Source organism: Oxyura jamaicensis, chromosome 27 (assembly GCF_011077185.1).
Source record: "Oxyura jamaicensis isolate SHBP4307 breed ruddy duck chromosome 27, BPBGC_Ojam_1.0, whole genome shotgun sequence".
Taxonomy (NCBI): domain Eukaryota; kingdom Metazoa; phylum Chordata; class Aves; order Anseriformes; family Anatidae; genus Oxyura; species Oxyura jamaicensis.
Genome location: NC_048919.1, coordinates 633,265 through 702,371, shown reverse-complemented (window position 1 = coordinate 702,371; position 69,107 = coordinate 633,265). Strand labels below are relative to the sequence as shown.

Below are 69,107 nucleotides of genomic sequence, written 5' to 3'. Positions count from 1 at the left end.
AAACAAAAGGAAGAAGTTTAGAGCCTTAAGATCATTGAGAAAGCCCAGCCTGCTCCCTGGTCCCTCCATGATGTTCCCAGGGAGGCTCTCCATCCTCTGGTCACTCTGTCCGTGGGCCTGAAGCAGCACGGCGTAGCACTGTTTCCCCTGCAGCTGGATTTTCACTTTGATAGGAATTAAAATCTCATCTGAAAATCTGCACCTGGAAAGGGTGATCTGATTCAAGGCTGACTGCAGTTAAACAACCACCTGAATCTGTGAGATGGTTGAGAACAGAAGTAGAAAAGCAGAGAAAACAGAGCTGGAGCTCTGATGAACTTTCTGCTTTGATGCTTTGATGCTTTCTGCTTTGGTGCTTTGATGAACTGTCAATTCCCCCTGCTCTGGCACAGGATAAGTTCATCTAAAACCCTTTCTGATGGATGTTTGTCTAATTCTTTTTTTTTTTTTTTTTTTTTTTTCCTTCTTCCTTTTTTTTTTTTTTCTCTCTGAAACTTCCACTAATGGAGACTTGACGTCAGGCAATCTGTTCTGGAGCATTGCTGTATTTACATTTCATCAGTCCCCAAATGTCTAACTAAAGCTCTCTCACCACAGTTTCATCCCATGACTTCTCATCCTCTCCAGACAGACACAGAGAAGAGTTTATTCCCTTCCTCTTTGTGGCTGCCTTTTATTTATTGGAGGGCTGTTATCATAGGAGTACGGGAAATGCAGCTGCTGAAAGGGAGTTTGGAGGTCAGCTACTCCACAGCTGTCTCATCTTCCCCCAGCCTTCAGTCCCCTGGACCAAACAACCCAATTCTTTCATTCTTACACCGTGGATCATACTTTTTAGACTTCCGCTAATCCTTGCTGCTAGCAAGTAAGGGATTTCTTCACTAGACCAGTTGTTGTAAGGAGGGAGCAATCCTGTGGTCCCAGGAGGTGAGGGAAGCCCTGCAGGATCACTTGGTGTCAGCTGTATTTGTTTGGTGGGCTCGCCGTGGGAACCAGCACAGGATCTGCTGGGGATCGCAAACCCGCCTGTCATCGTGTGAGCGCTGCTAGAGCACAGGGCTAGGAGAGAAGCCAGCAGCATGGCAAGCAAAGGCAGCAAAGCAGGAGTTTTAGAAGGGCTGACCACCTTTGTCTAGTCTTCAGAAATAAAAAGGGATATCCCAAATAAATATCCAGCTCCATCAGAATTTCTTGTCCCTGTTGATGTGACCTATAAGTTCGTGAACTTGGTTTCTTTCATGGAAATTTGTGAGATATTGGGTCTTTGTCCATCAGCTCTCTCTGTGCAGATGTCTCAAGCAATATAAAGCAGAGCACCTTCACCCAGAGCCACAGCCGCTTTCCCTGCTCTCCTCTTTGTGACGGGAGATGGTGCCAGGTTGTGCAGTTCCTTGAGTCAGGGCCACTTGTCCAAGAAAAACAGCTCTGATTTACCTATTTAAAAAAAAAAAAAAGAAAGAAAAAAAAAAAAGAGAGAGAGATTGAAGGCTAATTACAGTCTCCCTGTATTGCTTTCTCCCTGGAAGGTAGCAGGTAGCCTGGGTCAAAGAGACACAGTTTCCCAGTGGGAATTCTAGCATATGGGTAAGTTTCCAGATGCAGTGAAATGCCTCAGAAGGTGCCTCATAGATACCTGGTCTCCTGATGCCAAAAGAATGTTAAAAAACTGAGTAGGTATTTCCTTCTTCCTCAAAATCTTAAAAATCCCTGTATCTTAAGGAAAAACAAACAAACAAACAAAAAAACTACAACAACAACAAAACTGGCATGTGACTTCAGCTGCACAGTATCGGCATAACTCAATATGACAATCATCCATTCATCATCAGACATTGTGACGTTCTAGGAAAAAGGACTCCTTAGGGCATGAGCTTTCCCAATCAGCCATAGAATTGTGTTGCAACCATTAATAAGTTTCCTCCCAGCTCCTGCAAGTGTGGCAGCCATGAGCCCGGAGCTCTCCTGGCTATGGCAGTCCCAGGCACGAGTCAAGCATGGCCAAGCATGGCAGAGCCTGCTAGCAATTACCTTCAGTTCCTCTGAGCTCCAGTTCCTGGGAAAGCTACGGACGACTATGCGGAAGGAACAAAAATACCCCAGAACCAAGCAGTAGAGGCTGGGTGTAGCTTAGCAGAGATTCAAAAGAAATACGCAGCCAAGACAGGTCCTGGATGGGCACCTTGGTGGTTTCCAAGTAGGTAGGCATGGAAGAGTTTTTTTTCCCTTGGCCTTGACTTGATGTCTGGCTACCTGAACTTGTGACCAGAAATCTGTGATGGGCTTGGACAGAGAAGAATCTTCTGGATTTAAATATGTGAAATGACTGCAGTGCACATTGCAGACTCATGTCAAGCTTTTCATCCACCATCACCCCCAGGTCCTGCTCTGCAGGGCTTCTTTCAGCCCACTCATCTCCCAGTCCGTACTGGTACAAGGACTGCCCTGAGCTGGGGGCAGGACTTTGCACTTGGCCTTGTTGAATTGCGTGAGGTTCACAGAGGAGTATTCAAGGGGGCCAGGGGAGCATGTTACATGGTCGTTAGCCCCAAATCCTCACTAAAAGAGCCAGAGGACTCTCACACAACCTACTCCTTGGCACCAGCACTCTCTGCCACCCAGTGATGCCTGTAGGGGTACAAATCACAGAAACCTCAGTACAGACCTTCCGGGGGGTAACACCCAGGAGCCGAGCGGCTGAACAAGTCCTCATTTCACCCAGACCCTCGCTTGGCTACCCTGCCCTGGCAGCGGGAGGATGGAGCCCTGCAGGCCCGGAGTGGCCGTGTCCGGGCTGGAGGAGGACACGCACTAGGTGGAGCCATTCCATCGGGAAACTGGGGTCCGGGCGGCCAAGCTGAGAGCACCAGCGCAGCCCCCATCCCAGTCACCCTGGGAAGGGGACGAATCCTGGGACAGGCCCGGGGGAAGAGGCACCGTGGCCACCCTGCAGCTCAGGGGATGGAGGTGCTGGAGGCCGGGAGGGCTGGATGTGAACGAGCAGAAAGCGGTTACGAGGATCACCTCTAAGTCTGTGTGGCTCAGAAGAGCAAATGAAGGGCATACGTTTAGGATGGTGGCTTTACTGTGCAAGTGCAATGCATATAGGAGGATAAGGAGATGGTGACCTGGAGGACAGGGATGAGGGGCCAAGGGTATCTAGGAGCTCCTGCTGGCAGAGCTCCTTTGGGGAACCGGGAGGAGGTCCCACACCTTGCACCAGGGGTGACTGCATCTCAGAACCAGCCGGAGCCCTGGCAGATCCCATGGGAAGGAGGGAGGGAGGCTTCTTCAGTCTGGCAGAGAAGAGAAAAGTGCAAGCCAGGAGCTGCTGTCCGACCTGGTCATACTGGGACTGGAAACAGCACATATTTTTAACAGGGAAGATAATTAACTGTTGGAGCCACTTGTTAAGGTATTGGCAGGCACAGTCACTGACATCCTGAAATGGGGTTGGACAGGTTTTTCTTAAACGGATTTCAGGGCAGTCCTGCATCACCCAGATGACTTTAGAGCTTTGGGTTTAAACACCAAGTTCAGTGTGGATGGTTGTGTTAGGCAGTCACAGCTGAATGCCCCTGCAGGCATTCTGCCTGAAAGCACCATGTCCTGCAGTGCTGACAGGCTGGGCAAATGCTGTGTGCCCTTACGGCATCCCTCAGCGAGGGGGTCCTCTTGTCCCTTCCTAGTCCTGCTGTGGTGCAGGCATGTGAGATCTTTACCAAGTGACAGGAGAGGCAGCCCAGAGGTGTCTCACAGCACTCGCCTGATCCTGCTGCTCCTAGTGCCATGACAGTAACTCCTGGACACTCAGGTCTGGACTAGATCCTAGATCATATAGCAATTTCTTGAGGGTAAGAAGACTTTGCAGAGGGATCTGAATAGGTTTGATCAACGGGCCAAGTCCAACTGCTTGACATTCAATGAGGCTAAACACTGGGTGCTGCATTTGGGTCACAGCAACCCCATGCAGCTGTACAGGCTTGGGGAAGAGTGGCTGGAAAGGTGCCCAGCAGAAAAGAAACTGGGGATGCTGGTCAGCAGCTGGCTGAATGGGAGCCAGCAGCATGCCCAGGTGGCTAAGAAGGCCAACAGCATCCTGGCCTGTATCAAAGATAGTGTGGCCAGCAGGGCCAGGGAAGTGATTGTCCCCCTGTACTCGGCTCTAGTGAGGCCCCACCTCAAGTATTGTGTTCAGTTTGGGGGTCCCACACTACAAGAAGGACATCAAGGTGCTTAAGGCATGCAGGAAAGAGCAATGAAACTGGTGAAGGGACTGGAAAACAAGAGATATGAGCAGTGGCGGAGGGAACTGGGGCTGTTTAGTCTGGAGAGGAGGCTGAGGCCTCATCACGCTCTCCAGCTACTTGACGGAGGTTGTAGCGAGGTGTGTTTTGATCTCTTTTCCCTGGTGACAAGAGGAAATAGTGCCCAGCTGTGCCAGGAGAGGTTTCAATTTGAAATTAGGAAGAATTTCTTTATGGAGAGAGTGATCAAACATTGGAATGGGCTGCCCAGGGTGGAGGCCCCAGCCCCGGAGGTATTTAGGGTGTGTGGATGTGGCGCTAAGGGAGATATTTTAGTGATGGGACTTGGCAGGTCAGGTTGATGGTTGGACTTGGTGATCTTGTAGGTCTTTTCCAACCTCAATGAGTCTACAATTCTGTGATTCTATTGCAGTCTTATCTTGTTTTTGACACCAGGCACCACACAGATGCTGTGTTTACACTGGCCACTGTGTGGGACAGCGTCAAGTGTGTGGGACTTCACAGGGCTGGGAACAGCCACTTCCACTCCCAGTAAACAGGCAAGTAACCCCTTACCACACCTTGGTAAGAGATGTGGGAGAACAAAAATTGACTGATGTTTCAGGGGTGAGAGTTTCTGCAGCAGATGCATTACCCCTGCCTGGGGTGTTTCCAGTTAACAGCTTATTTGTGAGTGTGAACATCAAAAGTGCCACTCAGCGAGGTGAACTGCAGCTCCTCTCTCCAACACCCAGCGTCAGTGCCAAGAGGCTGCACCTTGCCAAGTGTTTACAGTAATCCTTGGCAGGTAGCCGGGATTTCAACAAAGACATCTGCTAATCCACTGAGCAGAGCTTTCAGGAAAGAGAAGCTGGATGGTTTCAGGAAACCCTGCTCCCAGCCAGAGCCTTCAAGTTGCAGACTTGCCTGTCCCGGCTGGGGAAACACACCTGAGTCTCCCAAGACTGGGATTTGTCTCAGACAAAAGTTCTCAGTAGGTTTCCTCACTTGGCTTAGTTATTCTGCAGCTTTTGTAGCCTCTGTCCTCGTTTTGCAGCCTCCTTTCTGTGCATAGATCAAAGGGGATCCTTGTGAGTTGTCCACGTGGGACCTGAGTCAGGCCAGGCACTAACTGCGGGAGCAGAGCTGGTCTCACCCCCCTGCACTTCCCTCCCCTTAGTCATGAGGCTGCAGGAAAACAGGACAAGAAACAGAGGAGCTGGCAAGACCCTAAGCACAAGAAACACCTCGTGCTGCTGCCATGGGACTCAGCAACATCTCTTGCCACAAAGGAGCTGGGGACTCTGTGAAAAACAAACAAACAAACAAACAAAACAAAACACTTTTATGGCTCTGGAAGAAATCAGCAAACATGCTGAAAATCTCAAGATACTAGAAGTGTTCTCCTTCTCCTAAAGCTGCAGCCCGCCCTCCTGCATGGTGCTGCAGAGGTGTTGATCCGCAGTCCCTTTATCTCCCCTCTGCAGAGGGCAGATAAAGCCTTTCCTCCTGAATCCAAGCTGGCTATTGCACAGCTTCTCTTCCTCTCCCAGAGAGAGGCTGCTTTCAGTTTCAGCGCTGGGAAATCACATGCTTGATGGCTTAAACATGATGTAATTGTTTTTGGAAGAGACCTGAGCGCTGGTTGGGTTTGCTCTTGTTTTTCAGGCACACAGGACATTGGGAAGGGGCAGGGGGCAGAGAGGAAACTGCTGAGAATGACTGGGGCTCACAATGAAGCTGGAGAATTCCTCAGTGGGGGTCACCAAATCTTTGTCTCCTCCCACGCGCTTGTCTCCAAAGGTGGAGGTTCCCACAAGGGCTGATAAACACAAGTCCAGAGATGACCATCCAGTTCACAAAGTCCTGAAGCTGCGGATCACTGGAAACCACGATGGTTTCCTGGGAAAGGGCCTGTCCTTGGGCTCCTTCCCATGTATCCCATTAGCTCTTTAGGGATTCCCCCACTGGAGCAAGAAGAGCTCAGAAGCTCATCTGACTTCTGCAGGGCAGTGCCATTCAGGCACCATCATGCCCCAAGCTTTCCCTGAAGGCTCTGACATGACAGGTAAATCCTGTACAGTTCTCAGGGAAAAACTTGAGGCAACCTTGGAACAGGTCCTCGTGCCACGTGCATGCAGGTATGGGACAGATGCAGCCCACACAATTCACTTCAGTGAATGACACCAGGTGAGGGGTGCTGCACTGGCAGAAGGAAGAGCACTCATCCTGCTGGCGGTCGCTCATCGTCATGTAGCTGGTGGGCTCTGTGGCAATCTTGTTTTGGATCTTAAGTCCACGGCTGGGATGGAAAAATACAGTGCAGCTAAGAGAGAGGCTCTTCCCCAAGCCAAGAAGCAGAGGGACCAGTCCTAAAAATTGGATCACTGGTAAAAAGGATCTTTGGATTTTTTAAAATAGTGTATGCAGCACTTCCATGTAACAGCCAAAGAAACACTGGTTTTCTGCTCAAGGAATGGGGTAAAATATGTGTTTCCAGATGATATAGCTGGCAGCACGGGCTCCTTCGTCATGAAGTCTGAATATGCATGTGGCAGGGTGGAGAATGAGTGTCCTGTGTGTAGGAGGGGATTAAATATGCTTTATATCCTTCTTGAACCTATTTTTGAACCTATTTTTCTTAAGAAAAACATTCTTAATAATTTCTTACCTTATTTTTTTTTGAACTGACTTTTTAAAGGTGTGCATTCATGTTAAAAAAGAGGAACCTATTTCTCGTCTTCACAGGCCAGAAGCTGCTTTCCATCTAATATGAGTTGTTGCTGTTATTTATAATAATTCTTTGATTGGTTAAGACATGTCTAAGCCTGTGTATATGGAGAACAGAATTAGGCTCCCATCTAAACTTGGCAATGCAACAAATTTTCCCCATGGTGTCTGTTGCAAGAGCATCTTGGGATCTTGTTGATGAATAAGGCTCTTTTTGCATCTGGTGTTACACGAGCCAGAACAAAGTTTGCCTCTGAGTTAAATAATTTACAGTGTAACATGACACAAGACAGGGATATGATATAGTGATAAGTTTATCTTTTGCTGCACTTCCATGCTGTGGCAAGACCCATTTACTTTAATGCAGGAATTGCTGCGGGAGATGGTCAAGCCTGCAGCTCAGACAGACACTTGATTTGATTTTAGGACATCACTGATGGAGTGGTTCAAGTGGTTCCAGTGAACCTTTCCTGCTCTTCATTATAGCCTGAATTTGCCTCCTTTCTTCTCCTGGCTGCTGACACTCATCATCCTTTCATTTGTTAAAATAAATAACTCTCTAACTTCAGAATCTTCGCAGGAGATTGTGATCGAGTCCTTGAACTATTCTTAGTTAAACAAACTCAATTCAGCATTGCTTTCATATCTGGTCGGTGGGTTTGTCATACTGCCAATCATTCTTGTAAAGTTTTCTGAACCTTTCCCAATTTGTCTTTTGAAGTGGCAGCATGAGAATCATATCCTCATTCCCAAACCTTGTGACCAGGTCTGGATAGATCCTTGCTGATTGCAATGGAGGGTGAGGCTCAAGCTATTTAAAGCATTTGGCGGTAACAGAAGTTCACTTCACATGTTCATCACCAAACATACCCTGGCTGTTTTCTCAGTCCCAAGACTGCCGGCCGCCCTGCAGAACAACCTGCCTTTTTCTATCCGAACAGTGCAGCGACAGGAACTCAGAGACTCGGAGGAAGCTCAGGCCACATGCGTGCCACTGTCTGGAAAGCTCTTGGTGACTGCATTTCCTTTTCCTCCAGAACTTCCTTCCCATCTGATCAACAGAAAAGGATGCATGTGTCAGAAAAGGACCAGCTCTATCAGCCCGACCCCAGCTGCACCGGGCGTTTCTGTTCCACCCCTTGCCTGCACGGTGGGATTTGCACCTGGGAAGACACACAGCCTCACACCTTGCAAAGGACAGGATAGAAAAAAATAAGTTACAGTGACCTCCAGAGTGAGAGAGGGGTTCTCTAAAGCTCAGCTTGAGTCCTGGCAAGCCCAGCTGGCTTACAGGAATGAACCAAATACAAACACAGTCTCCAAACTTTGCCTGTAGGATTGCATGTATAAATCCGGGGCACTTTCATTGAGATCGAGGGAATTTGATCTAGCAGTACTGCTCCAATTCTCCATGCTACAGACCTGAAACATTTGCTGTGGGGGCTTTGCCCTCTTCTGAAATACTAGTCTTGGAAAAGGGACTCCCAGAGCCCCGCATGGTAGCAGTAATCATCTAGGACTACTGGAAAGCATCCAATTTGCAGTTGTTGACTTATTTCTCATTTTAATAAGTGACCAACGAATTCAAACAGCCTTAAGATGACAGATGGCCCTATGGGGAAACGATTGTATGACAAAACCCCCTATGGGGAAAAGAGGTTAGACTAATCAGAAGGATATGGATTTAGGACAACAGGAACAGTGTGAGAAGAGGTTGGTTTGGCCCGTAACACTGTGTCCACTGAGAGAGTGAATTTGTTTGCCTGGAGATCCTGCAGACCCATCACCGGGTTTCTTGTGGCATTTTTCAGACGCAGGACTGTTTTGTTACTCTTGCTACTGGATTCCTCAAGTGAATAGCACACTCTGCGAACACAAGCGCCTCGACATTGCAAAACCCAGCGACAGAAATGTGCAGCTTCAATGGTGTACATGTACTGTGAGAAACCAACAACTGCTACTTCAGTTAAAGTCTAGAGGCTGGGTGTTTTGTGTGGGCTGGAATGCTGTAACTTTAACCCTTTAGGCAGTTCTCCACATACACGACTGGCCCCGTGCTTCCTCTGGAAAAAATGACAGGTTATGGAACCACCATTTCTGGTGAAATCTTGCAACAAGCACACTTTGATCTTCTGCACCATTAACATCACAGTTAGGCATGTGTTGAGCAGTGCTCCAAAGAGCAAGTGGAGGAACAAGTGCCTTAAATTTTGCAAAAACTACGACGCTGCACCCACCTCGCAGGTACTGCTCATGCCGAAATGTGCCTGGGCTATACGGGAGATGGTCACCTGTGGAGGGAGAAGTGCTGGCTCCTGCAAAACTGGGGGCTTGTTAGGTGGCAAATTGCCTGGCTCCAGCAGAGCACAGCCACTTTTGCTGCTGCGTGACTCACGGGGCCAGGCAAAACAGTGCCGGATAGCCCAGTCGTGGGGGCTGAGTGTGTCAGACCACAGCCTGTGCCATCTCTCTCTGGGTGGAGGCAGCACCACGGCACTGCAGATGCAGAGCTCCTGGCCTGAACAAGGAGCACGAGGCTCTGCAGGAGTCTCCTGGGTTTCCCTCGGCCCCGCCAGCTCCCTGTCTCCCACAGCCGAACAGCAGCAGGACCTCAGGTGTGGGGGATGGCTCCTCGTTGCCTTGGGCACCCAGCTGACATAACACCTGTCCAGTTGACGTATTGCACGTGAAGACTTACTGCGTAAAATCTCTGGCCTGAAGCATGCTTTAACAGCTTTTGTAATTTTGCAACAGATTAGTACATAATTAAAGCATCTCATGCATCTTTCTGTAAGATTAATGTCTGACTGTGTCTGATTCAAATGTCTGATTGAATTTTTATCCTGTTCAAATTTATATGGCTTTTTACAGTTTGGTTTAATTTGATTAGAAATTCCAGGCCCTGACATTTTCTGCTTTATCACAATTTCATAAGTAAAGGCAGAGCCAACTGCTTGCCACTTGCTGCTTAAGGAAGAAAGTATTTCTTGTGGGAAACATACCTGTGTAAAGACCTACTTTGGTTTATGCCCCTGTTCGAACTTGTTTTCTGTTTAATGAGGATACTGCCTAATTATTGCCACCTGAATTTCCATGGTGGAAGAGCAGAGGAAGAGGCAGTGCCTGGTTCCTCCTGCAGGTACACACAGAATGCCCCATGGACCAGCACAGGAGCTAAAGGATCCTCCCAGGGAAGAAGACCACAGAGCCTGCATTTGTCACCACAGACAAGCAGTGCCTACGCTTTCTCAGTCTATTTTGTAAAGGCCCTTTCTGTGTTAGGAAAGCAAAGACAGTCTGGGTGTTGTTTTTTGCATGCTTTGCCAGGTCCTAATATTAGCTGTGGTTTGCCTGCCTACAATAAACCCTGATTGATCTGTGTGTAAATATTTAGCTAGTCTCCCCCCCACATCTAGCTGTCAAGCCTGGTGAAAGAAATCTCTCTCCTTTTTCGGTATTTTGTTTCAAGTGGAGGAATGTCATCTTCTTGTATGGTCTTGTACATGAGATGACTTCAGACATGTTTGCACCCTGTTTCATGCCCAGCTCTGGGCCCTGGCTGCCTTCTTACCCCATGGACAAGCCATGCAGAAGGAAACCCAGGCACATTTCCCTCCAGCTGCCTTCGCACAGCAGCAGGGACGAGGATCATGCCAAGCTGGACTCCCTCTACCAAGACCATCCTTATCCTAAAAAGTTAAAAATGAAAGGAATCACAAAGAGGGAATTAAAGCTCTCAGATCTGTGAAGTTTATTTTATCTTATGGGTATGCCTTTCACTGGGAAATAAAGGTCTCAATGAATAGAAATAAGATGATGAATATATGAGATCAGCAGAGCTGTGGGGGAGGACATCAAGGTGGGACTGGGCAGAGAGGAGCTAGGTGAGAGGCTGCAGTCATCAGGGAAGGGAGAGGATATGCAGAGTAAAAAAACAATAAAGCACTGGAGAGCAGATGTCTCTAGCTGCACTGTGGCTGACCGCCTTTGCTTTTCTCAATGTTTTCTGTTTCTTGGTAGCTCTTCCCACCACATATGAGAAACATGACAAAATATGCAAACACTTCCAATATTTTCTCATATTTCCAATTTGAGAAAGTTAGTAACACATTAGAATTATAACTAGTCATTTTGCTAATTTGTACTAGACCGGTGCTGAATAGAGACAGGGAAGTTCCAGTGGTGGGTAGCAGAGGCGTTGGGTCAGGACCGTGGTCTGAAGCAGTACGAGAGCACTGGATGCGGTCCCAGGCTGTAGCAGCCAAGTGAACAAACCTGCTGGAAGGACACCCAGCTCCTGCTCGGGCTGGGTGGAGGCACGGACATGGAGCCATGTCCATGTCCTCGGGCAGGGGGACGGCCACACTCACTTGCCCCTTTGCAAAAACAGAGCGGAAGTTGCCACACAGCAGGGAGCAGCTGCTGGTTTTTAATTCAGACCATCTGAATGCCTGTAAGAGGAATGAGCTTATCGACTGCTCGGGGTTTCTGAAGGTTCAAGTGGAGGACAAGGGCTGGGATAGCGTGGGACATTCCAGAAAGGAGGCTGCAGAACAACAGCCTCCAACAGCTGAGCCTCCCCCAGGTCTCCCTGTCCCGACACCACCCTCTTGGGATTTCCTCCCTGCCCTTGTACCACATCCTAGATCTGCTCCTGTTGCAGGAAACCCATCCATGCTCACTCACGTGGCCCATCAGTCTCTGTGAGATGGCTCCGAATGGTCCAGCTTCCCGTAAGGCAGAAAGAGGGCTTCATAACCACAGCACAAGACCGCACACAGGCAGGAGAATCCTGAAAGCCTTGCTGACACAGACCTCATCGAGAGGCAGGATATTTCATAACGAGACTCCGTATTATGTCATTCAACAGCAATTTAAGAGTTCGAATGACTGAAACAGAGGTTTGGGCTCAGACCTGTGCTATTTGTCCATTTGAATGTTTCCTCCAAAACCTTTGGTCCTTAAAGCATTATCTTGTAACGTCAGCAGCAGATGTGCTCCCAAGTCCCTGGACCCAGGGTAAGCCTTTAACCTTCCCCAGGGCCTGGGGCAGACAGCCATATTCAGGCCGTCAGGGAAAGGAACCACTGTGCACAACAAGAAGAGGCCTCTGGTCATGGCACCCATGGCATACCACATCAGGCAGCACACACGTGCCCTGCCTTCTAGAGGCAGCCTGGGCCTGATGCCCATCTCTCTAAGTCCCTCAGAGGAGGCTTTGCTCCAGGTAACAGGCTGACCCTACACACCCTGACCCTTAATAAAGGGCATAATATACTCAGCATCACTTGGCTTCACTGCCCAGCTGAGAACAGCCCCAATTTGCTGACAAAACCTCATCCGATATGGAGGAGTACAGGTGCGATGTGCATTTCTTGCTCTATGCACTGAGGAAAGAGCACAACGAACATGGAAGTGGTCATTTATAGACCATTGCATTTTGGGGAGGAAGAATATTGGGTTGTGCCCAAGAATATTCAGTTGTGCCCAGTGACAGGACGAGGGGCAACGGGCACAAACTGAAGCACAGGAGGTTCCAGCTCAAGATGAGGGGGCACTTCTTTACCAGGAGGGTGACAGATCACTGGGACAGGCTGCCCAGAGAGGTTGTGGAGTCTCCTTCTCTGGAGGTATTCAAAAGATATTATCTTTGAGATATTGAAATCCTGCCTGGATGTCATCCTGCGCAAGGTGCTCTCGGTGATCCTGCTTGGCAGGGGTTGGACCAGGTGATCCCCAGAGGTCCCTTCCAACCCTGCCCATTCTGTGGTGCTGTGTAATATATATGGCAACCACTTTGAAACCCAAATAAAATGCCCAAGTAAGCCAAGTCATCAGCCTTCACTGTGGGTTGTGGACAAAACCTATCTAGATTAACTCTTGTAAATGAACATGCTGGTATCTAGACTGCCCTGTCTGGGGCCAGTGGCAAAAGCATGCCAGCAGATATACCAGCACAAAGACGATGCTTTGAAAGGTGAGGAGCACTGCGAAGTGCTGCAACACCACAGTGAAAGGTAAGCCACCTGATCGCTTGGCTGAAATGTAAAGACAGGCTTCCAAACTCTTTTCCAGCAATCATACTTGCAACAAGCTGCGTGCTGTTCTGGAGTGACCTGCACACCACGGCTCAGACACCAAGCAGAGTCAGTGTGGCTTTTGGACTCTGCACGCCACTTCTTTGCTTGGGAGTAGGCAGCATTACTTGCCAGGTTTCTAATAATTACTAGCATTTTATCTGCATTGTGTAACAGTGAAATTATAGTGGGGTGTAAGAAGACTGTCTATCTAAGAACAAAGTGCTCTTTATATGCAAAGCAAAACCTGCACAGGGAACATCAGCTTCAGCTCCTCCTTCTGCTGAAATTCTTCACTTGGTTACTGATCTCTTCGCATTAGTGAAGACAAAGACTCCAGTCAAACCAGTCTGGAAACCCTGAACATTCTTCCGATTAAAGAAGTACTGGATATGTAGATATAAGTTCTAAATGAATAAAATTTATCTGAGATCCATTTTTGACAAACATCTACAAGAATCTACAAGTAGCTGACTTACAACAGCTCCCTCTGAGGAAGCTGCTGCTCCTGTTGGGCTGAGCAGTTAAAGCAGAGTATTATATCAGCTGCAAGTAGTGCTGTTGATCTCACCACCTCTTAGAACTGATGAGCTAGATCTCTCAAGGCTATATAAAAAGATTTTTTTTAAGAAGCAACATTTTTCATTTACCTCTTAACCATCTGTTTAAAAAAACACACAATTACTGTAATATTCTTACAAACATTTTGTGCTTATTTTCCAATACACCCTCAGATATCTGAGGTGCTGTAAGGCTTAAGCAAGTAGCATCTCTCCTTCTGATGCAATCTGTGACTCTCAAAAAAAAAAAAAAAAGATTTTTAGGAAGCTGAGTTTGGAAACCATTTAAAGTGTCCTCCCAAGAATTTAAGTACTCATCACATTAATATAAATCCTGTAATCTGCAAGAAGAATGCTTGAGTGTCCCTGAACTGAGCAGCCAAAAAACTGAAACTCCCAAATCAGGGTCTGCTTTTAATAATCTTGGCTTTATCTTTCTAGTGCTCATTTCCTCTTTTTATACACTAGAGCTAGTGCCTCTGCAGAAGAATCTGACAAAGATAGAGTTTCACGAAAGCTGTTTTATGGAGTGCTGAAATCCTTGGATGACCTTCACAGCAGAAGGTAAAATCAATGTTTACTCGATTCTCCTAACCATAAATGAATAAACGACAGCTCGCCCCAGCCCTACTCCATATGCACCCAACTCAGATCGAGAGCTCATTCTGAACAGGACACACAGCTGTTAAAATGCTGACATGCATTTCCTGACAATAGACCAGAGCCAAAAAGCAGAACTTGTTCAGAAAGACAAGCAATTTGATCATATTTTGGCAGAGATAAGAGGAAGCCATACAGAAGCATATTCCCTGCAGGGGCCAAACTCCGATTAATTGGAACTGCTTGGTATTCAAAAGAGCTGATTAAAAACTCAAGAAAAGGCTTCAGTGGATTTCAAATTTCTCACTTACACAAGCCATAAACACTCCATTCAACTGAAAGGAATTACATCAACATAGCGTAACTGAGATCAGAATCAGACCCATCCTACAAAAGGCTTATGTTTGTTTTCACATCTCCCACCCCAATGAGATAAGCAGAATGGTTTTTTTTTCCAACATTAGGATTAATTTCTGTGGCCCTCTTCTGCAAATTCTTTTAACACTGAAGAAACAGTCATATGCCAGCATACTGTAAGCAAAGACTTGTAAAACTCTGGGCCCCATTTCCCTCGGAGGTACAGCTGCTGTGCTAGACTGCTCCACTAATCTTGCTCAAGTCTGTCTGTGATACATGGCTTACTTGGAGTTATGTTACACAAGAGCATGAGATATGTCACCCATTAGTTTTTTAATCTACTAATCTAGGCATCTTCACCCCTTTCTCAATAAGGGATATTACAGACCTACTCCCACTGATTCTTATGTATAGGATATTTATAAAACACTGTGTCAGCTCCTGAGCACTTCTGTCTGTGGTACACCCAACCAAGACAGAGCCTCAGTGAGTTTCTCATGTGTACGTACACGCAGCATGAAGAAGGACAGAAAAAGCTGTATCAATTGCTTCACCTGGGACTGAAACTACAAAGCCAAGAAATTTGCCAAGGATCATAGAGCAGTGGTAGAACTGGAAATTAAAGCATACTACATTAAGCACCTCTTTTGGTTTGGGGAAGAACGTACTTTGAGATTTTTTTGATAGAAGCGCACTGTAGACATATAAAGCATTGTTATTCCTAAGGCAGCATCTTTCGGTATGTGATATCCAAAGAGTTTACAGAAGTGAATTTTTCCACATATAAGTGCAATCATTCTAGGTGCAACTGCACTCCCATTTAGCCCACCAGCTCACAGGCTACAACATGAATGTACCCAGCAGAAGAGGAGCGCTCCTCGCCTTGTCTTTATCCAAGAGAGCTCAAGGGTTAAGGCCCGGAATATGCAAGTTACAAAGCATGCTGTGCCTCATGTGTGGGAGTAAATGTCATATCCCGCTGCACAGGGTATTTATAGAACAGCACTATTTGGGAAGTGAAACTTTTCAAGTTTTCAACCAGTTGCTTCAGGTTTAAGTTCTGAAGATCGAAACAGCTGAGAACCCCATTTCACACATTCTGCTCTTCAGTTGGCTCTGGACACTACAACAAAACACGTAGAGCCTGAATCTGGTTACCTTTCGTTTAAAGGCTCGGGTCTCTCCCACCTGCACTAGAGGACCGTTTGCTTGAATCCTGCAGCTGACGCATCAAACTTGGGGCCCCACAGGAGGACAGAGCACTGCTTTGTCAGGACTACCTCACTACCTGGTGAAGGAGCCGTTCCCGTGCAGGAGGTACACCACAGTCCCAGAAGGGTCGGCCGCAGGGCTCCTAGGGGATGCTGTTCTGGCAGCCCAGCTCAGGGGACACGCCATCCCCTCCAGCTATTCCATGTGGGTGCTCCAGCACGGCTGCCCACAGCTGGGCGACAGACTTCAGAGGTGGAAGTAGGGGATCTTTATTTCAAGGAGTGGCCTGGAACCAACAATAGCTGCTCTGGAAAAGCCAGCAGTAAGCCAAGGCCACAGCTCCCATACCTCCTATGCTGTGAGCTCAGCAGCACCAAACTTCTAGAAAAGGACTGGGATGAGATAATGAAAGGGACTGGGATGAGATAACAGGGAGGGTGAGGAAAGTCAAGTGGTCAGAATTCTTTGTTAACACGGTGATGGGCCACAGGGGCTGCAGGGTGAGGCGGAAGCTCAGTCAAGGTGGTATGAGCCAAGTCCCCTTGAACTGCCAGCAGCCTGCCTGGTTCGAATTCTTGCCCAACTCCCCATTTGTCACACACTGCTCTTGGCTCACACATATGCAGCCAGCACCAAACTTGGAAGGAGGGACTGAAAATTCCAAGTTAAAAGCTTTTTTTGATCAGTGGTCCCTGGGTAGTTCACCATAATCAAGCCAGGCAGGAACAAAAAGGCCTTCTGTGAAACTGTCTGTGCTCTCTGAGCTGGAACTGTAATCACAGCACATGTGCTGAGAAGTAGGACTCGACATTATTGGGTCACCCAAAGGAAGGGCTATGTGCATCTTGCACCAACCATTAAAGTAGCCATTTGAATTAACCCTCCAAACCGAGAAACTAATACACCCTGTGCAACATACATAAATAGGAACAGAGTTATATTTGCATTCGCTCTATTTGTACTCACTCTGATAACTGCTTGTGGGTTTTATTGCCGCAATAGAAACCGGAGCTTGATTGTACTTGTCCCTCTAAGTAAGGAAAGGACAGAGCAGAGGTCAGGCGGCCACTGCCCGTCTCCCAGCCTCGCCTCCACCAGCTGGGAGGTTTCTGCTTCGGTGGGTCAGACGCACTGTGCTCCCATCCCACTCCAAGCACGCTTATTCTCTTGGAGAGTTGTCAGGAGAGCTCTGACAGATCAGTACATGCTCATGTTTCTTCCAGTTAATGGGACTCTTCACATCTTCAAGCTATTACTGCATGTCATGAATGCTGCTTGCTTACTAGAGCAGTCATTATTACATTATTTACACTTGGTTCATGCTTTCAAGACATTCTTTACAACTTTCAAGGGTGACAAACTTCTCTGCCAGTAAGCTGATTGATACCATTGATTCATTTCACATAACTTAACCACAAGACAAAAGCAGCAATCTGGGCTTCAGCTTGAACCTGAGCTTGTTATGAGTGCCACATGTGCTTCTCAAACTCTCATTACCACATACCTCCTGCCCACCATCTTCAGATAGCAGTTACAAAATGTAACTTAAATGGAAAGTGTGGCTTGTTCAAAAAAACCATAAAGTGACTATTCAGGTCCATTGTACTGTCAAAAGATTTTTTGTTATATATATATTCTTTCCACTGTGATAAAAAATGTCAAGGTCATAAATACCTCAAAACACATTATTACAATCACCTCAGCTACTCCAGCAAAAATAACCTTGCAAATACCCCCTCAGATTTTCAAAGGCAGAACTTTTATCAAATTACTTCAACTTCTGAAGAGCATTGCCATATTACATTTTTTCTAGTTCTTCATCTTGACCAACTGACACATTTTTCTTATGCTCTTAATGTCTGGAAAATATGTGACTAGTCATTAGCACAACTCTCTGCAACTGTTTCCTTGCTTGAGGTTTTCCTAGTACTTGGATGCAAGGATGATTCTTTACTCAGGGGACATTAGATTGGGTGGACTCGGTTCTGTGACTAGAACACGTACTGTAAGGAACATGGGAAAACACAGCCCTATCCCTGCAGCTCAGTTTTCTCCAGACACCCCACGCAGAGCTGACTACAGCTCAGTTCCTCCAGGAAGGACTGAAAGCCACCTGCGATTGCTGGCTGCTTCCTTGAGGGAACGGACCTGACACCATCCCCACTCCCAGAGTTTTGTTTCCATTTTAATCATTTCCAGCAGTATTGGAATAGTATGCAGAATTGCCTCTTGACTATTAAGAGACCATGTTTGATAGCAGCCTGCTGTGACTCTGGTTTTGTACCGTAACTGGGCAACGAGGGATTGTTTCTCAATACTGTTTTGCCCTTTTTTTCTTAGGAAAGGGCTCTCATGATGGAAAAGCTCTCTCCAAACTACGTGAAGCGTCTGAGCAAGAGGCACCTGTATTGATCCAGTACATACTGAAGGTGAGGGATTTGGGGTTGCACTCTTGAAAGTTTCAAGACTGCTCAGAGCACTGCCACAGTGGTTGTCATACAAAGCCTATTTGCCGCTACCATAAGCCATCCTTCTGCATGGGGCAAAGCATGCTGTATGTCATAAAAGGAGGCCAAATCCTGTGGAACTAAGCAAGTAGATTAGTATTTTGAGAGGTCTGAAATTATTACCCCTAAGATTATTTTCCATGGCCCCCAGCCCCGCAAGACAAAAAACAGAGGTTACCTAAAGCGACCCTTACCATCAAAGCAAAGAATAACGCTGCTTACACAGATTAGTATTGAGAGTAAACTATCAGAATCACAGAATCACTCAGGTTGGAAAAGACCTCCAAGTTCTTCTAGCCCAACCTTTAACCTGGTACAAGTCCACCAGGAAACCATGCTACTAACTTCTACATCTACACATTTCTTGAAGACTTCAGGGGTGGTGACTCAACCACTTCCCTGGGCAGCCTGTTCCAATGCTGCACAACCCTTTCAGTAAGGAAATTTCCCTTAATAGCCAACCAAAACCTCCTCTGGAACAACTTGAGGTCATTCCCTCTCATCACTTGGCAAAAGTGATATATCTCATAGAACGGTTTGGGTTGGAAAGGGCCTTAAAGCCCATCCAGTGCCACCACCTGCCATGGGCAGGGCCCCCTGCCCCCAGCCCAGGCTGCTCCCAGCCCCATCCAGCCTGGCCTTGGGCACTGCCAGGGATGGGGCACACACAATTTACCAGGTAACAGAGAGGAAGCAAATAAAAAAATAAACCCTAAGATTATCACAAGCTTAAAGCACTGAGAAATAGCGCACTCAGAGCAGCTCTGCTGCCAGACAGCAACCCCCCTCCTCACAGCCCCTCTAGCACTTGAGGGGCAGGAGGCAACAAACCTTAGGGTAACAGAGGAGCCAACGGCCCCCTCAGCCATAAGCAACACATAAGCAAGCCCCCTGACAGCCAGCCCACCATCTTATTGTGGTGGCCCCAACCCCCGCACCCCAGAGCCACACACCACACACAACCACCACACCCAGAGCTGGGACTGGTGCAGAACATCATTTATTGAGGTTTGCTAAATAAAAACAACAATAATAAAGAAGTACAGCCAGCAGCACCCCTCTTCAAAGGGCACAAGGAGGAGAACCCGCTCTTAGCGACCCCCTCCCCGAGGAGCAGAAGGAACCACCTCACGGACCGACCCGCAGCACCAAGCACCCCCCGCCGCGGGCCGGGGCCGTTTAACGGTCACTGGGCGCACGCGCACCCTCCTCTCAACCCCCCCCCAGCTTCATTTCCATAGCGCATGCGCACCGCGCCTCTCCCCCGCGCAGCCCGCCCCCCCAACCCCGCGCACGCGCAGCGCGGCACCACCCCGAGGAAGCTGTGGGCGGGGCCGCTTTGCAGGAAGCCCCGCCCACTTCTGGGAAACCCGAGCCGCCCCCGGCCTCCCCGCCAAGCCGGGCTGGGGGCGTGGCCGGCGGGAGGCGGCGGGCGGTGGTTGGGCGCGGGAGGGCGGGGGCGGGAGCGGGGGCGCCGTCACGCGGGCGAGGGTGGCGCCGATTGGTTGGCGCCGCGAGGGGGGTGGAGCCGCAGGCCGGCCGCGCCTGTCAGTGTGCGGGAGCCGCCGCCGGGGACGGAGAGGCTGTGCAGGGCCCTGCGCTCCGCGGTAGGTGCCGGGGGAGGGAGCGGGGCGGCGCTGGGCGCCGCTCGGGTCGAGCTGGTGGCGGGGGCAGCAACCCTGGGAGCAGCCCCGGCGGAGCGGGGGGCACCGAGCTCGGAGCCCCGAGCCCCCCAGTGCCCCCCGCCCTGCCGGGGCTGCTCCCGGTTTGGCAGAATGGGGCCCGGTGCCCTAAACCCCAGGGCTGAATAAAATTGGAATGACCCGCCCCTTGGCCGTTTTTTGAGGCTGGAGGTTCTGGTGCTGCTCTGGTGATTAATTAGTCGCCGCTGTGGTTGAGCTCGGTGCTTCCTGTCTGCCTGGTGGGGACGTGCGGGGGGCAGCACCCAGCAGCCCCCGAATTTCTTTTACGAGGTGTTTATTCTCGCTCCTTTGCGGGCAATTACTTGCACCTTCTGGGCCGTGACAGTAGTGATAAGAGCAACTGGGCCGGACTTTGAAATGCGTGTCTGTAGCATGCCGCTTTATTGCCTTTTAACCACGTTAAAATCTGTTATTGGCACCGCCACCAGATTCCTTTGGAATGAGTCATTTGCTATTAACTATTAAATTTTAACTGTTATGAAGAAGGGATATAACAAGGGAGCTGTGAAGAAGGGATATAACAAGGGAGCTTGTGGCAAACAAAAAACCTGAAGGATTTGCAGGGCCTGACCCGGCATCACCGGGGTTAGTGAGCTCTGCCACCGTTTGTCCCGAATCTTGTTCCAGTGCTAACAGCGAGAAGGCAGAGCTGAGCCCTTGCTGTGGCAGTGATGTGGTCCCTAATTATCCCTCTGGCTGCTAACGGGAAGGAGCCAGGTGTGACCGTGCTGTCCCTGTAACTCGCCTCCTGCAACTTTTGAGGTCAGTGGCAAGCGCCAGGCAAAGCTGGGAGAGCATCAGGCTCCGAGGAGAAGGGACGGCGGTCTGCAGAGGGTATGGAGGTGCTGGGAAGAGGGGGAGTGAGGGGACCATGCCATCAGGAGGGTGTGGGGGGAGACCAGACGGAGGGTTCGGCACGTGGGACTTGGAGCTGTAGGAAGCCGGGCTTTGCTCATCACGTTCGAGCAGCATCAGAGCACAAGGTGCCAAAGAGGACGGGGCATGTCTTGTCGGAAAGGTGCTCCCTGCATGCTGTAGTTACAATGGAAGTTTATCTCGTGGAATTTTGCTCAGGATGGGGAATTAAAAAATGCTCTGGTCAGTTCCTATTTCTACTTTATCATATGATAATAATTAAATTCACAGGACTGATTGTAAATTAGGGTTACATAGAAATGCTTCTATGCTAAATTTGACAAAGCTTTGGTTTTTTTTTTTTTTTTGCTTAACATTTCATCAATAGTGCTTCCTTATAGCCTTACATGACATTTTTATAAATGCGCACTGAAAATTTCAAGCCACAGAGCAATTCATTGTAACAAGTAGTAAAAACCTGGACCTGCTGACTCGGGCAGAATTGATTTTAATGTGCATCTGTGGTTAATGCTGGAGGTTGTCCATCTAGGTGCTTCCTATACCTTCTTGCTGTAATTTAGGAAATAGCCGCTCCACAAGTGGGTCTTCAAAACCAGGCTGTTGTTAAGCAGTGTCCTGAGTCTGCCGGGCCAGAGTTTGTTCAGATGCTTTCTGTAAGACTTGTTTGCAAAGCAGCTTGGAAAAATTGGGCGCTTTGAATGAATGAGGATGCGGTGATGTTTATAAACTCTGGGTAAATGGTGTTCTTATCTTTGTTCAAGAGCATGGAAAGAATTGTTAAAGGGTGAGCTGTTCTTAAGCTTGTACTCGAGGAAATGAAGATAGATGTGTTCAGATACTTTTGGAAATTCTGCTGATGGTTAAACCCAGTCAAATGTTTTTCCTGCAGACTTTGGAACCAAAGTTTTGCAATATACTACTGTCTGGCAACTCAAAAGAAGTCGAGGCTCATTATTGTGCTGTTTACAGTAAGCAATATAAATGGCTGAAATGGGATTTTGAAATATTTACTATCCAACCACTTTAAAGAATATGTTGACATATTTATTATCATTTGTAACACAACTTAAACATAACGCTGATAGTGAAATCCTTCAGACCGAGAGTTCTGCGGTGGTTTGGCTTTACCTGGTGGCCTTCAGGTGGAGGTGTGTGCAGCAGCACCTGGCAGCACGTGGGACACCGAGAGGAACCAGGCAGGTTGTCTGGAAGCCTGCTGGACAGGCAAAAAGATAACACTGTGTAGAGCAAGAGGAGGGGAAGGCTGTGAGCATCCTGGAATAGTAACTGCTGCTCTGACTCACCAGCAGTTTAATCAGCCAGCCGCTCTATTTATTTTTACTTTGGAACTCTTAAATACTTGAAGCAAGTCTTTTCCTCTTAAACATATTACCTTACAGTGGCATTAAGTGTGTTTTAAGATAGGGGTGTTTGTTGAGTACTACAACTTTTTTCTTTTAGTCCCTTCTGAGACAAATCGAAACCTCTCCCTTGCTGACAGCACTGAGCTTGTTTAAATAACAACCCCAGGCCCATGCTACAATAATAAGCCCTAAACTGACACAGCCAAAAACGGAACTGTCTTAATTTCAGTTCCATCTGAAACGTGGCAGGCAAGGAAGCTCATCTGCAGCATCTGAGAAGAGACGGCACCGAGGAGGCAAGAACAAATGGAAGTGGTACCTGGGCTGTAAGAGCGTTGTACACATTTCTACTCATCGGGTCGCAAACCAGATCTTTAGTGTGATTCATTTTATTAACAAGTGTCATCTTTTCTTCTTTTTTCCCCAGTGAAAAGTGTTTTTTGGTAAGGCTTGATGTCTTTGCCTGAGGATTTTGTAGTTAATACTCCAGATGGATTCTTTTGGTTGTGGACTTGGCTCGCTCTTGACTAACCATAGCTCCGCCAGCAGGTACTGGGACTGTGTGGTGCATGTTTTTTCTTTTCAGTTGACATTCCCTGCTCTAGTGATATGTGAATTCCTTGCTCTCCCTTGCTGTTGCTTTGTGGTAGTGGTCAGCAATGCAACATGGTTTAAAATGCTAGTTGTGTTGTTTTAATAAACCAATAGCAACTGCAAAAGAGAGGATTAGCCTAAGTTTATATATTGTTCATCAAACTCTTCTCAGTAAGGAAGTGGGAAACCTCACTGAGACAACTTGATTTTTTTTTTAAACTAAATGTCAATGTGAAACTGCTGCTGAATGTTCACACTCAGACTAGGAGAAGAAATCTACGTACTTAGAAGCTGACCTATGAGGTCTTATGCATATTTTAAAGCTCTTTCCCAATTTCTTTTTAACACTATGGGCTGCTCAACAAAATGTTAACCAAAATTCTCCAAAAATCTGTAGGCAAGGAAGATTTGACCGATGCAGACCAAGCAGGATTGCATATGATGGTGTGCTGCAGAGTGCTTTAGTGCTGAAGAGGTATTTGTGTTATTCTTTTAACCTGTGAGTCTTCCTATGTAGAGTGGAACTTCATGAAACACAGAAATGTGCTTTTAAGGTCCCTGCTACAAACGGCTTCCAGCAGAAGGGCCAGTGTGGAGATGGAGGAGCCAAAGACGGTGAACAGGGACTTGTTTGAGGATGGGCAGGGGAGGGAGGAGACTGTAAAGGAGCAGAAAATGTATGGTTCTCTCGTGCATTAGTAATGCTGAGTGTCTCCTTCGTTCTGACTCCATACAGGCCTCAGGTGGCCTTAGCCAGGACACCAGTTTCTCCCAGGCAGTGCTGCAGGGAGGAGTTGCCACTGCCATCGGGCCGGTGCCTCCACCACACATCTGATCCGTGTTCAGCTTTCATTCTGTAAAAACACACTTTCTTTTTTACAGCAGTGAGAACTGACATTAGTTAACGAGATGTGAGCTTAAATCTTGGTGAAGTTAAGGAGCAAGGGGCCTTTCACACAGCCAGCAAAAGCCCTGTGTGGGCGGGGGGCGTAGTATTCATGTTCATCTGCCGTATCATTACCTGACTTCTCCTTTCTTTTCTCCTTGAAAATAACGAGTCCGTACACATGTCTACAGAAGGAAGGAAGTTGGGGATATTGAAAACAAAACTCACAGTTAAGTCTCAGTGACTTGGATGAGTGAGACGAGGCCTTGAAAACCAGAGAGGCAACTCTGGGGCACGAGGCAGCGGCGACCCTCCAGCTCAGCAGCAAGGCTCCCGGTGCTGCACGTCTGTAGCCTGTACAGGAAACCGTGCTCATCCTGGGTGGTGGCGAGTACACAGGCAGCCGAAACCACAGCTCCAGCGTGCCTCTTGTTGGGCAAATCCCATTCTTAATGGTCTTGCCGAGGAACCTTGGTACCCACTCACTGCGTTGAAGGCTCCTGCCTGGAGCTGCACCGAGCAGAGCTATGCCTGTGGGCCTGGGCGTGAGGACCGAGTGCCCCTGACCAGGTTATTGGGGCTTACCTCTGTGGATTGCACGGCGATGAGTCTAGCCTGTTCAGTCCTGCAGGTGTAGCTTCGAGAGAAGTTATACTTCAATAATTATATACAAGTTCTGGTTTGGTTTTGATCAGAACTTCTGCCAAGTGTGCTGTGCTGTACGTACCATCAGAACAGTTGGGTTTCTGGTCCTTACAAAGTCCTGCAAACTGTGTGGCAATGGTTCAACAGGCTGGGCGTGCAGCTTCTGTGCCTACACAGCCCTGCAGACCTGAGTCACACATTAAACTGTCTGAGCACCGGCTGTTGCTTACACTAGCTACCTCTTATTTTTTTAGTCCTCCGTGAGCTATGTACTTTGTTGACTTTAATCTCAGTGAAGTTTCCTTGTTATTCTTTTCCATTTCAGAGGGTGGCAAGGACTTGCAATTTTGTTTCTCCCCTCCCTGTGTTGTCTTTTAGCTAAGCTGAGGAGTGATTTGGAGGATTACATGTTTTCAGAGATGGGGATGGGTTTGCACTGCGATCTTTGAAGGTCCTTGAAGGTGAGAGGAGGGCAAGGAGGGACAGAGTTAATGCAAATCAGGAGAGAGTGAGTGTAAAAATAGCTCTGAACTTGTCAGTTTGCTCACTGGTGGCTTGGGTTAGTCATCTGGCAGGCTGGCTTTCTGCTGCTCCAAGGGATTATTTTACAGCACTGAGATTTGACATAATTTCTGTAGAGAAGAGGGAGAGGGATGGGTGTAATGAGTGGGATACTGTCATCAGCACTTCTTTTGCACAGCAGCTGTTCTCTGTTTAGCCTCTGAATGTGGTCATTGTTGACTTTCCTTGTATACCTGCCAGGTTGTTAGGTGACTCATTTACAAATCACACCAAGGTTCGTGCACTTGGCTCCCAGGCTGTTCCCTTCCCCTTCCCTTGCTGGCCCTGTAGGCACTGAGCTCCCGCTGGTGCCGCATTTGTCACCGTCCAGTGACAAAGAGCCTGTCTGGGTGAATGTCTTGTTGCCCCAGGCAGCTGTTTGGGGGGGAAAGAAAAAAAATGACAAGAAACCCCCTGGTGCAGATTTAAATTGAGGAGCCTCAAAGACATGCTCCTGTAATAGTTTTGTGATCTTGTTTTTGTTGGCCTTTGTTCAAAAGTCCCTGCTTCTCGTCTCATATTGGGTTTGTGGTAGTTACCACCTGTTAAGGTTTCTGAATTTCCATGGGTTGTTTAATGATGGAAATAGTCATTTTAAGATTTTACACTTGAACTGTGGGAGAACAGAAGAAGGAAGCGACCTGGGTGGTTAAGGGGTGATCGAGCATGCTCTGGTTTCTGGGTTAAAAGAAAGCTGCTCTGGCTTAGCTTTTCCAGAATCCAGCTTGGGGGTAGCGGGGGCAAAACCAAAGCCGTGTTTGTGCTCCCTGCTCAGCCCCTGCCGTGCTGCTCAGCTGTGGAGCTGCTCCCTGCCAGCATCTCCTCCAGCACTGACTCAAGTTGATCTAACGGGCTGCAAGAGCCTTTCTTTTCTCAGACTCATTTGTGGTTGACCAAGGATTTCAGAAGTTATTGGCAATTAAGGGGAAGGAAGGCAGAGAGGGAGGAGCTGTGTACGGGCAGGCTCGTTGCCTAACCTTTCTTCATTGGAAGGAAAAATGGGAAATGGATTCCAGGGCAACTGAGTACAAGGAGGAAAGCAATTAGCAGGATTTTATGACCGTTTTGTGTGCTTATTGTCATTTCTCCTAGTGCGCTCCAGGAGAAAACCTCCCATGTCTTCGCTTTTTTTTTTTTTTTAATGTATATTCTTCCTGTTTAGCGATACAAGAGTTCCCTCTACTATCTGGTTTCACTGTTTGCATTTAAGCTGAGGGAATATACCAAAAAATAAACTTCCCTTTGAAGCCTGTATAGCCTCATGTTTTTAGTACTGAAAATAACATTGACTCTTCAGATCTTCAGTGGTACGAGTCAGGGATGGAGAGCTGGCAGTCCTGGGTTCATTGTCAGTTCTATGATCTGTTGGACAGGACCTTGGTTTGGTCTGCATTGTGTGTTAATCTGATACCTGCAGCAGGCTCCTGTTTCTATTGAACATGAAGCTGCTTCTGCCTGCGAAGTTAATAATCTTGACAAGTGTTTTGCTTTGTTTCTTTTTGTTCTCAACCAGTGACTCTCTGAACCTGTGAAATGGCAGTGATGGGAATTACGTGCCAAGGAGCTCCTGATCCAACTGTCAAGCATAAGAAGGAGCTCACAGCTACGAAGGGGCTGAACAAGACAGTGAGTGAAAAGCAAAGTAGTGTTTGCAAAGTAGAAGATTCGAAGAAGGGCATCTTTCACAGTCAGTGGAAAATCCTGAATGATGTAATCACCAAAGGAACAGCAAAAGAAGAAACAGAAGGAGGCTGTGCATCAATTTCTATTATTGCCCAAGCAGAATGTAAGTAGCAGGGAGGTTTGCTGTTCATTGAGAAAAAGGAATGCGTAACGCGGTGTGAGATTTCACTCGCTTTGCACTCCTGGAGAGTTGAGCTGAAATCTATTTGTAATCCCATATGGGCTGGAGTTGATGACACATCCCAGTCTCTATTTAGGAAGCTCATGAAATCTCTTAATAATGTAGCAGCACCCACTGAATAAAGCAGAAAGAACAGCACGTGGCCATTGCACCTAGCTTTGTTGACTAGAAATCTATGTCCTTCATTTGTTCTTGGCTGACTTCTGAAGGGTGTTCTTTAAAAAAAAATAATAACAATAGTAATAAAGGGTGGGAAAATAGTAATAAAGGGTGGGAAATACCTGGGGAATCAGGAGATCACAGTGCTGGGAGGCTATATCATTCCAGGGGAGAAGGAATGTACTGCAGGCAATGTGGCATGCCTGTGTGAGTGTGATTTGTCTGGATCACTGTTTGGTTTAGCAAGTTGGGAAAGGTGGTTCTTAGTTCGGTAGTTACCAGAAGAGGGCTTGCATGATACTGAAGATGTGTGATGATGCTGTTTTCTTTCACACAGGTGAAAACAGTCAGGAATTCAGCCCCACTTTATCAGAGAGATCTTTTATTGCTCATAGTAAACGTTACAGGTGAGAGATCTCTTAACGTGAACACCCACCTTCACTGTTGTGTGTGTTACCTTGTCCAAATCACACTGGCTCTGTTTGCTTTTGTTTATGTTTCTAAAAGAGACCCTATCTGGATGGGCTTTAGTGTCTGAGGTTTGGGAGGAGCATGTCTTTCCTGAAGTGTCTTCCTCAAAGCCTTTCTTTATATATTTGAAGAAAATATAAGATTAAGCAAAAACTACTCAAAAAGCCTTGCAGTGTCTCATTGTCAATGCCAGCTGGTTTACTGGCCTTTGTAGTTTTCTGCCACTTTATCTGGGATCTCAAATTTGTTTTGAAATCATGGAGTGTTTTTTGAGGTTCATGGGCTTGAAGTAGAAGGATCCAAGGGACAGTTTTGGTCTTTTTTAACTGAACAGCACTGATGCTTTTGAAACTTCGTTACACCATCCTCTTTGAAAAGTTGTGGGAAGATTAGACTACTGCTGGGAGTTTTCATAAGAAAAAGGAACTGCTGCTTTTCTGGGGAGGATAAACAAAAGAGGATGAGAGAAGAACTTTTGCTTAGTAACAGCATCAGCAACAGAGTTTTGAAGAGAAGCTGAAACAGATAAAGGGGGAGTAACCATTGCAAGAGAAAAATGGAGGTCTCTGGGACTTGCTTTTCTGAAGTCATCTGGGCATGAGCTGCTTTTTCTTCAGTATGTGCCTAGTAGGGCACAAGCTGTAGCTTTATTAAGCCCCAGCACTCTCTGAAGTGGGTAACAGGGATATAGAATTAGGTTCTGCCTGTTTTCTGGAAGATCTCAGGCACTGAATCTGACCTTGTGGGTTATATGGTTTGACACTGCACACCGACTTTGACATTGTCCCACGAACCATCTGAAAAAATGCAGTGTGAACCATGTCTTAGGGGTTTTATGTGGAATGCACGTCAGGAGTATGTTCAGGTTCAAGGCAATGTGGTAATATCAGTACCCAGACCTCTGCTTATGGGATCTGTTAGCATTCAGTGGTGCACTGAGACAGCAGGAAAAGATGGAGAGAGCAATGGTGGCTGTGAGCTGCATCACTGTTCAATAAAGACAAATGAATATACTGCATGGATTAAAAGAACAATAATTTCTTCATTTGGAGATCAAATATCCTGTTTTCTCTTACAATTCAATTAAAAAAATCCAACTACTATGATTGCTATTGAATAACTGTGGGTAAATTTTCCTTCTGAGAGCTGCATCTATTTGCATAAGCCCTCAGCTGTCATTTTGGATAGTGCTGTTTTATATATACCTGCACACACACACGCACGCACATGCATTGCTGGAAACGTTATTGTATGATTACAGTAACTGAGCTTTACGTGCTAGTTTCTTTAGCTTTTTGGAGCCATTCCATTTTAGTGCACTTCGTCACCCTTTTTCTCTGCTGCAAAACCTATTTTTCTTTCAAATAGAGAAGATACATTATGAGCACTTTTGTTCATTTTAACAATTTTTTAAATATTACATTTATACTTAATCTCTGTGTTCACTATAAATCATACACATAAACTGTCTCAAAGCAACCTGGAGACATTCGGTGCTTTTCGCTGTCTACTTTGCCCCCTAGTCTTGCTGTTCCTTGCAGAATTTGCAAAAACTGGGAGCGTTACTGCTTTGCTTCTCTCCCCATACCCTGTATTTCTTCCTTGCAATGCCAGTTGTACTACTGTGCCTTGATTCTGAAGGTACAATTGCTACATATTAGAAGGCAAGAAACTATGTTACAGTTCTCTATTGTTTATATCTCAGAAAGCAGAATTGCTAATTCTTGTTCTTGTTCCATCGGTCGTAATTGTTAACTGAGGGTGTGCTTTCACCATCAGATCTAAGAGACTTCATGCATTTTGGTTTCCAATAGCCGCTCAGACAGTCTTGATCAAATCCCCAACAATGTGGCCCATGCAACGGAGGGGAAAATGGCACCTACCTGTTGGAGAGGGAGGCATCGTGGTAAAACAAGAAAGAAACGTCACAAGAAACGATCCAAGCTGAAAATACAAACAGTGGCTGCTGGCAGGCGAGGTCCCAGAACTCCAGAACAAGAGAGCTGCACCCCAATTCCAGTCCAGGTAAGAATCCTTAGACCTTCCTTTTGCAGGAGTGGGACCCCTGCAAGCTCCTAACAATTCTTCTTTGAATTTTGGGTGGCTATAATGAGTTTCCTCCTCAGCTGTTCTGGTTTATTTTCTAGGAGGATGAAACACACCAAAGTACTCTCCTCAGAAACAATTTTTGGTTGTCAGAACTTAACAAGGATTTGATTTATGATCCGCTGCCATTTGAGAAACCTGAGAAAGTTCTGTCCACAGACAAACTCCATTTACCAAAGAGCCAATACAAAACAGAACTGCACAAGCTGATAAGCCCTGTTCAGTGCCTTAATCATGTGTGGAAACTGCACTATCAGAGGGACAGTGTTCCACAGCCTGAAACTCTCCACCCCTTTCCATACAACATAATACCCCCTCATTTCCCACATCTGGACAGTCCTCTCCATCACATGAAACTGAAGGCTCTGGAGACATATTTCCATGGCGATCTCAACTATCAAGACAGTGAGCATCGCTTATCTGGGCTAAACTTGGAATACAGTTTCCCCAACTGCGTCAACCAGTCCATGAAAAACAGTTCGGACAAGATTTCTGTGGAAGAATACTTGGTAGACGCCTTGAAGGGGAGTGTGAGTCTCGGTGAACCACAAAACTTAGCCAGCCTAGCCAAGACGTGGAGAGGAGGCGGTCTGGACCTGAAGGAACAATTTCAAAAAGCAGATGAAAACGAAGGCGTGCTACTTACCGAGGTGATCTTCTGATCCTACACACTAGTGTTGTGGTAGGCAGTTTCTCTTGGGCTTCAGAAGAGAGAGAACCTATATCCATGTGTTGGCCTCAGTAACATGACCGCGTTTTCTGCGTGGGTACTGATATGGTTGAACACTGTCAGTTAGAGGTAGATGCGATGTTATTTGAAGGACATAAAGCCCTGTCTTATATTGGTGGCTCTGATTTGTTCACTCATTCACAAATTATGTATGCTTATTTATGAGAAGTATTTCTGTGCATAGTCTTCAAAAACGTCTTCTCTGTTTGTCTGTGAAAGAATCCAGTCCACTGAGGTGAACAGACAGCAATATTTCATTGGCTATAGTTCACCTAGATTGTGACACAGACAGAAAAAGGTACCTGGGACCTACAGATTGCAAAAAGCATGTCTGCTGCCTGTGGTGGTAAACCAGTAAGTTACCAACTATCCCTTGCCAAACACAGGACATGGGCACTGCAAATGCATGAAAATCTTACAGACCTGATTAATCTCTTCCAAGTTCAGATCTTGGCCAGCTCCTTATCCTCCTCTTAGAGGACTTTTTGCTGGAATCAGTGACGACCCTATCAGTACAGTCAGTGGAGTTCAGGGTGTTACTTACCTGCCTGAATATGTTTACATTGAGATGTAAAGCACAGTCTCAGTCAACTGAATATAAAAAAGGTGTTGCTCACACATAGATGCCTAAATTTAGTCAGATGAATCTTGTTTTGTTTGTAGAATTTATCTTCATCTTCACAGTCTTGTAGGTGAAAGGAATAGTTTGGAGCTCCAAAGCTATCCAGACACGGGTGGTCTTCTTTATGGCAAAGGCGACTAGTCATTTAGGTGAAATAGGGCACACACAAAAATCTGTCAGATCCTCCCATATTGTGTCATCTCAAGCCAGTGACAGAAGTAATTTTGATCATGGATTTTTAAAAAGTTATGGTATTATGTGCTTCATCTTGTTTTCTGATTTTTATCCCCTAGAAACTAAAGCCAGTGGATTACGAGTACCGAGAAGAAGTTCATTGGACCAAGTGTCATGGTTCCTTGGGCATTGGCTCTTTTGGAGAAGTTTACAAAATAGAGGACAAACAGACAGGATTTCAGTGCGCTGCCAAAAAGGTAATCCATGTGTGAGAAAGGGGGGGTTGTCTGATATAAGGAGGCACAGGAGGTGTGTACTGGATGTTAGGAAGAGTTTCTTCACGGAAGGGATAGTTAGGCATTGAGCAGGCTGCGCAGGGAAGTGGTGGAGTTGCCGTCCCTGGAGGTATTTAAGAAACATGTGGATGTAGCGCTTAGGGATGTGGTCTGGCAGTGGACTTGGTAATGTTACATGGCTTGTATTGTTGGAGGATTGTACCTGATGATTGTACCGGGCCTGCTCAGCCTGGAGAAGAGGAGGCTGAGGGGAGACCTCATCGCGGCCTACAACTTCCTCGCGAGGGGGAGTGGAGTGGTGGGTGACCTATTCTCCATAAACACCAGTGATAGGACCCACGGGAACAGGGGTAAGCTGAAGCAGGGGAAGTTTAGACTAGACATCAGGAGGAGGCTCTTCACCGAGAGGGTGGTTGTGCTCGGGAACAGGCTCCTCAGGGAAGTAGTCACTGCACCAAGCTTGTCTGAATTTAAGAAGAGATTGGACTGTGCACTTAGTCACATGGTCTAAAATTTTTGGTAGACCTGTGCGGTGCCAGGAGTTGGACTTGACCTTATGGGTCCCTTCCAACTTGGGATATTCTATGAATCTATGATTCTAAGGGTCTTTTCCAACCTAAATGATTCCATAATTCTGTAAAGAGCAAGTGTCTTCTCATTCCACAGACTGTACAGTCACAGTGCAGTGCTGCTGTGGTTATGTCCAAGGGAAAGCATCAAGGTGGTGGCATGGAGAGAAGCAGCAGACAGAGGTGTGCACAGTAGGGCAAGCTTAGCAATAAGAAATAGGCTCATTTGGCTTCAAAGAGTGTTAAAAGTATCTTGGTTTTTGCACTGAGACAGGCCAAAAGAGTAGAGATTTCAGGAAGATCTTGAGTGTGTTCTTAGTGTCTGCAGAGGGTAAAAAAAACAGCTCCGAGTTGTATGCTTGTCTAACTAGTCCCATCTTAAAACACACCCAGTATAAATGGAGCCATGGCAGGTGTTTCTCTGTTGGCAACAGAGTAAAGTAGGAAAAAGATCAGACAGTTGATAGGTACTCAAAAAGGAGAGAGCTCTCTCCTGTTCAGTGAGTGCCATACACAATACTGGCATGTTGTAAGGAGGTGATTCTGTTACAGGTGCAGCAAGGATATGTGTTTTTCCAGGAGTTGGCATAATAATCTGTTGTACACCAAGTCATGTGCCACTGTCATATGATGTGTGATGTGTGTGTAACTCGAATGAGGGTACTGATTTGTAGGCGGCCATGGGGTGCCTCAGAGGTGAAGGCAGAGTTATAATGGAAGTAGCTGATGAGAACACAAACTACTTAACTTGAACTTAACACTTGAACATTTTTATCACCTCTGTAGAACTGTTTCTCACATTACTCCAATAGAAAACTTTGAAAAGTGTGTGGGAAGTGTTTGTCTTGAGTACAAAAATGTTATGTGAGAAAAGAATTCAAACTTGTATTTTTCAGTTTTAAAATGTTCGCTTTTTTTGTTTACACTGGTGTCAACTTGATGTATTGCCTGGTGGAAATACAGAAGTGGCTAGACTAAGCCAGCTTGTCCAGGTTTTTAACCATTTCATTTTTCAGGTGGATAGAAACAAACATGTTTAAAGCAAGTAGAAAATTATTTCTTATTCTTCATCCTTATTCTTCATCCTTATGCTTTACATGTGGAATTCTGTGGTACCATGACCAGCTTGTTTTCTGACAGTATGTAACTACTGAGTTTTATCATCCATTGTGCAATTACACTGTCTCAAGAGAAATAGCTGTTAGTAATGGGGTCTATTTTCAGGAAGGAGAGGTGGCAGTGCTGAAAAGAAATACACGAGGGTAGGAGATTCTTAAGTCTTTCTAAATGGCAATTACTTTTCTAATTCTTAGAGGATTTCAAAGGATACTTCTGTAGATAAGAAGTATCTTCTGAGGCCAAACTCTTAACCAGTGAGTTCTAACGTGCAAGTTGAACATTAAACTATGGTGTATTTCATTTCACATAAGTAATTGTCTGGAATTACTGCTGTCTGCCCTTGTCAGAAGGGGACTACCTGACTTTCTTTCACCATACTTGGTGTTGCAAGCACCTGCTCTCCAAATTGTTGAGATTAAAGTAAACTGGCTATAGCTGGATTGCTGACAATGAAGAAACATGATACATCCTTTTCCCACCAGAATCATAATGACTCATGTTTTCTTTCTGGTCTTTAGCAAATTCTTGGTTTATTTTATTTGGCCAAACTCAGTGAATAAATTTTTTCTTTAACCATTTTTCTGTGCAGGCTGAATACCACCTAAAAAGGTGACAGTGTAGATCACTGCTTCAGGCATATTTCATATTCTCTCGTATTTCACAGGAGTTGTCTGCCAAGTACTGCACCATCCTTAGATTTTTTTTCTTCTTTCAGATCTCATGAAAGCAGAACACTGAAGTTGTCAGTATTATCTCCTTAATTGAGACAGAAATTACCTTCTTCCTGAAGATTGCGTGTAATCTGTAACCAAAAGCCAGAGGAATTGCAAGCTGGCATCTTTTTTTTTTTTTTTTTTTTAAATAAAAATAAAAATAAATTGACAAATCTTCACTTTACTTGGGCACTGAGGATTTAGAGACTCCATTTGTCCTTGTTCGGAGTTGATCTTTGTATTGCCACTTACTGCTGTACACACCGATTTCTGATACCAAAAGCTATCTGTGAGTTTCTGCTGCTAGGCAGTGCAGGGCTCTCTGGCGCAGGCACTGGGGAGGGACAAGTCTGTCAGAACGTGTCACAAAATTTGTTTGGTGCTTCTTTGTCACGCCAGGTACAAGTTGAACACTTCCGTGCAGAGGAGTTGACAACGTGTGCTGCGATAACCAGTCCTAAAGTTGTCCCCTTGTATGGAGCTGTGAAGGAAGGACCTTGGGTGACCATCTTCATGAAGCTGATGGAGGGTGAGAAAGGAACAGCCACAATGGGAGCATCACTGTAGCTGTCAAATGCAGTGGACATTGATCTCCTCTTCCTCCTGCCCCAATTTTACATTCTGTTAATTCTCCGGTGTATCCAAGTGTTCCTAGCATTAACTCCTGAGTGGGTTGGGATATGTTTGTGTTAGCCCTGCTGGTGTGTAGCAGTGGTCATTTTTTGGGGGAGTCATTTCTAGTCCAGCCCCTCTTCCATTCAAGATGCATTTCTCTCAAACACCAGCTGTAAATTCTCACTAAACCACATAGTTGGTACTGTTTTTTTGCTTTCATTTTTATTTGCATGGCACCATGTCAAACACATTGGACTAGAACAGGAGATGCTCTATAAGCAAACCTAGATGGTTCCCTGTTGCCCAAGGCTCCTTTTTCCAGCCAGGCCCATGGAAAGCACAGCCTGTGAAGGAAGGCTGATGATCAGGAGCACCTAGAAGTGGCTGATCACAGAGTAGTTGATTTTAACACAAAGCACTACTGTTGAACTGATGCTAAGCAAAAGCATTCATGAAAGAGGCTAGTATCCACAGGCAGTAAGACCTCTGGGTGTGAACAAAAGGAATAAACCTCTGTGTGTCAGATAAGGGCTGTCAGGCCTGGCAGTTTTCATTTCTCCATCAGAAACAAGGAACGTTGATGATGCTGAGAAGAACTTAACAGATACGGACTCTCTGGATTCCTTTCTAGGTGGCTCACTAGGTCAGCTAATTAAGCAGAGTGGCTGCCTGCCAGAGGACAGAGCCCTCAGTTATTTGGGACAAGCATTAGAAGGCTTGGAGTATCTTCATGCTCAAAACATTCTCCATGGAGATGTAAAAGGTAGGATGCTATTTAAGGTATCTTGTTCTTCCCTTTTTCTTATAAGGAGCAAAGGGCTTGGAGATTGAGTTATTGTGAGTGTCTAAAGTTTATTTACTACATTTTCAGCTCTGCATTTGAGATTGGAGCTTAACTTAGGTCTAAACAGCTGGGCATATCGTATTTGTCACCTCTTTCTGTTGTCCAGTTGGTCTGACAGGCTGTTTGCCCAGGCCGCTTCATCAGTGGGATAGACGATAACTGGGATAATTATAGTTGTGTATGTGCTTGAGCCAGTGACACTCCATAGGAATAATAGACCTTGGTTTGGGCTCAAAAAAGTAGCTCAGTGGGCTTTAGGCTTTTTTGTCCTCTAAGTGGCCACAGTACAAAGGGGACTGACCAGTTAAAAACGTCTCATTGGCAGCGGAAAATGTGCTTTTGTCTGATGATGGAAGCAGGGCTCTTCTGTGTGATTTTGGTCACTCTGCTCACCTTCATCCAGATGGCTTGGGAAAGTGCTTGGTCACAGGTAAGGTTTTTTCTGCTGTGATTCTAAAGAATTGTCCTGCTGACTCATTCTTTCTTTTTGAACATTCATGTTTGGCTAATTTGCAGGCAACCGTATTTTCCAGACTTAACATTCATTGACTCTACCATGAAGTATGTCACTGACAGCTAAAAGGAAGTTAGGTTTGGAATTTGGTTGTTGTATGTATATGTTGTTGTTGAATTTAGTCCTTATCTTCCAGTCTAGAAGGTTGTTGTGTTTATGTTGTTGTTAGTATTATATTTTTATTGAAAATTAAGTCAACCTACCACATTCAGTGTTTTGTCCCTGCCAGACATCACATCCAAACTTACATGACGAGTCAGAGTTAGATTTTTAACTTCATTAAACAGCTGGGGAAGAATCCTGACCTCCACCAAAGGAAAAATTCATTGCTGACTTCTGGCAGTGAAACTTTACTGTGCTTCTTAATGCATCTGTTGGAAGAGATGGATATATTTTCTAATACTGAGTTCACCAATGGCATTTACCTCCCAACTATGCTAGGAAGGGAAGGTTAATAAATACATCTGCATATAAGGGATGAGACTGATGGGGGCATGGAGCGCTTGAACAGCTGGTAGGAGCATGTGATGCTTCTTTCTGGGTGAAGCTGGCTTGTTTCTCACTTTAACTGAAAAGACAAGGAGGCTGCCTTAGGCTTCCCAGCAGTTGCACTGGAACAATTGTCTAGTTTACATGCAGTGAATTTTCATTTAAATGGTTTTAGGGAACTATGTGCCTGGCACAGAAACTCACATGGCTCCAGAGGTGGTCATGGGAAAACGCTGCGACTCCAAAGTGGATGTCTGGAGCAGTTGCTGTATGATGCTGCACATGCTTAATGGGTGTCACCCTTGGACCCAATATTATAATCATCCTCTCTGTCTAAAGGTAAGTAACTCAAAATATGTCAAGTAAAAGGTACTTAAGCCTGTAAAATCCCATTATACTTAACTAAACAGCAATCATTTCAGGAAGTCTCTCTGAGAGACGGTTCTAAGATGATGCTGACCTTGCTATGGCAGATAATAATTTCTTACTCCATTTAGACTGTTGCATATTATACATTCTAGGGCTCTTTTTTCCTATTCTGCTCATGATTTGGGTGTGACTTTTGAGCCATTCAACTGTAAAAAATATATATATATATATATATATATATATAATACTGCTCAGGCCTCTCATGTAATGGTAATTTCAGTTGGAAGCTCTCTGAGGATTGGAAGAACCTTTCTGAAATCAAGTGAAGCCTCTCTGGTCTAGCCTCTTTCACTTCCTGTTTGTTTCACAGATAGCTAAAGAGCCGCCTCCTCTGAGGGAAATTCCACCTTCCTGCAACCCTCTCACTGCTGAAATTATTAAAATGGGTCTGGAGAAAGAGCCTGTTCAGCGAGCATCTGCGTCTGAACTGAAAACCAAGACCAGTGTTGCACTTGAAGAAGGTAGAAATGTCCCGTATCTAATGCTTCTTTCACGTGCTGGTAAAGTGACCAGTAGTGTTAGAGCGGTCCTGTAGGGACATATCAGTATGTTTACTGGTGTCTGTTCAACATATCACTTGCACAGGCTTCAGCATTGATGTACGTTTTGGGTTGATAGCTTTTGCCCACATCCCTTTCTTTGAAATTACCCTGAAGTGACTTCATGTTTCTCACCCAAATAAATTACAATTTCCTGTGTGCTGTCACATGCTCCTTCTTCCTTCTCTACTTGAAGCAGATGATGTTGTGCTTTACATGGGCTTGTTAAGGTGTGTGCTGTGGCTTGGCTCTTGCTCAGCTGATGTATCAAATGCATCTAGTGAGCTGGAGCCTGATATGCAGCAAAACTGAAAGCAGAGGTTTATTGCATCCTCAGCTGTAACTTATACTTGTGGTCCGTTGTATCCATGATTTATTTCAACTTAATCCTCCTGAAAAGCTCTGTGATACAGTAAGAATTTGTGGAGATGATCCGGCTCTATTTTCTGAAGAAGCTAAATTTCACATTTCACAGCAAGATACAGTTCTGAAACTTGTCTGTGAAGGAAAACCTTTACCTCTTTTCTCTATATGACAATGTTTGTGTTCTCTGTTTTTGTAGTGGGAGGTGTGACAAGCCCCTGGAAAGGCGAATACAGAGAGCCTAGACATTTATCTCTGAACAAAGAAAACAATCCGCAGACATCCCTGTCCCCCACAGTGAGCCCAGTTTCTGAGACTCATTCTGACCCAAAATTGGCAGACAAAGTTTCTTGTGCAAGCCCAGTCCTACCACCACCACCTCTGGAGCAAACAGAGGAGGTTGAGGGAGCCCCTTGGAATGTGTGCAAGGAGTTATCTGGGATCTGGGATCCACCACCTCTCTCCTCGACTCCTCTCCCCCTGAAGAGTTGCAGCCATGTGGAGAAAGCAACAACAATTTCAGAACAAGAGCTTCAGCAGCTGGAAATAGGTAAGTAATGAGCTATGTAGGGAATTCAGCTTTTTGCTTAATAACATGATAAAAATACAGCTGCTTTAGTTTGGCCTTTTGGCAGTTATTTTCTTTCTTTGGGAATGTCATTTTGGTCATAGTGCATCTCTTGTTACACGAATGGTTTGGCCTTCCTTGATATTATCAAAACTAGCAGTTCTTAAGCAACTAAACATGCCACGAAGGTAGTGGTCAGGATTTCCTTCCACTGTCTGACCAGGGTAGTGAACTTCTGTGGGAGGTGTGGGAACCTCTCAAAAAGCAGCCAGTTTTCAGATGTGTGCTTATGTGCACTGTATAAACAGTATCTGCAATTCTAACTTCAGATGAAGGTTTGAATACTTCAAAGATAATTCTTTTAATAAAGGTATCGGCCTTTTGAATGGGAGACTTCAAACAAAGCAGTGTGGTTGAAGTCAGGCTATTGCATTTGAAAAGTTATACCCACCAGCCAACAGTCCAGAATCTGAAAACAAGAGATAAGTTCAGAGTGAAAAATCAGTGAAGTAGTAGTCCAGTTCCATTACCTCAACCTTTCAATTCTTTATCCCATATTTTCTTGTCTTCATAAATGAATTGAAAAGTTCAAGCTAGGAAAAAAGTGTCTTGAAATGTAACTTGTCACAGAAGTGAGCAATAGCATTTTAGGGGTTGCTGAGGGCTTTCTTCTCAGATGGCTTTGGACCTCCATTATCCTTGCAATGCAAGTTGCAGAGTACCTAAGAGCAAGAGCAGAGTACCTAAGATTGTCCCTTTCCTAGATATGATGCAGATGGTCTAGAGTGAAGACTGACAGGTGGCACAGTAGGCAAGAACTGGGAACTCCTGGGTGCGAGCCCTTTCTGACTTCTTGCATGTCACTGCACAATTCCTCTGTCCTTTCTGGCTCAGTTTCTCTGTTTTCCCAGTGGTAGCAATACCCTCTGCTTACCAGAGAAATTATGTGTCAGGTAGTTTACGGACACCAGTGTCAATGGTCATTATCTAACACTGAAGATGCTTAGAGTATTAATTGTAATACCTGGGATTGGAGCAGGAACTCATGAAAGGAATCACTTTAAATGTTTTCCTTCCCTTTCTTTCTGCTTGCAGAACTGTTTTTGAACAGCCTTTCACAGCCTTACTCACTGGAAGAGCAAGAACAAATGCTTTCATGTCTCAGCATTGACAGCCCATTTGTGTCCGATGCCAGTGAGAAGGTGAATATGCGTGGATGCTATCTGTGTTACTGGGGTGTGGAGGGGTCGCAGGGTAACCACCTCTGGAAGCTGTGACCAGTGAACATCTGGAGCTTTTCACATTTCTTGTTGCTTATGACATCTATTTTTCTGCAGCATACTGGAGGAATTAACCATTGTTCTTGGGCAATGGGGTATTCAGGATTTCAGTTGTTTTTTAGTTTGTTGTCCCATGACGATCCCTTTCTTCCAGTTGCTCTTCTGGGCTGTGTTCTCACAGTAAGCATCGAGTGTGTGGATCTGGAAAACCTCAGTGGCCTTGACCCTGTTTATGTAGAATCGAGGAACTGAGGAAGTAGGGGTGAGCGTAGGAACTGTGCTGAGTTGGACCCAATGGCCAAGGATCTTCTTCCTGGCCACTGAAGGGATATTTAGGGAAGGAGCAGAAGAATGGGGCAGAACAGTAACCCTTCTCCTGTATATTCACTCCCAGTCTATGGATCTGATCTCCACAAATCTGTTTTAACCTACTCATACTAATGGCCTGTATAGTCTTATATTATTTAAACACTAGGTTTAATTAATCATTTGCTTTAACTCCATTATTCATAAGGTAGGGAATTTCAATCATTGTTTTCAGACAGAGAATCCAAAATGGTATAGCCTGCCATCTGCAGGAGTCATTTTTGAATGTGATCATCTGTGCTTCCTATTTCTGTTCCTCTTCTCAGCATTGTAGTGCTTTCTGAGGAGAGCTGAGCACAGTTCTTTGCAGTAGTTCAGATGTTGATACAACATGGTGTGCAGCATGGGATGTGACTCTGCTTTTTTCTCTATTTCTTTTGCCTAGCTCATAACCCTAACAACTGATGTGACTTTTGATGTGTACTTACCGATAAGCTGTTGTTGTCAGACTGACCTCCCATGACTCTACTATAGACTTTTCCAAGAAGCACAACAATGTAGTTGTTTATGTAGAGTTACTGTCTTTTCCTGTGCATTGTCACTTAACAACATTAGATTTATCTAATGCTTTACTCTCCTGTCAGTATGATAAAACCCTTTTTTTTCTTTTCATCCAACTCTTCAGCTGATTACTGATTTGACCATTGAGAATAACTTTCTGTGTCTGCAAACTGTTGCATTGTTACACATCCCCTTTTCTAGATGGCGGGTAAATGCTGAATAAGTCAAGGCCCAATCGCACATCTCTGTGGATTTCTATTTTTCTTTTCCCTTGAGGTTATTTTCATGTTTGGCATCTTGTGGAAGCTCACGTTCTTTAGGAGCCTTTGACAGACTTGTGCTTACTTCTGCAGAACTCCATGAAGGCTTCGCATAGCTTGAGGGACACTATGAGCTCAGGGATTCATTCCTGGAACAGCCAGACAGATGGACAGAGCTTCAGCTTTAACAACCTACTGAATCGCAGCCGTCACACGGACACTCCTAGCTATTTCAATGGTGAGTCCATCTTTCTGAAGTCTGGATAAATGGTGGAGTACAGCTTTCTCAATATCTAGCAGATCTGGGGTATGGAGTCTTTGAACTCTTCTTACACTTCAGTTCCTGTGTCAGCACAGACCCTCCTGAAAGCATATGGGCTGTCACGAGGCCAAGTCTGCTCCAGTCATAGGTGGGTGGGAGTCAAGTCTATATAATCCAATAAAAGCCAAAGAAGTTCCTGAACCCACGGAGTTCAGCTTTATGCCTTGCCTTGTGCAGCTGCCATGTGCAAGACTATATGCCTTACAACCATAAATTTCTACAGAGTAATTTTGAGGGCATGTTGTACAAATCAATATGTCTCTTCAGCTGCTTTCTTGCTAAATCCAGCTCTGCTCTGTGAGTCATTGTTTTCTTCAGCAATCCTCTGTGCCCTGCCAAGACCTACATAATTGAAATACTTGATGACAAAAAAAAAACAAAAAAAAAAAAAAAACTGGTCTTCTGATGCCTGTCTTGCGAGTCAATTCTCCAGTGTGGGACTGTGAAGTTGTTATGCCTACAGCAGAAGTTAATGACTTCTCTTTCACATTTCAGGAGTGAAAATCCAGGTCCAGTTGCTAAGTGGAGAAAATTTACACATCAGGGATTTCCAGAGAACAAAGGTGGGAGACATTGCCACTGGGATAAGCAGCCAGGTGAGACACAAAGCTGGGAGTTGTTTAAGTACGGCATTTTGTCTAAGCAATTTCTTCTATCATGCAGCCTCATCCTGCCTTAAAATCAGCGAGCCAGAAGTCCATTCAGGGAGCCTAACGATGCGTTTAGTTATATAACTTGAGTGCTTTTATTGTAAGTGTGATACCAGAAGATATTTTCTGAACTACAAACCATTGCAAATCATAATAGGCATCATAGTTCATAGAATCATAAAATGGTTTGAGTTGTAAGGGACCTTAAAGATCATCCAATTCCAACCCCTGCTGTGGGCAGGAATACCTCCCACCAGCCCATGCTGCCCCCAGCCCCATCCAGCCAGACCTTGAATACCTCCAGAGATGGGGCATCCACACCTTCCCTGGGCAAACTGTTCCAGTGCCTTACCACCCTCTGGGTAAAGTAACTCATCCTAATATCTTATCTAAATCTCCCTTCTTTTAGTTTAAAACCATTCCCCTTTGTCTTATCACTATCTGCCCATGTTAAAAGTCGCTTTAAGGCTGCAATGCAGTCTCCCTGGAGCCTTCTCTTCTCCATGCTGAACAACACCAGATCTCTCAGTATTTCTTCATAGCTGAGGTGCTCCAGCCTCTGAGCATCCTTCATGGCCTCCTCTGCACCCCCCTCTAACAGCTCCACATCCTTCTTGTGCTGGGGTCCCAGACCTGGATGCAGCACTCCAAGTGGGGTCTCACAAGGGCAGAGCAGAGGGGGACAGTCGCCTCCATCCCATGCTGGCAACTCTGTTGATGCAGCCCAGGATGCAGTTGGCTTATAGTTGTTGAGTTCCATCTTAAAAAGTACCTGTGCTCCAGTTTAAAAATCCTTCTCTTTGACTAGAAAGATAACTTCTTTCCCCTCTGCCTATAGAAGAGTCACACTGACCTTTTCTTCAAGAGCAGTAACACCAGCTAAGGGAAACAGGCTGCGTTTGGCTGGGATTCTTCCTGCTTGTTAACATGGAGGAGATACTGGCAGACTCCAGTGAACCTCACTATGGGCCTTTTTGGCAGGCCCTGAAAGAGACTCTGAGTGTCTGTGGGAACAAGACTCATCCAAGTGTAAAATGTGGTGATCATCTCTAAACAAAGAGGTTGCAGACGTCCAGGACATGTTTCCCTGCTGTTGTTTCTCTTTGGAGTACATCATTCTTGTGGACATCACAAAGCAAACGGTCACTAGCCCACAGAAGAACTGGCAGTGCCCAAATGCAGCCAGTTCAGAAAACACCTGCAATGGCCAACGACCTCAAGGAGGCAAGTTAGCAGCAGGGTGAATGCTACTAGTCTGGTTTCTGAGATACTTTCTGATGAGATAATTTCAGGATGTTTCTGCCAGTCACAACCTTCTCCCCTGCAGCTTTTCTTGAGTGGGGATGTTATTTGCCAATCAGGCTGGGTTTGTTAATGGGTTGTTATGCTCTGAAAGAGGCTTGAAGTGGCACTCAGATTCATTTGTTCTGTTTCACAGGTACGGGTCCCTGCCTTCAGTCTGGTTACCAAAGAAGGCCAGCCAGTGCACTACGACATGGAGGTCCCCGACTCTGGTATTGAGCTGCAGTGCACCCTTGCCCCTGACTGCAGTGTCAGCTGGACGTGGAGAGTCAAACATGGTCAACTGGAGAACAGGCCGTGAGGCTGCTTCTGCTGTGGAGGTTTTTACCTTGTTGAAATATGGAATTGCAAAAGCTTCCAGCCACCCCTGCCATCAAGCACCATGCGCAGTTGCTGGTGTTTTGTGCTGAAGTAGGATAGCAGTTCAGCAGTCACTGCTCTCAGGCCTCACTTCTGTTGTCTGCTCTGATCCAGTTCCAAGACATGTCCTGAAGCTTAGATGTTCCCCAGAACAGTGGGAATTACTTGTTTTGGGTGTGTGAGATTGAGCTTGAGAATGGTACACGAAAATTCCTGCTTTTCAGAGGAACGTGATTGTGCTTTTCAGGAGCATATGGGGATTGGATAAGAGCTCCTGTTGCTCAGCCTCTGAGGTGAAGCTGGTAGTTACTGGGCTTGCTCAAAGGAGGTGGAGGTTGAATATCTTCAGTGCAGCTGTGGTTGTTTGTGCTGAGGGGAGCTGGCTAACTTCCTTCTAGCTGGAGGAAAAACTTAATGTTTCTGTAGGCTTTGGGTAGCATCATCTCTACCTCAAGCCTTTTGCATGGGGAAAATTGACAGCAGTAACTAGCTGGGTGCTTGGTTTCACCTCCCACCCTTCCCCGCAGACACTTCCTTCTTGAATCAGAAAAGAACTTTGTTCCCAGAAAGAACTTTGCTTGCAGCTCTCATCTTCTGAATCTCCTCCCCGACTTAGGAGCTGGTGTGTCCCACTCTGTTGTTGCTACCAACGAAGGGAGTACGTGGTAGGGCAGGAGGAGCGTGTTCCGTGGTGGGCAGGGTTGTGTTCCTCAGCCCTGTTTCCACCGCTGCTGCTGCTGACTTGCTGCAACTTCACAGGAGCTGTCCTTGTCTGCGCAGCTCCCCCTGGAGGGGGCAGGACAGCGGCTCCGCCAGCTCAGGCAAAGTCTGAATTCTGCTGCAGAACTGTTTTTTAGATCCCACTCCCAGCTATCAGTCCTGCCATCCGCTCAGCCCCTCCGCTGGAGATCAGTGCCCCAGTGCTGCATGGTGTTAGCTCAGCCTGTCTGCACCAGCACTTAAAGGCTGGTACCAGGAGCGGGACGACCAACTGCAGGACGGGCAGCTGGGCCCACAAGCCTTAATCATTGGTGAACTTTTTTGTGATTATTTTTTTGTAAAGTATACAGAAACTGTATGTGTCAAGTTCAGACGGGGGGGTGTTGCTAGCCCTTCTGTAACCCAGAACAAAACCAGAGGGAGGTTTAAGGTACTTGGGTGCACTCGTTCAGGACTGCTCAAAGTCCTTGTGTGTCTGGAAACCGATTTGCTGGTGTGCTGTGCCTCTTCCAGAGTGCTGGAACCACAGCGGCCACAGAGCTGGGGTTGCTGACACCCAGGCTGAAGAGAGGAGCAGCTCCCAGGGAGCAAGGTCGGCCCTGCAACGTCCAGGCTGGTTCTGGGAGATGCAACGAGGCAGGAATGTCTGCAGGTTTCTCAAGCGAAGTTTACTTAAAATAGCTGGGAAAAGTTAAGCTCTGGACCTCCCATTTTGAGGACCAGTGACCTGTAATTGATATTCTTTCCCTTGGGTCTCCCAGAACATTGACTGGTTTTGCTACGCTAGGCGTCGACATCCTTAACCAGAAAACTGAAGTTATCATGCGATAGAAAAGTGGAACTCTTGAAGAAGTTAAACCTGTCACCACTGTGCGTATAGTCTCTTACAGCACTTTTTTGTTCTAAAGCACTTAATGAATTGTCCAAAATAGGCACATAAATATAGCTGAAATGCAGCCACATTAAGAGTCTTTTTAGTAAACGGTTAAAACATTACGCACACCTTTTCCAGGCAGAAGTGGGGAGGAATAGGGAAGTCGGCACAATTTTTGTCAGATGCCATAAGCTACTACAGATTCTAGGCTTTGGAGCAACAGGGATCAAAATGCCTTGCAGAGGTCCCAGGAGCTCCCAAGCACAGGTTGAGTGCAGCAACCAAACTTCCTGCACTTGGCACCCTCCTCGGGCTTCCTCTGAGGGGGAGAGGAGAAAAATCTGTTGGCTGCTTCTAAGAAGAGTCTGTCATAATAACTGTTGGTGATGTGTCAGTGCAAAAGAATAGTCTGTTCCCTTCCTGAAGGCTGCACCTCGCGGCTTCCACTGTCGTCCGCAAAGTGCTTCGATGCACAGGTGTGCATTTTTGTACGTTGGTGTTAGACCCGAGCTCTGCTGAGCAGTAGGACAGGGTGCAGCAGTCCTCTGCTCGCGGGACCTGTGAGCTTTACACTTCATCTATAGCATTAACGCTAGTCTCGGGCCACCTGAGTGGGTGGGTGAAAGGCAGGAACCCTTGTGAAGCCGGATCGTCTCTGCTGGGTAGGTGGAGATGTTTACGTTCTCCTGCGCTCTCACAGCAGCATTAGGCAGTATCTCCATCCTGTTCATTTTGTCCAAAAACTTCAATCCTATTTTGCTGCCACCTCAAGCAAGAAAGTGAGGCCGTAGACCTCCACGTAACAACCATTTACGGGACAGCTGCTCAGAGGAGCGGGCTGGGGCGTCAGCTCTCCCTGCCCCGTGGGAAAGACGCTCCGGCTGATACCACAAACCATTGGTGCTTTTACTGTCCTGAAATGTGGTTCTGCTCTCGGAAGTATCTCCAGGGTTTTAATGTTTTTGCCACCTACCAGCTTGGGATCTCAGCTCTCTCCTGCTGCTGGGGCAGTTTCCTGTTAATTTGGCTGGTTGTTTTTGCTGTGACAGGCAGAAAAAGCCCAGCTTCCAGAAAGGCTGGCTGTGCAATACTGACAGACAAGAAAGTCAGGAAAGTTTTTTTTATCCCTGTTAACATTTGTCTTAAATTGTGTGTAATAACATAATTAGGCTTTAGGACTGAATCCCAGTACAAGTTAGGGAGGACAAATAGTGATAAATACAGATGGCTCTTGTCATATAGCACCTTCCTTAAGGTCTTTGGGGAAAAAAAATCACCTTTGGCAAAGCAATACAAAGCTTTGGGAGGGGCAGTACTGGCATGGGTAAGGTGATGGAATGACTAGCTGGTATTGAATGAATGACACTTTATAAAACTGTGATTTCTTGAAATTAACATTTCAACCTGTATTTTCACAGAAAAAAATAAAAGCTGGAAAAAAAAAAGATTTTGTTTTCATGACCAGGCGTTTGATATGTTGTACCAGAGAATGCGAAGACAGTACTGAGTGTGGCATTTTTCAAGAGGAGCCTGGTTTCAATAAACTTCACCCTAGTTTTTTGGGGGATGCAGGGAAGAGTCCTTTGTGGGTGTGAAGAGGCAGCAGTACCCCTGACAGATCTGAGCACAGCATTTGCTGAAGGTGTTGGTGCTGCTCTCTGTTTCCCAGTTAAGCACATCGTCCCCTTTCCTCCTCCTGTTCCAGTTCCACGTCCTTGGCTCCCTGCCCGAGCTCTCTGGTGGTTACAGGGCTGCCGTGAGGCTTCCCAGCATGTTCTCAGCCATCTCGCTAGCTGGCATGCTCATGGCTTTGGATCGAGGCTTTCCTGCCTGAGAAAACAGGCTGATTTGCAAAAACCGTGGCTATTTGTGTCAAATGAATGTGTCCCTACACCACGCTCAAGCTTTCTCAGTGAAACGATGCCCCCCTGCTTTCCAGCTTTCCCAAGTGCGTCTCCTGTGCTGTTTTGACAAGGCCCAGGTTGGACTGATCAAAGGAGAGCAGAGGGTGCTGCTCGCCGTTGCTTTATGTTCCCAGCAGGGGCTTCTGCTGTACAGGGGGCTGACACATCTTCCCCTCAAGAGGGAGAGAAGTCACTCCAGGATCCTGAGGATTTGAGGTTAAGCAGGCAGTGCCAGAGGTTCGCCCGCACCGTGCAGCATGGGCTTCAGCTCCTTCTTGGTGCAGAAGCTGTCTCCACTTGCATGGTGTCTTTCTGTCAATGCGGTGGACTGGAGGTGTGCTCACAGCCACGTCAGTGGGCGCATGAGATCAGCTACCTGAAATGGAAAACCCAAATTCCAGCCGATGGGTGGGGAGGCTGAGTTTTGCCATCACGTACCTGTTTGTACAGTGAACACAGAAGTCGGAGCAGCTGTCTACAAAAAAAAAAAAAAAAAAAAAAAAAGAAAAAGAAAAGAAAAAGTGGGTGCATTGGTTGCATTTGGGATTTCCTAACCTTCCCTGTCAAGAGTGGGTCAGCTTTGGGAAGCACCTCATGTCTCTGAGGACAGCCCGACAAAAGCCGGGTGGAACAGCTGGGTCGTGCCCAGGGCTGGCTGCGGCTCCGCACGCGGGGTGACGGGGGCTGCGGGTGCCTTCCCGAGTATCCTGGCAACAATGCGCACGTGCTCATGTGGCTGCCAGGGCCTGACAGCTGCCGCCTCAGGGACACCGCAGTTAAAGATGTGGGACTGTGCCTCTGAAGAGCCGCAAGGCCTGGCTTGCCCCTCCTTTTGTCCCCTGGCACTCACTTTCTCGTGTTTTCATCCACTGTCACCCTGCTGCCAGTCCTGCAGGCATGGGCAAGTCAGAAATACATCTTCTACTTGCAGCAGTTCAAAGGAGCAGGGTCACCACTGCCGGCAGCAGTTCCTCGTGCAGTTCATGTATTAGTGTTAGTAAAGCAGCAAGCGGCAGCTGCTGCATCCAGCCCTTGGAGGCAGGAGGTGGCCTGAGCGGCCTCAGACACCGGGACTTGCTCAGCATCGGCCAGCACGCGGAGCTCGCCCCCCTCACAGACACGAGCATTATCCATAGAGTTGGTTTATTACCAGTTCTGCTTTGGATTAGACAGGCCCTCAGTATATAAAAATAATGTATACAAATTAGCAGTTAATGTTTTACATTTCTGGCTTAAAGGCATTTATAAGTTACACATTCATTTCCCTTCCCTCCCTTTGAGCTTTGTGCGATACTGAGCCGGTGGCGCTTAGCATCGTAATTACAGCAGGAAGCAGTCGCTGCTCTTGTAGCGAGGACTTACCCTGGTCTAAAAGCTGGGGCAAGCGAGAATGTACATGGCAGCCACGAGTCCTCGCAGCAGGGCACGCAGGGGGCGTTTGTGACAAAGTAAATGCATTAACAGGTTAACTGCAGCAGTGCAGCTCTGACTGATCGGCAGCAGGGTGGGGAGGAAAAAAGGCCAGTGCTTCAGTCATCATTTGTAGGCTGATGCAGCTCACTGGCTGCGTCCAAGCCCACCCCTTTTCTGTCCTCCTTTTACTGCATGAGTTCAGCTGTGACCCTGCACTGTTTGGGGGTAGCACGGTGTTTGCTGCAAGGGCTGGAGGCTGCCTAGCACCTGCTGCGGGTTGCGTCGTGCAACTGCTGGCGAACGGGAGCGGCCTCGTGGTCCCCACGGGCCGATGGGCACCGCTGTCTGAGAGGCGGCAGCCCCACGAGCAGAGGTGGGTGCTGGGAAGGCAGCAGGGCAAGGCCAGGTACCACCACGTAGCGATTCGAGGACAGTGAATCCTTGATCCTGCTGATTGTCATAGACCAGCGCTGCTCGCCCTAGCCTGAGGCTCCTGGTGAGACCCTGTAGAACCCAGGGGTGCTCCAGCCCCTCCTCCCATAGCACAGAGTTTTGTTTTGTTTTGTTTTAAGGAAGACATAGAAAATGACTGTAAAATAGCACCCCTGCCAGCTCCTGGGGTACGTGAAGTGCCCAGGGTGGGATCTTTGCAGCAGGCTCCTTGCTGGAGAGGAGGCGCAGCCGGTACCCGCCCCGCTCTGCAGCAGAGGAGAGCACGGCCTCGAAGGGCTCTGCACAGACGGGAGATGTGGGAGAAGCGCCAGGAGCACTGCGGCCCTGGCTGCCAATCCTCTGCCCCTCCTGCAGTGGGAGATCAAAGGCACCAGCAAGCTGAGGAGAGGGGCACACCGGTGTGCAGGGCTGCCCCAGACAGCAGGAGGGCAATGCAGCAGCCCTGGGCAAGGGGCAGGGCAGCCCCTTTTCCTTGCAGGACAAGGTGTGGGGGGCTTCCTGTGCTCCCCCCGTCCCTGCCAGCCTGGAGGAGAGGAGCTCAGTGGCATCGCTAAGCAATTGCTGGGGGAGCCCTGCGTCAGACCACGGGCGCGCAGGGCAGGGCAGCAGGGCGGGCCGGCACACGAAGCAGCTCGAGCAGCGAGGAGTGGGCACCGTCCCCCCACCGCGGGTTGGCCCAGGCCGGCGGGCTGACGCCCTGCAGTCCCATCTGCGTCCGCAGGACAGGCCTGCCCTGCTCACAGCGAGATGTCCGGCGTCGTCTGCAGGCTCTGCCCCACAGCCCGTTTCTTGGCACTGCCACGGCCCTTGTCTGCACGCCGGTAGGGGTTGTTCCGCAGATCTGAAAGGGGAGAAAGCACAGGCTCAGCGAGCCGCCAGCCTGCCCGCCCCAGCAAAGGCTGCACCTGCAGGCAGGACCCTTCCTTCGTCCCCACCACTGCCCAGGGTCAGCCCATCGGGTGGGGGGATGCTCGGGAGGAGTCTGACCAGCAGCACGCAGAGGCAGGAGGGAGGCAGCTGGGAAGAACCAGCCCATGGGACCCAGTCCCGCAGCAATTCCAGTGCCCAGCCTTGTGCCATGGTGCTGGGGTGCCCCGGGGGTGGCTTTCAGCATAGAGCTGAGCCCGGCCGATTGGCCACACAGCTGGAACGGTGCTGGGCAGAGAAATGCAGGAGGAGAGCCACAGCCCAGCAACCCCCTCTGTGCCCCTCTGCCCACCCAGGCTGTGCCCTCGCCCCCAGCCCGGCTGCGCCCCGTTACCTACAGGCAGCCGCTACAGAGGACTCTCCTCGTTGAAGCTCGCATCGCAGAAGAGCCGGGACGAGCGCTTGCCCGTCCGGGCCGTGAAAGGAACAGTTTTCAGAGCTGAGCAAAGCAATCCAGAGAGACAGCGGAGAGGAGGAGAAGGGAGGAAGAAGTAGAAGAGGAGGAAGAGCTATGAGACAGGGCAGAGTGTTCGGCAGCTTTGCTGTGCGGGACAGGGAGGTGCTGCAGGTGGCTCTGGGCTCCCCAGCAGGGCTCAGTGGCTCCCTGGCTCCGGGTTGTGACAGCCCTCAGAGCCCCCACCAGGGAGGCTCTCCCAGCTGCACCCACTTGGCGGCAGCGCTGTCTGTGCCGAAGCCCCATGCGTCGAAGCCCCATGCGGGGACAGCAGAGCTGGGAGCCCAGCCCTGAATGTCCAGCTCCCAGCGACCCAGCAGCTGCCTGGCCCTCACTGCCTCTGGATCTCTCCCAGCACTGTGCTCCATCCCAGCCATCGCGGGGCTGTGTGACAAGCTGTGGCACCCACCCAACGCACCTGTACCCCAGGGGACTCTGTGCTGGCACGGCCTGGCCAGGGACTCTGAGCACCAAGCACCAGGGGGGACACCCTGCCCCTCACCTGAAATAATATCCTCGATGGCACCGTCTTTTCCTTCATAAATGAGCGGCTCCTTCACCATCTGCTTCTTCTTCAGCTCAGCGATCATGTCCATCTGCTGCCGCTTGGCTTTCTGGATGGGTGACTGTGGCGGGAACAGAGCGGGGTGAATGGTGCGTCCCGGCTGGAAAAGCTCCTTTGCCCTTCCCCAGATTCAGCCCGGACGGAGGGCACAGTGACACCGAGCCAGGCTGCTGCCTCCCGGCCTCATCCGGGAGGAGCCGCAGGGCAGCAGGGTGGGATTTTCCAGGGAAGGGATGCTCAAGGGCCCTGCACCAGCACGGGGAAGAGTCCCACATCGGGTACCTTCGTGTCGAGCTGGTCCTCACTGCCGTTGGGACTGGATTCTGCCTCTTTGGCTGCAGCCTCTTGTTTCTTCCACAGCTCAATGTCCTGCTCTGCTTTCTTGGGAGAGGCGCAGGGAGGGCACGCTGAGCTGGGGGGTTCTGCTGTGGTGCTGTAGGAATGCAGTCCCGTCCCCCCGTCCCCCCCCCCCACTTCTGCTCCTCGGCCATCCCGAGGGGGCTCTGGCAGCCCCTGCCTCACCCCAACCCAGTGCCTGCACTGGCCCCAAGGGGCAGCTCTGTGTGCCAGGGTCTCTCTGTCCCACAGGCCCCCAGCCTCGTGTGTGGCTGTGGCCAGTTCCCCCAAAGTGGGGTCAGACTCCCCCCTAAAAACCAAGTCCCCCCCCAGCCCCCGGAAACAGGGCACCCCCAGCCCCCCGTACCTTGTAGGCTCTGATGAAGCGCATGAACATGGGGAAGAAGGTCGTGGGGGGGCTGTTCTTGGGGTTCTCCCCGAAGTACTCCACGGCCGACTCGTATGCCTCCTGCAGGCAGAGACACCCCAATATGGGGGGCTGGGTCCTGACAGCAGAGTCTGGCCACTCACTGTCCCCCATCCACCCTCTGTCACCTCGGTGTCCCCCTCCGCATCCCCCATGGCTCTGGCAGTCCTGCTGGAGCCACATCCCACCCAGAGCCTCTCCCATGGGGTGCAGGCGTGAGCAGACTGCACCCCAGGGTGCCCCCCAGAGGAACAGGGACCCAGTCCTGCCCCACCACCCTGTGCTGCCCTCAGCACCCACCTTGGCAGTCTTGCTGTCAGCCTGCAGCTTCTCCATCACCTCCGAGTTGGCCTTGAGGAACTCCTTGAGCACGGGGCTGTCATCCTGCCGCATGAACTCCTTGCGGGTGAGCTCCATGCCCTGCTGCAGGCTCCGCACGTCCTGCAACACGCTGTCCAGGGAGACTGCAGAGAGGGCGATCAGTGACCAGCGCCAGGGTCAGGGCAGGCTCTGAGAGTCTCCACGTGGGGGCTGCGGCCTGCCATGGTCCCCAGCCCAGTGCCCACGGGTGCTACCTGAGCCTGCTTTGTCGAGGAAATGCAGCTCGGTGTGGAAGCCAGTGAGCTCAGGGTACTTCTCCATGATCACCCGCACCAGGTAATGCAGCAGTGTCTGCTTCCTGTCCGTCGACTTCATCTCCAGCAGCTGGGAGAGAGCAGCGTCAGCCCCAACCCGCATCCCACCGCCCCACCGCACCCCTGCTCGGGGCAGCCTTCTGTCCCCATGACCGGTGCCTGCACCTCCCACGGCTTCCCCCATTGCCACAGCTGGACCCTCCCTGTCCCCTCAGTTAATCTCAGCATTCACCCACAGCCACAGCTGCTTCCTGCACCCTTCCATCCCCGTGGCTGTTTCCCATGCCCCTCTGTGCCCACGGCTGCTCCCTGCATTCCTCCATCTCCAAGCTTAGTCCCTGTAACCCTCTGCCCCACAGCCAGCCCCCATGTCTCTCCATCCCTACAGTTGCTTCCCACATCCCTCTGTCTCCACACCTGGTCCCTGTGACCCCCCTGTCCCCTCAGCTCGTCCCCGTGCAGTGGCAGTGCCTGTGTGCCCTACCTCCTTCCCCGCGGCGCACGGGACCCGCGGGGCAGCCCCACACCAAACCTACCGCGTCGAGGCTCTGCAGCCGGAAGCCGTAGGCAGCCCCACGCTTGCTGCTGTTCATGTAGTTCCCGAAGGCCAGCACGATCTGAGGAGATGCAAGGGCTCAGGTAGGGCTGGGGGCTGAGCCCACCAGCGGGGGGACGTCCCCACCCCACGCCCCCTCGCAGTCAGGACGCATGGGACAGGTCAGCACCGCCGACGTCCCCCCACTGGGGCCACGGCCTCGCACCCCTCACCTCGAGGATGTTGCGCAGTTTGCTGGAGGACTTGAGGGACATGGAGGCAGCGATGATGGCGTTGAGTTGCTGAGGACAGCAGGGGAAGTGTGTGAGCCTCGCCACAGGAGGCTGCCCCCCGAGTGCCACCCACAGCCGTGCTGTGTCCCCCCACCCACACCCCCACACCCACCGGCATGAGCAGCTGGGCTGTGTCGTTGAAGTTGCCCAGGAAGATCATGACGTTCATGCGCTCGGCCAGGCGCGGGATCTTGCTGAACCGGATCATGAACTGGTCCTCTTCAGAGAGCTCCTCCGGAGGCTGCTGCTCCCGCTCGAACTTCCCGATGAGCGTCCGCTCGTACTCGGTGGGCAGGAAGCGCAGCAGCAGCTCCAGAAAGTCGAGGCTCAGGGCTTGCTGGTCATACCTGCAGGAGCAGCAGGTGGTGGGACACCCCCGCCACAGGCAGATCCCGCAGGGGGGGTCCCTCAGCCCCCTGCCACCTCCCTCCCGGCACCCCAGCACATCCTTGTCCCACCGAGGAGGGGACACTCACGTCTCGATGGCTGTGCAGATGTCCTGGATGCTGCGGCCACCTTTGCGGAGAGTGATGGCCAGGTTCTTGGCCCGGTTGGACTCCATGAGGGTGACCTTGCTGGGGGCCTTCTGCGTGGCCTTCACCTTGAGGGCGCTGATGTCCAGGGCAGGGCCCTGGGCCTTGGTCTTGAACTGCTCCTCGAAGTCACTCATGTCCAGCTCCTGCGGGGAGACAGGGCTGAGGGCACGGCCGGGAGCTGGAACGGGACAGCTGGGGCGAGGATGGGGCCAGAGGGCTGGGACAGGACAAGTGGGAGAGGGGCAAGAGGATGAAGATGGAGGGAGAAGAAGAGGACAAGTTGGGGGCTGCGGATGGGGATGGGGATGGGACAGGGACATAACAAGGAGGAGCTAATGAGGGGACAAGGTGAGGGGAGTGGGAGGGAGGCAGAGGATGAAGATGGGGAAGAAGACATGGACGGGACAGAAGAGGCTGAGGGTGGAGCAAGGGGACAGGGATGGGGTGAGAGGAGGAGGGCAGGGCTCCGCATCCGACAGACCCCATATTGTCCCTCAGCACAGCGCTGGCCCCCAGCTCCTCTGAGGCTGCAGCCACGTGAGCCAGTGACACCACAGATGGGCGCAGCGTGGGCAGGGGTGCAAAGCCAGCACGGGTGCAATGCGGGTGGGGGTGCAATGAAGGCCGGGGTAACGTCAGCACGGGTGCGGCGTGGGCGCGGGCACCGGCCCCTTGTGCTCGCCCCCCAGGTGCCTGCATGGCCTCACCTGCAGCACCTTCTCGTCGTTGAGCTCAGTGAAGACGGTGCCGTCAATCTGGCTCGGCTTCAGCGCCACCCAGTTGAAGACGGGCATGCGGAACTTGGTCTGGATCGGCTTCTTCACCTTCACTGCGGGGCGAGAGGCTGGCAGCGTCACCGGGGGGGCCCAAACCCACCCCAGCGTGCCTCTGGTACTCGAGGCACCCCAGGGATGTCCCCGCTGTCCCCGGACCCCATCCCCTGGCCACACTCACCTGAACCGCCAGCAGCAGGGGGGCCGCCCAGCCCGGCGGGGGGCTCCCCACCGAGCGGTGGGGGTGGTGGTGGGGGTGGCACAGGGCCCTCCAGCCCCCCGGGGAGCGGTGGGGGCGGTGGGGGCACTGCGGCACCTGGGAGCGGAGGGGCTGGGGGGGGCTCTGCGCCCGTGGGCAGGGGGGGTGGGGGGGGCACGGGGGGCTCAGGCTCAGCCCCAGGCAGGGGTGGAGGGGGGGGCGGTGGGGGAGGCGGTGGGGGGGCGGCAGGTGCAGGGGGAGGAGATGGGGATGGAGCCGGAGCAGGAGCTGGAGCATCTGCAAATGGAAACGAGCAGTGGGTGAGTTGATGCATCAGCAGGACACGGTGCCACCGCCAGGACCACTCTGCCACCGAGTGACTCCACATCCCTGGGCATGTCCCTGCGCCCTCTGCCTCGGTTTCCCTGGCTGTGCCCAGAGAACATGCTGCCACCCCTCCCCGGCGCCAGCTGTCCCCAGCAGGAAGGGGACCCCCGCACCCGCGGTACCTGTGCTGGTGGCGGTGGCCTCTTTGGTAACCACGGGGGCTGCTGCGGTCTCTATGACAACGGGGACAATTTCGATGGCGACGTCTCCATCGGGCCCACGCAGGATCTGCACTAACCCCTTCTCCTCCAGCTCCGCCAGCCGCCGCTCCAGTGCCAGCCGGTAGCACTCCTGGGGCTGCGGGGCTGGCGGGCTGGGCGGCCGCGGGGGGCTGAGCTGCTCCTGCGGCGTGACAAACCCCAGCGTGTCACCGGTGTCCCCCAGCACCCCCTGACCGGGGTTCCCCACGCGTCCGCTTCCCCTCCCTCAGCCCCGGCAGCATCGCAGCACCCACGGGTGCTCACCCGCAGTGCCTCCAGCTCCCGCCGCGCCTGGCTCAGCTGCTTCTCCAGCTCCGCTATCTTGGCCATGGAGTCGTTCTCCGCATCCTGCAGCTTCTCCGTCAGCTGTGGGGATGAGGCGCCGGCGCTCAGCTGCCGTGGCCCAGCCCTGCCTCCCGCCCCACATGGGGCTTGCGTCAGCAGCCCCTGCCCACGCGCCCACGTCCCACCTGGCTGACGTGCTCCTGCAGCTCCTCCATGTGCTCCAGCACAGCCGTCTTGGTCTCTGAGTCCTCCAGCATGGCCCCCACGTCAAAAACGTTGTCCAGGTAGGCTTGGATCTGCACCTGCAGCTTGTCGCTCTCGGTCAGCCGCAGGTTCTGCCATGGGACAGCCGGCAGCACCGTCACGGGCGGTGGCAGCCGCGGTGCCCACCCACCACCGAGATGGGAGCCGTGGCCACAGCAGGGGCTCGGGGCGGCGCAGGACCACCCACCTCCAGGTACTGGTCAAGCCCCAGGTGGGTGAACTCGTACTGCAGGAAGACGCGGAAGTTCATGTTCTCCACCGAGTGCACCACGATGTTGATGAACTGCATGCAGGCGACCTGCAGGGACAGGAGCAGGCTCAGCGGGCACGGCACGGTGGCCCAGCAGCCCTGGGGACGCAAGTCCCTGGGGACAGCACGGTGGTTTCATGGCCCTGGGGACACGGGGACCTGGGAAACGGCCAGCTGCTCAGCAGCCCCTGGGACACAACACCCTGGGGAGGGACCAGCAGCTCTTGGGGACACAGCATTTTGGGGACTTGGCAGCCCTTGGGACATAGCCAAGGACAGGCCTGGGGGGACCACGGAAGCTGCCACCAGGGCTGGAGGCTGTGGGTCCCCAGGTGTCTCCAGCCCAGCGTGGGGCAGAGGGCACAGAGGGGCCCCAGCCTCCCCCTCTGCTCACCATGAAGTCGATGTTGCTGTCCTCGTTTCGGAAATACTCCATCAGCTTCTCAAAGCGGTTCTTCTCGCCACAGACCTGGGGTGGGAGCAGGGGCTGAGGGCTGGGAGGGGCACAGCCAAGGTGGGCACCCATGGGGATGGCAGAGCAGGAGGCACCCGCTGGCAATGCCATCCCAGCCCTGCCGGGTGTGGGACATCCCTGCTGAGACGTCCCCGTGCCATCCCAGCCCTGGGGACATGTGCTGGCATGGGGACATCAAGCCCAACAACTGGAGCAACCCCAAATAAGTTATGCGACAGGCATTTTTGGGATCAAGGGTGTCTCAGTGGAGCAGGGCTCTGCTGCACAAAGGGAAACTGAGGCACATGCACCGGGGTCAGCGTGGGGACCGTGTGTCCCTGCTGGAGACTCACCTCCTTGAAGTTGTCAAAGGCAGCGAGAATAATGTCATGGCCACCTCGGACCAGGCAGACGGCGGCCAGCAGCTCCAGCACGAGCGCCTTGGTCCTGCAGAGGCACAGGGCATGAGGGGCCGGGGCCATGGTGCAGCTGAGGGGACAAGTGAGAGGGGACAGCCCCTACCTGGCGTTCTTGTTGTTGAGGCTCAGGGTGATCTCGTTGACACAGGCTGGGTGGTTCATCACCAGGCTGAAGCCAGACTGGGGAAAAAAGGAGCATTAATGGGGCCGCTCATCCCCCTGCCCTCCCCAGGGACACCCAGGGACCTAGTGATATGTCCCATGCCGTGTTCCCGCTTCACAGGCAGCAAGGACATCTGAGTGTGAAGGCTGGGTGTCCCCAAGCCATCAGAGCTGGGGGACAGCAGACGGGTGCTCCTCACCGCACCCCATGCCGGACTGATGGGGGCAGTGCAGGGGCAGGAGGCTTTCGGGGGTCCCCGGGGGATCCTGGAGGACGCTGCCTGCTCCCACCTGGTAGTTCATGATGGCACGGAGACACATGATGCAGACGTGGACGTCGTCCTTCTGGCTGACGATGCGGGAGTTCCTCAGCGCCTTCCTGCTGTGCGAGGGGTTGAGCCTGCACGGGCAGGAGGGCAGCTGAGCAGGGGGCTCGGGGGCAGCCGCAGGGCGCAGTGCAAGCAGGGGGTGGGCAGCGCGTGGGCAGGAGGGCAGGGGGAGAGGACAGGCAGTGGCCTCGGTGGCCCTGGGCTCACCAGCCAGCAGCAGGAACCCGGGGGACCCAGCAAGCTGCATCCCCATGGGAGGGAGCCCCAGTGTTCAGCCTGGTGGCCATCCCCATCTGCAAGCCCAAGGGATGCCAGGCGCAGGGGTGGCTGCGGTGGGGCTGGGGTGGCAGGGGGGGGCACGTGCCCCTCGCGCACGGGCGGTCTCGGAGGCTCACCGGGGCGAATAGGAGCTGCCAGGTGACCTGGGGCAACTGTCCCCATCGCTGCCTGGGGCGCTGCAGGGAGCGCTGGGGTGGACGTGGTGGAGGAGGGTGTGGATGTGCTGGTTCGAGAGGCAGCAGCTGGAGGCACGTTAGAGCCTGCAGGACAGGAGGGAGAAACGGGGCTCCCGCGCGGCCCGCGGGATGGCTGGGGTGTGGAGCTGGGGGCCGGGGGGATGTGGGCAGGGGGCAAGCAGAGCAGCTGCTGCTGCTCACAGGGGCTGGTGCTGAGCACCAGGAGGTGCTGAGCCCTCCTAAGCCTGCAACCAGGCTGGGGCATGGTGGGTGCCAAGGGGTTGAGACCCCGCGGGTGCCACATCCGAGCCATCACTCCTGACCTGTCCCTGGGGCACGGGGGACGCCGGCTCCTCTGGAGGTGCTGGCAGGGGACGAGGGGGCCCACGGTCCCAAGGGAGCCCCCAGCCACGCTACAGCAGCCATCTCCCTTCCCGGGGTGGCCACAGCTGGGTGTCCCCTCGGACCGCCCTGCCCATCGGGGACGACCACAGGGGCCATCCCCACACTGGGGCCGGCAGCGAGTCAGCGGGGTCTGCACGGCCCCACTGGGGCGTCTCCACCACACCAGCACCCCGGCCCCGTCACCTACCGTAAGCACATCCCCCGGCAGCGTGCAAGAGAAGAGCGGGGTTAGAAGAGGGCTGCAGGGTTAGCAAGCGAGAGCCGCCGGCTGCTGGGGCCGGCTCAGAGGGCGCAGGCCCGGTCATCTTCAAACCCTCGCTGCTTTTAAACCCTTGCCGGCAGCAGCTCTTATGTCTGATGCAGCAGCAGGGTGGGGATTTGCTCCCCAGAATCTCAAGCAGCTCTGATTTGTGCTCATTTCCCTGATCCTCCCACCCCGGTTTTGGCCAGGGCATCCTGCAGCAGGGAGCTGCGGGGACTGCAGAGCTGGGCGGTGGGAACTGCTCCAACCTCGCTCTTGACTCTGGCTTCCAGCACTGCTGAGAGCACGGGGCTTTGCCTCCCCCGGTCCCCAGAACAGAAACGGGGACCCATTTCTAGGACCAGGCCTGTGTCTCCCTGCCGAGCCCCTCTCTGAGCCGGCACAGCACGGCATGGCACGGCGGGGCCGGGGTGCAGCAAGGCGGAGAGCGGGGAGCGGCGCCGGGGGGCCGCGTGTTACCTGACGGTGAGGTGCCGCACTTTGGAGACGCCCTGCGTGGGGGACGAGGAGTTGCTTTTGCTCAGATCCTCCAGCGACCGCTCCAGGGGCTTGCCCTTGTCGGAGCCCGGGCTGCCGTTCTCGGTGCTCTCCATGTCATACCTGGTGGCCCGTGTGGGGACAGGGAGAGGTGAGCAAGCAGCACCCCCGATGCCAGCAGACGCATGGGGACCTCTGGGGTCCCCGGGGCTGGGGATAAATGGGGCATTGGTTTCCCCCAGACACGGAGCTCTGCAGCTCTGGACCCCCCAGCTCCCCCAGCCCTTCTGAGCTCGGGAGGAGGCTGATCCCAGACCAGCGACCGGAGAGCCAGGGCAGGGTCTCAGGGGAAAAGGGGCACCCGGGATGCCAGCGGCAGCGGGGACGTACGCGACAGAGCACTGGGCGAAGGCGAGGTACTCCAGCAGCACATCCAGCCCCTTGTTCTCCTCGTTGAGAAACTCCTGGACCCAGCTGGGGAGCACAGGGGTTAGTGGGTTCCACAAACCCTCCTCTTCCTCCCATCTCCCCTTCCAGCCCAGAGGTCCCCAGTAAGGTGGGGACACGCTGGGGACATGGCAGTGCTGTGTGGTGCTACCTCTCCGAGGGAGATGGGTGCCCCAGAGACTCCAGGTCCTGACACCCAGGAGACACAGCCCCCGGGCTCTGCTACCACTGCAGGGGTTCAGGTCCTGCGGCACCCAGGGCACCCAGGGCTGCTGCCTCGGCCCCTCCACCCTCCCATCAAAGCCAGCCCAGGGATGAGGCCACCAGCCTCCACCCCTGCCTCCACATCCTGCTGTCACCCCCACAGCCAGAAGCCACCGGCACACGAGTCTCTGTCCCAGCAGTGGCCGGACCCCCTGCTCACCCTCCTTACCCAATGTAGTTGGTCCTTAAGGAAATCTCCAGCTCCCGGAGCACCTGCGTCGACTCCTGCACTCGTCGCTTGAACTGGGGGACAGGGAGAGCCGTTGGCACCGGGCCTGGCCCCAAGGGACAGGGGAGGACCCGTGGGGTGCAAGGGAGCCCTCACCTTCCTGCTCACACCGCCTGTGTCCAAGTAGCTCTTGAGCTTCTGGATGTAGGCAGACGGTGGGTTTTTCACCTGGAAGCGCTCCTACAAGCCACAGAGAGAGGCTGAAGCCACCTGCCTGTGGCATGGGGAAATGCCACCCGGGCCTGCGCCTTGTCCCTGCTCCCACTGCTGCCCGGGCACACTGCAGCCACCCGCACCCTGTGCTACAGATGGTCACGCTTAAATGTTTAATCAGGTTAATAAGCCGCTGTCTCGCTAACGGAGATGGATGCCAGAACTCAGCTCCATTTGAGGAGCCTCAGATTTGAGGCCAGCGGCCACCAGCCCCGAGTGGCGTTTGGGGACAGGGCCAGCAGCGGGGCCAGCAAGGTGTCACTGCTCTTGGACCTCACCTGGTCACAGACAAGCTCCCATTTCTTCTCATTGTCATACTGGCTGAGCAGCTTCATCTTGTCGGGGGGCAGGTTCATGGAGCTCTGCAGGGAGACAGGGGTCAGGGGTGTCCCCAGAACCTCTCTGTGGGCTGGGGCACTCCCCATTCACGCAGCACCTGGTGTCCCTGCTCACCAGTGGGACCACGGGGACATTGCTTTCCCCCGGAACCATCACACCACCACCTGGCACCACGGACCCGTCAGCAATGTCCCTGCCTGGGGTGTCTGGGGTCTCCGTGGCAGAGGGCACTGGGTGTTAGCGGGGGGACAGGGCAGGACGCGGGGTGCTGGAGGGAAAAACGGAGCCACGCACCCATGTCATGAGCACACCATGCTCCCAGCCTCAGCCCGCCAAGGTCCTGTCCCCAGCTGAGCCTTTTGGTCACCGCTCAGCCACCCCACACGGGACAGGGCCTGGAGACATGGCCGAGTCCCCATGGCGTGATGGTGACAGATGGCTCCAAGCCGTCCCTGCGGGCACGCAACAAGCCCAGGTGGTGAAATCAGCGCTTCTTTGGAGACCCGGTCTGGGGGCAGGGCGTTGCGTGTCACCCCGTCCTTTCGTGCCAGCATTACACAACCTGGCCACCACCTCCCCACCCCACGTCGGCCTCTCCACAGCCGCCGCCAGCCTCTGGGGCCGCCCGGGCAGGACGTGACGTGGTTTCCGCTCTCCGAGCAGCACGAGGCGGCCGCCGAAACTGCTCCTCGCTGCGGCTGGGGGCTCCGGGGCACCCCAGGCTCAGCTCCTGCCTGCAGGGTGCGCAGGGTGGATCCCAGAGGGACACCACGGGGTGACCTGCAGAGCCTCAGACAGGCCGCCTGCTGTGCCAGGTGCGTTGCACGCACGCCTCGGCCATGCAGGGAGCTCAGCTTGGGTCATGGATGATTTAATTTCCCAAAAGACCAATTTCTTGGCGATTCAGCCCTAAGGAAAGCAGGAGCTGAGGCTGCTGCTCGCTCGGAGAGGCTGCAGCCTGGAAACATGGAGCCATGTGGAAACAGTGCACAGCCCCAGCCCTGCTCCAAGTCACCTTAACCTCCAGTTTTGGCTTCTCCAGCACCGGGATGTGGGGTGCAGGCACCGCCGGGCACTGCCCCTGGGACACCCACACCCCTGGGGAAAAGGCATCCCTTGGGCTTTGGGGGCAGGATCAGAGCTGAGCAGGGAGGGATGTGGGTAGCCACGGAGGAGCCTGTCCAAGAGGAAAGGTGCCAATGCGCCGGGCAGGAGTGGAAACCTCAGCACCCACCTCCACCAAGTACCTGCCAGGCTGCTTTTGCACTAAGCCAAAACAGGGCGACAGGGGCAGAAAGGAGCCCGCACGGAGGCCGAAGCCACGGTCCCCAAGCTGCCTGGGGCCCCACGCCACCACGCCGAGCTGGTATTCAGCTGGCTCTGGCCGGGCTGCCTGGAGCCTGGCTGCTCCTGCCCAGCTGCCCGCAGCAGGCAGCTCGCACAGCAGCACACAGGACAGCTCGGCGGTGAGGCTAAAATTAGGCTGCAAGGTCAGAAATAGCCTCGCTGCGAGGCTGCCGGGGCTGCATCGGAGCGGCCGGACAGGTCCTGAGGCAGGCGAGGCGGTGGCGGAGCCAGGACACCCCGGGTTGTTGCTGCAGTAACACGTCCTGGGCTACTGCACGCGGGATCCACCACAGGCGACCAGCACAGCCTGGTGCCACCCCCGGTGCCACTTTTGCTGGGGGAAGCCCTGTCCTCACAGTCCCCATCTGTCCACAGGAATGCATAAAACCCTCCAGAAGGGTCAAACCAACGCCTGATGGCTCTCCCAGCCCCAAGGCAGTGCCAGGTGGGACCACGCACCCAAGCAGCCCACGAGGGGCTGCCCGCACAGGACCCGTTTTGGCCATCGGTGCCATCTGCGGAGAGGGGACGGTGGCACCCGCTGCACAGCCCGAACCCCTCCCACAGGGACCCCCAGCCCGTGGAGCGTCAACGAGCTTTGTGTTGGGTTGTCCCCAAGGCTGCGCATGTCGCAGGGACTCAGATTACCACATGTGGGACCCTGAAAAGCCAGGAACAAGCACCACTGGTGGGACAGGGCCTCCCACGGGCTGAGGATGCCAGCAGAGTGTGCGGTGCCAGCGATGCCCCCACAGAGGTGGCCGTGCTGTGATGGCTGAGTCCATCTGTCTCCGGCGAGAGGCTGGCACGACCCCGTCCTTGCAGGCAGGGCTGGGCCCGGTGGCAGGATGTGGCACCGTTCGGGTTTGAAACTGGGTGGTGGCTGCCTTCCCCCGCGGGGGCACGTGGTGCGGGCGGAGGAAGTGGCCTCCCACCCCGGGCGCCCCGCTGTGGTCCGTGGCGTCAGTCGGGAGCACAAAGAAACCGGTTCTCGCTTCCTGCTGGGGGCCCTGGTGCCACCGGGGATGTGGGGCAGGGTGGCCTCAGAGGTGGTAAACAAAGGACTTGGTCCTTCCACTCCTCCTCCTCAGGGGATTGGGATGGCAGGGACGAGATGGAGGGGACAAGGGAACTTACCCCAGCAATCACAACCCACCCCCACAGCCAGCACCCTCATCGCACCCAGGACCTGGCGTCGAGCCCGTCCCCGTCCTGCCGTGCCACGGGCTGCGTCAGGGCCAGACCGCACAGCCTGCGAGGGTGGTGCAGACACCGAGCAGCGTCACGGCCCGCCACGCTCCTGCCGGCCTGAACGGATGCCACCAAGGGTCCCCCACGCATCCCTCTGGGACGGGAGGTCCCCAAGGCCCGTGGTGACATCTCAGTGACACCCTGGGATGGGAGGCGGCTGGCCGGGACCCTGAGCTCAGCCAAAGCCAGCATGGGGAGGGTTTGCTGGGGGTTGTGCCGGGATTTACCCTGCACCTAAAACCAGACAGGGGGAGGCGAAGCAGCACCTACATCATTTCCCGCTACGAAAAGGCCTTTTCTTGTTGCACCAACCACAGCACCGAGGCTGCGCAGAGGGCTCCTGCCTGACAGAGCTATTCTGGGTGTCAGGCACCCCGAAGTTTCACTCCACACACAAACAGGGGCTGCGCACACCCTGAGTGGCCTCCGAGCAGGCAGAGATGAGCAGGGCCAGTCTCTGCACCCAGACAGAAAATTAAAAGCATCCGCCACGGAAGCGTTTGCTCTGCAAAACACACACACGGCAGCGGCGCCATCGCTGGTTGGCTGCCCCATGGGCTCGAGTGAAAACCAGACCGAAACGAGACAGCCGTTGCTTAGGGATCGCGGCCGAGCTGCTCAAGCATCTTCTGCGGTTTCTTGGCCTTCACGGGGCCGGGAGGGAGCTGCACACAGCAGCTGGGAGTGGTGGCAGCAGGGTGGGAGAAAACAGGGAGGAGAGGGACAGCGTGCGGGGCCATGGTCCACCGCTGCACTCAGCGGGGAGCTGGAGGCTCCTGTGGAGATTTGGGTGCGGGCCACGTGGATGCAGGACCACGTAATGGATGAGAAGCTCTGGTCCCAGTGCAAAGCCTCAAATGCCAGCCAGCACGTGGAACAGGGCATCCCATCCCGAGCACCCCACGGCCTGGGAGAGGCTGGGGACACCCTGCTGGGAGCTGGAGGAGCCCCGTGGCTGAGCCCGTCGTGTGTGGTTCCTCCCAGTACACAGGGGGAAGGTGGCAGCCACTGGCACGAGGCAGCAGCCCCTGTCTGCCACAAGAAAGGAGCTGGAGCAGACCCAAGGTGGTGGCTTGGAGGCTTTCACCGACCGCTTGGCCGCAGAAAGACTGACGGCACCGGGTGGCTGGGCTGGCAGCCCATGGGACACGCCGGTCCCAGGCTGCACCGTCCCTGGTGGCTACCGGGCACGATGCTCCTGCCAGGCGTTCCGGTGCTGTCCCCTCCAGCAAGCGTCACCAGAGCCATCCCCGCTCTGGGAAGCGCATCTGTCCTTCCTATCCTCACCTGGCAGAGAGGCTACAGCCTCTCCCCGAGGCTCAGCGCCAGGCACCCCACAGGACAGGGACTGCCCGGGCTCTCCCCGAGCCCAGCACGCCACAATCAGGGTTGGGCAACGCTCCCAGGACCGGCTCACCCTGCGACGGAGTCCCCGGAGCCAGCCATGGCCGCGTCCCAAACCCGCCACGTGCCAGAGGGAAAAGCTGGCAGGGGGAGCGGGCAGGACCCCTCCGGAGGCCGGAGCCCACCCTGGGGGACGCGAGGAGTTGCTAAGGGACAGGCGCCTGCTAGCGCACGGCTGCGGCCAAGGCCTCCCCACCGCCTGCTGCTCCCGGCTCTATTTTAAGAACAAGCAGAAGCTGCTCTCAGCGCACGGTGAGGAAATGAGACTGAGCAGCCACGCTGGCCTCCCCGTCCAGTGTTTGCCCATCCTGCGATGGCAGGGTGGGGGGATCCCCACGTTGGGACGCCCTCCCAGTTCAGCCAGGGTCTGATCCAGCCACACAGCACCACGGCGCAGGGGCTGCCTTCCTTCCTATCTCTGTGTGGCACAGGCACGTGTCCCGCGGGGACACCAGCAGAGCTGCAGAGGGTTCCCCGCTCCTCACAGGAGCCCATCACGGAGCCGGCTGTGCCTCCCCACATCCCACTGAGCTGTGCCAGCCCCGTACACCATGCGGGGACGGGTCCGGCACAAAGCCGGGCAACGTTCTTCTTTCCTGCCCGTGACTCCCCCAGCTCACGGTGCGGCTGCAGCCGGAGGTGGCTGGTGACCGGCCTCACCGCCGCGCTCTGGACAGCGGCACATCTGCAAACATCTGCAGCGGTGCCGGCTGCCAGCTCACCCGGACAACTGCAAACACAAAGCAACTCCTCGTGGCCACCCAGGGCCCTGCGGCACACAAGGAGCTTTCACCAACGTGAAGTTTCAAGGTCTCACAGTTTTAATCCCTGTCCCACAGCCTGCCCCGATTTCGCAGAGCGCTTGCTGCTTTTAAGTGACACCAAGGACCTGAGGAAGGGCTCGGAGGGAATTTTCCAGCCAGCTCCTCAAGGGCTCAGAGTTTTTAGGTCTCTGCCCTTTCAGCTGCAGCTGATCTCTCTCCAGGTCCCGAGAGAGTCCAAAGCAAAGCTCTCGCTGCCCCGTGGACCAGCAGAGCGAGGAGTTGCCATGGTTTAGCAGCAAAACCTCACAGCAGGGCCACCACGGTCCTGTCTGCTGAGTGCCACCATCCCAGAGCCCTCCCAGCTGTCTGCGGATGCTTGGGCAGCCCCGCTGCTGCTCACCTCCACCACGCCCTCAGCGCACGGTTTCGTTTTGCTGTTCCTGAACCTTTTGTTTTTCCCCTTTGTAACAAGAGGTAACAAGGCTGCCCTGAGCAGAAGCCTCTGCACATGCCCAGCCCAGCAGCCAGAGTCTCTCTCCTTCCTCTGCTTCTCCCCACATCCCCAAACTCCAGTGCCACTCTGGCACGTCCCAGGTCACTTGGCACAGGGACAGCCCTGCTATCCCTCTGCCAAAGCGGCATCTGCCACGGTGCCCTAGCTGGGAATAAGCCAGAATGTCTGGAATAAAACCAAATTCCCCATTTCTGAGCACGCAGTGGGTTTATTCCTCGCCTCCTCCCCGGCAGTTTGAACACCCAGGGCCCTGCTACTGACCCGACAGTCCCTTGGGCTACTTTTCAGCCTGGATTTTTCCCATTATTTCTCCCAGTTTAAGATGTCTGGCCAGGAACTGGTTTGCACTGACATGGTATGGTGGCACTGGGGTGCAGCAGCCCTCCTGTGGTATCACCATGTGCTGGACCCAGAACACGTGCCATCAATAGAACAGGAAGGTTTCCAGCCCACCAGCTCACTCCCCACTGCTAATCTCACACCCTTTGCAGGTGAGAAATGAATCCATGAGCACTGCAGGTCCCTAGAGATGATTAAAAATACAATTATGGTGGCTGAAGGCAGAGCAGCCCTCCAAACCCCTGTAGTGGGGATCCTGCTGCACCCCCACCAACGCTGCCATGAGGAGGGATGGTGAAAGGAGGGGGAAGGGAGCCCGTGAAAGGAGGAAGAGAGATTGGGACATCCAATTTCACAAGACAGACAGTTCCCGTGTCGCCAAACCCAGCACACTTGTCCCAGCAGCTCCCTGCCAGGGCTTTTCCTTGGGATCAAAGAGGCTTGGGTCACAGGGAGAGTTTGGATCACCACTTGGCCCTTTTTGATCACTTTTCGGTTTAGGATTTGGACCCCTCCGGAGCACACCTAGGCCCCATCTCACCAGCAGAAAGTGACACTTCCTGAGGCCTCGCAATTGCAGCCGCAGCACCCCAAAGTCCCCAGCTGCCAGCCTCCTTCTGCAACCACGGCGTGCATGCACCCCGGAGCCATTACAGGCACAATCTCAACCTCGTACTGCCATCCACACCCAAAGCAGCACCCCCGGGGGACAGCGAAGCCCCTCTCGGCAGCACCACGCAGCCCCGGCGTTGCAGAGCCCTTTGCAACGACCCCCCTGCAGTCCCAGCGAGCCGAAGCAGATGCTCTCCACAGCAGAGAAGTCACAGCCTGTGGCTGCAGGCAAAGCGGGCACTTCAGCTGTGATGCCTGTCCCCAGTAATCCTCCCGTAATCGCAACGCGACGGGAGAGCTTGTAAATAATCCTGGGCTGGGGCCGGGCGGGCCGGGGCAGCGGGTCCTGCCTGCTGCGGGGCCGCAGGAGCTGGGTCCCGGCACCGGCGCTGCTCCGGACCTCGTTGTGTAACGGCAGCCGCAGGAGCCAGGAGCCTTTGTCCGCAGCTGGAGCCCCTGCCCCTGCTCGGGTTAGCGTGGGCTTTATTTTGTGCAGGGGATGAGGGGATTAAGGCAGCAAGCGTTTCCCTGTCCCAGTGAGCTCCCCGTCTGCCCTGGAGCTTTTCTGGGGACCGCGACCTTCAGAGAGTGCCCCAGCTCCCGGGTGCACAGGGCGGCTGCGTAAAGGGCGGCCGAGCTGCTCTCGCCTCCGCGCTCCGGGGCTGCGGGGGGAAAGGACACGTCGCTGAGCGCGGGGGAAGGCACGTGTGTGGGGACCGCGTCCAGCACAGCTGGACAGTGAAGGTCACGGCCATCCGCCACCTCCCAAGGACGGAGAGGAGCTTCCAGCAGCTCAGCACGGTGCTGCCGGTGACCAGCACTCGGCTCACCTCCTGCTCTGCCTACCTGAGCGTTTCCCAGAGCTGCACAGACACCCGTGAAGGGCTGGTGGGGGGCTCGGCCCCACGGCACGGGGAAAGCGAGCAGTTTGCCCAAGGCCACGCAGCGAGGCTGGGGCAGAAGCGCCCCGTCCTCACGCCAGGGCTGAGATGCGGAGAGCAGGAGGGAGGGAAGGGAGAGGGGGAGAGATCCCGGAAAGCGGCAGCCGCTGGGACGTGCGGGAGAGGAGCTCCAGGCGGACAGGAGGAGGTGAGTGAGGCAGGTTGACATTTGCAGCACCGGCTCGCCGCAGCGTGTGCGGCTGGCACCGCTCGCTGACTACGCGCCGCCGGCTCCGGGCCTGCCGCCGGCTCCTCAGCCCCATCCCAGGGGGTTCGGAGCTTCCTGGGGGAAGGGGGGGAGCAGGAGCCCGAGCGCAGCCTCACCCAAGCCCTTTGGGACCGCTGCCCCCCAGCAGAGCGCAGCCGGGGGCGAGAAGCCCCGAGCCCGGGGCATCCCCGGGGCATTCCCCGGGAGCAACGGGAGGAGACGGCCCACGCCGCGGGGCCGGGAGAGGGAGGGAAAAAAATAATAATAAATGATGCGATTAAATAAAATAAAGCCAGAAAAGCTCAGGCAGGATGGCGGCTTCTCCCGGCAGGGCGAGGACTCACCAGGACGCGGCTGAAGCGCTCCTCCAGCTCGGCGGCGGCGGGCATGGGCTGCCGGGCGGGCGGCGGCGGCCGCGGCGGGGTGGCGGCGGCGGCGGCGGCGGGGCCCGGGGCTCGGTTGTCGCGGTTCTCCCGGCCCGCAGCCCCCTCCATGCCCCCGGCCGCGTTGCCCATGGCGCTGCCGCCGGGGGTACCGGGGGTACCGGGGGTGCCGGGGGTGCCGGAGCGGGCGCGCTGCAGCGAGGCTGGGCAGGAAGCGGAGCTGCAGGAGCGATGGGGCGGGTGGCTCGGTGTCGGGGTGTTTTTCCCCTTCTCTGTCTTTCGCCGTTTGCAACTTCTCCTGGGCGTTATTGAGCCGCAAACGCCACCCCCCCGCCTCCACCCCCGCCCCGGCAGGCAGGGCTCCGCCGCGCCCCCGGTCCCGGCCGGCCCCGGTGCCCCAGAGGCGGCCCCGGGCTCGGCGCTGCATCCCCGGCACCTGCCGCCCCTCCGCCGGGCTCCAGGGTCCCAAAGCCCACGGCTGCGCCGGGCTGGGTTGCATTTGTTTATTTTTTGACGTTTTGGTTTGGTTTTCTTCTTCTTTTCAGGAGGGGAGGGAGGCGGGTGGGGCTGCGGAGGTTTGGGGGCCCTCCCCTCTTCCTCTGTTCCCCTCGGCTGCCAAGGGAGGACGAGCTGAGGCTGAGCAAACTCAGTGCACCCGCCGGGCTCTCTCGTCCCCACCCTGAGCATCACCAGCAACAGCGGATGGAGCCTTTGGCAGGGGGACTTGGGCACGCCGCCGGGCCGGGGAAGGATGGCAGCAGTGCCTGCGGGTCAGGGACGAGCATGTGGAACTGCCCAGGGCTCCACGCGGGTTCTGGGGCACCACGGCTGGACCTGGGAGCTGCCTCCCTGGGAGCTGGCAGCAAGGACAGGGGGTCCTGGAGGGGACATGTGCCAGGCGAGGGTGGCTGCCTGTGGCAGACACCTCTGCTGACACCGGTACCCATCGCCTTCAGAACAGGATCCTGGCGTCCTCGGAGCGGGAGAGGATGAGGCAGCTGTTCTCGCCCTGTTAGCATGCAGCTCCTGCCTCCTGACAGCCCTGGTGGAGCAAGGACCAATTCATCTCCTGGCTCCTGCTGCACTGGCATCAATAAGCATAGCTCCAAATCGCTGCCATTACATGCGCGTGTTATTCCCCAGCGCCAGACAAGAGCGATGGAGATAAAGATCTGCTGAGGGCCATGTGAGGACAGAGCCAGAGCCTGGGACCCCCAGGCTCGTGCACGCGCTGCCGAGGTCCAGAAGGCCTGCACAGCCCCGCTCACCCGCCTGGGGCAGATGCTGGCACCAACATGTCAGTCTGGCTCTTGCAGCA

At 52.1% G+C, this 69,107-nt stretch overlaps 2 protein-coding genes across 7 annotated transcripts; one reads left to right on the top strand and one right to left on the bottom strand.

Annotated features, from left to right (window-relative positions):
* Positions 1-19,794: 19,794 nt before the first annotated feature.
* MAP3K14 (mitogen-activated protein kinase kinase kinase 14) lies at positions 19,795-46,180 on the top strand. 2 transcript variants are annotated; one of them, XM_035347752.1, is made up of 16 exons: positions 19,795-19,894; positions 26,430-26,702; positions 27,277-27,346; positions 29,225-29,435; positions 29,558-30,166; positions 31,162-31,299; positions 34,139-34,268; positions 34,986-35,117; positions 35,524-35,628; positions 36,377-36,540; positions 36,941-37,091; positions 37,732-38,082; positions 39,196-39,302; positions 40,601-40,745; positions 41,325-41,425; positions 42,918-46,180. In XM_035347752.1, exons 2-16 carry the CDS (start codon positions 26,450-26,452, stop codon positions 43,080-43,082), a joined length of 2,832 nt encoding a protein of 943 aa, XP_035203643.1. In that variant the 5' UTR covers positions 19,795-19,894; positions 26,430-26,449; the 3' UTR covers positions 43,083-46,180. The 2 variants fall into 2 exon arrangements, with proteins under 2 accessions (XP_035203643.1, XP_035203644.1); XM_035347753.1 differs by lacking the exon at positions 19,795-19,894 and adding an exon at positions 20,116-20,752.
* A 1,585-nt stretch (positions 46,181-47,765) lies between these two features.
* FMNL1 (formin like 1) lies at positions 47,766-68,320 on the bottom strand. 5 transcript variants are annotated; one of them, XM_035347703.1, is made up of 28 exons: positions 67,751-68,318; positions 59,966-60,049; positions 59,571-59,654; positions 59,415-59,488; positions 58,925-59,008; positions 58,517-58,657; positions 57,331-57,456; positions 56,898-57,006; positions 56,548-56,624; positions 56,379-56,472; positions 55,966-56,040; positions 55,509-55,619; positions 55,243-55,392; positions 55,037-55,138; positions 54,695-54,914; positions 54,168-54,482; positions 53,921-54,042; positions 53,154-53,356; positions 52,790-53,024; positions 52,618-52,686; positions 52,386-52,466; positions 51,790-51,919; positions 51,515-51,678; positions 51,155-51,256; positions 50,734-50,832; positions 50,389-50,512; positions 49,767-49,871; positions 47,766-49,346 (listed from the first exon to the last, which is right to left on the bottom strand). In XM_035347703.1, the coding sequence occupies exons 1-27, from the start codon at positions 67,919-67,921 to the stop codon at positions 49,780-49,782; spliced, it is 3,438 nt and encodes a 1,145-aa protein (XP_035203594.1). In that variant the 5' UTR covers positions 67,922-68,318; the 3' UTR covers positions 47,766-49,346; positions 49,767-49,779. The 5 variants fall into 5 exon arrangements, with proteins under 5 accessions (XP_035203594.1, XP_035203593.1, XP_035203592.1 ...); XM_035347702.1 differs by having other exon boundaries at positions 49,771-49,871; positions 67,751-68,316; XM_035347701.1 differs by lacking the exon at positions 49,767-49,871 and having other exon boundaries at positions 67,751-68,320.
* Between the last annotated feature and the right edge of the window lie 787 nt (positions 68,321-69,107).

Coding starts and splice junctions, on each gene's coding strand:
- MAP3K14 (XM_035347752.1), top strand. CDS start 26,450: ATGGCAGTGATGGGAATTACGTGCCAAGGAGCTCCTGATCCAACTGTC. Junction 35,118..35,523: donor TCTCCATGGAGATGTAAAAG/GTAGGATGCTAT, acceptor TCTCATTGGCAG/CGGAAAATGTGCTTTTGTCT. Junction 39,303..40,600: donor TGTCCGATGCCAGTGAGAAG/GTGAATATGCGT, acceptor TTACTTCTGCAG/AACTCCATGAAGGCTTCGCA.
- FMNL1 (XM_035347701.1), bottom strand. CDS start 67,921: ATGGGCAACGCGGCCGGGGGCATGGAGGGGGCTGCGGGCCGGGAGAAC. Junction 52,687..52,789: donor CAGCCCAGCTGCTCATGCCG/GTGGGTGTGGGG, acceptor TGCTGTCCTCAG/CAACTCAACGCCATCATCGC. Junction 49,347..50,388: donor CATCGAGGATATTATTTCAG/GTGAGGGGCAGG, acceptor CTCCCCTTTCAG/ATCTGCGGAACAACCCCTAC.